Genomic DNA, 72089 nt, shown 5'->3' on the forward strand with positions numbered 1-72089 from the left:
TATGATCTTGCCTTTAAATATGCATTATTAAGTAGCATAGGTGAAATTAACATCTAATCTGGAATTTGCATGAGGCACTGTATGCAACACCAACAGATTGTCCAGAGAAGTTGTGGAATTTATTTTCCAGATCTATCCACATGATGCAAAATACCATCTGAGAAAAACAGATGGTCATGCCTCTTCAATCTTGCATTTCTATATATGAGCTTATAAAAATAAGATCCGTAGACAAATTAGCTAGAGATGTTTCCTATTTTATCTTGACCAGTGGATAAAATAAAGTCTCTAGAGTAAAACTCGCATCAATAACCTAGGATTCCCTGTACAAAACTGCATGTGCTAACTAGCAGACAGCTCTTTCTCTTCTTTCCCCTCTCCCTCCTCCCTCCCGTGATATCCTGAAATCTTTTCTGCATAGTGACACAGCTTCAACAAGAGGGGTGGAATACATTTCCTTCCCTCCCACTTGCCCTCTCTCCCAAATGATTAGAGCACTTTTCAACAAAGTGGGAGATGTGGGTGTCCCTCCCTACCTTATATACACTGAGAATACATTAAGTATGAAATTGCCTCCCAGGGGAAGTGATGGAAATGCTACTTGTTCTTTTTTAAACTGAATCTGAAAAAAGCTTTATAGAAAAAATTCTGCTGTAGTGAGGGAGAGATTACATGACCTTCTTGAGAAAGATTTTATTTTCTAATTTCTAATATCCCGATACTGTGGTTTACTCCCTTCCAGTCTGTCAATTTTTTCATAGCATTTTGTTTTAGGAGATTTATTCAAAATGTGTGTGAGAAAACCAACTGAAGATCTTCAAAGCAGACAGAATATAGCTTGGTTTCATCGGCTGTTTGAACCTGAATTACTGTAATGACTGTAGTGGAATTATTTTCTTTCAAATGAGCAAATCTGACACGAACTTCAAAGGGGAAGTAAATACATGTAATAAAGCGTCCGTTTTCCTTTTTCTTTTCCTAAATGATTTATTTTATCCCCAGAAAAACCAACAAATGTTCAAAGTTCTAGATATTTAAATAGGTACCAAGATGTCTGAAGCTGTAATCCTTGCTCTGCCAGTTCATTGAAAAATTGCTGACCTTATAAAAGCCTGTGTTCTTTTTCACTTTGATAACAGCTTTTGCTTCATCAGTCCACAATATGTATTACAAAAGTGAATCCATGCAGGATCAACTAATTGCTTGTACATGCATTTAAATATAAGTACCCTAGAATTCTTATCCCATAACCATACATATACAATTTTATTTTAAGGAAGAATTAAAAAGTTTTTGTTCTCTTAAATTATTTTTGTGTTATGGACCTTGTTCTAACAATTACATTTTACCAGTTAGTGCTTTATGAAGCATGATGGAATCTAACCAGCAACTAATATAAGAGCTCCAGTTTGCCCTCAGTACACAATCTTAAAGCCCATTAACATTTGTGAGAATTATATGTGCAGCGTGCAGGGAGAATATAACCTTAAGCAAGTGAAAACTGAAGTTACAGTATATGCAGTCTAGATTTTTCACAGCAGTGTGCTATATCAATTGAAGTTTGTTAGACAGCAGGATGACTAATAAAAAGAGGGATAGTATAAATAAGACGAAACAAAGAAATTAACAAAGCCCTTCTGCATTTACTAGGACATAATCTACAGATGTTTCTCAGTTGGTAGAAAACAGATTTCCACACAGCAGTTACATTTAGTACAAATGTTTGCACAGAATCCAGCTGGACTAATATATAGAGCCATCTCTCAAGATTAGAAGCTTTATAAAAGAGTCACCAGCCGACTAGAAAAAAGATTGGTGTCTGAAGTAGTTGTCCAAATCTCCTAAGAAATAGATCAGTCTAAACTGTCAGCTTCAGGTGTAATTGAAGCAGAAATTCCTTTTAGCTGTGCCATCCCTCACTATTTCTGCCTTTCTGTTCAGAAATTTGAAAAAGATGGTGAACTAAAGAGAAATTACAGGCAGTTGTGAAGTTCTTAGCTTAATATATGGATCAAAACTGTTAATGTGCGTGTGTGTGTGAAGCTTCATTATGAAGCCTTTATTTACTTAGCCATGGCTTTCAGCCTAAAATTATCTTGAGACTTGACAAAACTAATTTTAACTTTGATAATACAGGCAACTAGTTGAAACATAGAGGTAATCGGGGAAAATATTAGTGGTGAAACACAGGGCACCTATTTTGAGTGACAGAATGTGAGTTAAAAGGAAAGACCAAACTCTAATTTTTCAGATTTATGCTTTCCCTAGTGATTTTGATCAAGTTACAAGTTGGACTCAATGATCATTTTTGGTCCCTTCCAACAATGGATATTCTATGACTATGATATTCTGTTCTATGTTTCTTCTTTCTCTGATTCTAAATGTCTTCATCGGAAAACATAATTCTTAGCACATTTAGTGTTTTTTCTTTCTTTGCTTGTTTGAGGTTTTTGGTAACAAATTTTGTATGCTAAGGGAATAAATAAAATTTGTGATGCTGCTTTTCTGTTCCGTTTAGATTCTCCTAAACAAAGGTTCTGGCAAAAGATAATGCCTTCTGTCTTGCACCTTATAAAAAATGCCAGGAAGTAAGTGAAATTATGGATCTTTGAGCATAAGGGACCCTGCTTTTATATTCTTATTGGTCAAACATAACAATGAGAGGCTTTCCAGATATAGGCACTATAAAAATGATCTTGCTGAAGTTTGTTCTATAAAATGTACATAACTTTCCAACCTTTGGTTGTCTTTATCTCCTTGGTTGTCTCTATCTGCATTCCCAAGGGAACCACTTCCAAAAAGTACTGAATTTTGTCTGTAACTGTAATTTTAGATACTCATCTTGCAGGAGGGTAATTTACCTTTTGAAGTGGGCCTGTCCTTTTATTTTTCACATAGAGGGATCCCTTGTAGCTTGCTTAGAATTGACACCTAGCACTTTGAAAGATACAGTTAGAGAAGAAGAAAATACTGTCAGCATTCTGCACTAAATATACTGAGAGTTTATCATGGTGTCAAGATGAGGAGAGTTAATCCACCTTGGAGCACTTCTGAAATCATTCCTCTTGCAAGATTTTTAAAGCATGCTATAATAAATACAGCAGCGAGTAGCACCATGCTGAGTTAGGAACATCCAGGGAACTGTTTTTATCTGATGCCAGTTATGAAGTTTGAAAGAAGATGAGGTCAGTGCTATGTCATATCAAAACACTTCCTGACTACAGCGTTCTCTTTTGAAATAACAGTTCTTTTATAATAATCATAAAATTCCCATTCTAATATTCTTATTTTTCATTAGGAAAAATATTTCAAAAATAGAGGAAAAGAATTTGCTTTTGTCCTTGTAAGAGCCAATTACCTTCAGCTTCTCTACTCAAGTTTTCTGTTTCTTAATTTTCTGTTTCTACTACTGTTGTATCATGTATAATTTTACTCTGACTTCTGTGTACTCCTTTTCATAGCTGTACTTTCTTGAAGGTTTGATAGAGGGCTTGAAAAGTTTGAGACTTGCCTGTTTTACTTTCCTTTATTGCTTCCTGTTTAAAAAGCAGGCACTTGATGGCACTAATCATAATTATTCAACTGCTTTGTTGTGTTCTGTGCAAAATGCTTTGTCTGGCTTTTAAGATTTTCTTCCTTCTCTAGCAATTAAACAGACTTTGCAGCACTGTTGTTTACAATTAACCTCTTGTTTACATATATTCATCAGCTTGGAAAGTTTCCACACTTTTCATTGGTTTGTGCAACTTTTTTTTTGACATTCTGCAAAACCTTTGTCTTTGATTTTTGTCTTTTTAGTGTTTTCCTCTTCCCTTTTAAACAACAGAAGGCAATAATTATTACTACCTTTAAAAATCCAGCTTATAAAATCATTTAATCTCCTTGAATATTTTGAAATTCCTTGTTCTATGTATTATTGCCAAGCATACCTTAAAAGATCTGACTTTTAGGTATCTTGAGGCCAGTGATTTAGTACTAATTGAACTGCAGGTAGTAGTATGTGATTGCCTTTTTGAGTGTGAATATGTGTCACGTGTATCTGAGTGCTTGGTAGCAAGAATATCCATAACAATGATAAGCATCTGTTATTAATATATATATATATATATAATATTATATTATACTATACATATTATATATAATAATACATATATTAATATATAATATATATATATATTAATATAGAAGATACTGCATTATTATTTTTTTTCCACTGCAGAAATACTGTTAAGTGACAATATACATGCAGGATAAATTTTCTGATGAAGAATGCTTGATGTTGCTGTCCTGTGACCTTATTGCACTTTGAATATCTATCTTATCAGCAGGTATTATGTAACTCAACTGTTTTAAGAATGGTTGCGAAATTTATGCAGATGAAAAAACTTGTAATTTGTATACTGCCAACATGTATCATAGAGAATAATACATATGATGAGTTAATCAACATGTTTTACATTTTAGGAAAGTCTGAAAGTTTAACACGATTTAAAATGTCTGAAAGGTCTCTGCACTAGATGCAAATATCATAATATAGGTATCATATAGGTAATATAGCACAGTGGGCAACTGGTAGAATCAGGCATGAACTACTGTTTTAAATCCAGCTGCTTCTAGCTTGTTTTGGTTTAACTCCAGCTGGCAACTAAACCCCACACAGCCACTTATTCACCCCCTCCCCCCTTTCCTGATAGGATGAGGGAGATAATTGTAAGAATAAAAGTGAGGAAACATGAGTTGAGACAAAGACAGTTTCATAGAGAAAGTAAATCTGTGTATGTGAGAAAGAAATACAAGAATTCATTCATGATTTCCTATGAACAGGCAGGTGTCCAACCCTCTCCAAAAAAGAAGGGCTCCTGTACTCCAAATAGACCCCTTTCTTTTTTATTTGCCCAACTTTATATGCTGAGCATGATGCCATAAGGTCTGGAATATCCCTTTGGTCAGCTGGGGCCAGATGGATAATTTTATTATACAGTTACAGATCTCTCTCTTCATGCATTCAGAAAAGGTGATGTTTTTCACTGAGGTTGTTTTGTCCTATTGATAATCTGAAGCAGCAAATTCTGCAAGATTCCCTAAAAATCAGCTTGTGTCATATTCCATGCATTCTGTTCCTTTATTCAAGGGTAATAACAGTCTTTACAGTCAGCCTCAATTATTTCTGTTCAACTAAAATTCAGTTCTTCCTTAAAAATAATAAAAGACTTTCTAATATTTTTTGTTTCATTTACTGTATCAGTTTCCACTTTATTCTACAGGAAAATAAAGCTATTGTCTGAAATGTGAGAAAAAAAGAAAATGTAAGAAAATCTAGGCAAGATAAATGTACATTCCTGACCTCATCTTATCCCAATTAATGCCTCATATAAACAAAAACCTCACACAGTCAAGTAACTTCAGTTTGACGATGTGGTGTAGAGACTGGTAAACAACACTAATAGAAACTCTCATAAAGCATGGTTCTAGAATAAAAAGAGCCATTTATTTCTGTCTGTCCTAGGCTTTTCTAGGCCAGTGAAAGAAGGAACAATACAGTTACCTTCCTGTAAGTTCTAAGAACTGAATAAACAAGGAAAAGGACATGGGTTTGATTCAACATTGTGAGCCTTTTGGTTAAAATGGACTAAATTAAATAAGTCTTTGCTGGATGTTTAGCAACAGAGATACATCTTCAAAGAATGAACAGTAAAATATACATTGAGGTCTAATAATCTTGGATCTGATCCATACTTGTGAAGGGAAACTTGAAAATAATGGTAGTGAAAGAGGTTATGTAAGTATCTGTATTGGGTCCTATTCTTTACGGAAATATGTCTTCCATAGTTAGATGCAGGATATTTTGGATGAATGTGTGATTTCCATTCAATACACTGTCAATGGCACCACACTTCTTTCAAAAAACTAGTAGGAAACTGTGTGAATTTTGATTTTGGATTGTTAGCCTAAACTACTTTAAGCATGGCTGGATGAAGTTTCTTTTTTTCCCTTAAAACCATAGTAATATTTATTCCATTGTGATAGCTATTTAGCTTGCCACAGCAACACAGGCCTAAATGTCCCTTCTGAGTAGGAGAACAAAAGACTTTGGGTTTGGGAAACAGCAATGATTTCCCCCCAGCTGTTACTGGAGCTACCTTTTCATCCATTTGCATTTCTACCTTTAAAAAAGTAATGAAACTTGTTTACATTCTGGTCCTCTGAAGTCCAAAGTAGGAAGGAAGTTCTTTGAAAGGAAGCACATGCCACATCTTCCTAAATGGCTTAGAAAAGAAGCGTGCACTACAAGCCGGACAATGTATAGGGTACTACTCATTGTGTCACAACACTGGTGTTTGATTATTGCTAATATACATGAAATATCTTGGTAAAAGTAAGAATTTCTTGTCGCATTTAAGACAGCCTAAAAGTAGTGACATGATTACCTCCAGCAGATCAGGTGAAGGATTAGATGTCACTGAGCTCCAGTTACCTTCTCATTTGACTCATCCAATGATATTTTTACAGCTACACTTAGACAATCCAATCCTTAGTTATATTAAAACCATGGATAGATTCCTAAGAGCAAAGGAAGCACTTGTTAAAGATTGAAAACAAGGAAGTTTTACACTCCAAAAATTTGAGGAAGAAATTACAGGGGATACTTGTTAGAGATTTATTGGATTTTGCTCTCAGAGAACAGAGAATTAGAGCAAAGAATAAGGGCATGAAATGTAGCTTTTTATTAGAAGTAGAAAGTTTATGCTTTAAAATGTGAACCATGACAAATAAATATTTTTGCCCGATGTTTGGATTGAGATGTTTGAGCTCATTTACATTTAAAAGTCATGGAATGCAAGTGCACAAGAAATAAATGGTTTCCAAAGACCTTAGGGAAGCTCTTGTCACATTTTTTAAATTATCCTGAAAGGTCCTAAAATGTTGAGAAAATATTGCAGATCCTTCTCCATACATGATGCTCAAAGTACATCCATTTGGAAGGGAACAAAATGTTTCATCACACAGTGACCCTTGAATACCAAATTAATATAATAGGTTAGGGGTATATATTTCACACTGAGGACAAAAAAGACTTTAATACTTAAACTTATATATTTATAAAATATCTAATGATGCCTAATCCTTGAACAACCTGATGAGTAACTTGATTATCAGCAGAACAAACCATCAGAAATTCAATGCCTCTAACCAGATAACAAAAGCCAACAAAAGTAGCTTTCTGTGAATTTCTGCTCAGACAATTAGTAGATAAATGCACTATCTTGCTATGATCTCTCTTCAAACCATTTTGTCTTTGATTAACCTTTAGTTGTTTAAATTTCAGCTGGAGTTAAAAATAATGACAAGGAGTTGTGCTGAACAAAGTTGGTTTTAGAATACATACTACCACAATTACATTTTGTAAAAATCATCATACTCACTATGCAAAGAAACTTAAGAGATAAAGTGTTTTTCCTGAACTTTCTTCAAGAAAAAAAATGAAATTAACTACTCTATACAGGTAAAATAATGTCTTTAATATTGGTACCAAAATAGCAAAATGCTGTAATTACATCATTATTTTGTCAGTCTCTGTCAATCCATTGTAGAGAAAATATTCTCTCTCTTACCCTTTATCCAGGTCTTAACACCTTCATAATGTTGTTACCTCAATTGTTTTAGAGTGCATGCTTTTCAACTCAGGGATATGGCTCCTATTTGTCCATAAAGTGTCATCATATTTACTGGGTTATATTAGTAAATCAATAAAAAGTAGTAATTTGGTATCTCTTGTAGTTCTTAATGCTCGTAACAATGCATTTACTTTGGCAAACCAGGCTATCTTGGTTATACATATTTGCCATATCTACTTCAGATACTGAGCAGTTTTATTGTCCCTTATTAAATACAAATCACACTCAAAGTTTACTCACCAAAAGAGCAAAAGGTTATCTTTCCTTCCCAGCAGTAGCTTTGGACAGCAGTGTGTCTAATTTCTACTCATACTTTGGCCTGCATCTATGTTAGTAAATTAAGCAGGGCAAGAGAACTTTTGCAGAGCACTGGAATGCATCTCTGTACTGTTATTTTTTAATACTCCTTTCTGTGTTTTCTGGTTTATTACAAGAAGTAATAACAAATAGCTCTCGATGACAGTTTCAGAAAGGAACAACTCCCAAAAGACAATAGGGATGTAATTTCTGGCACTGGAGGGTATGAATGTTTTGGTGTGGATGCATTACTAACACTGAATGACGAAGAATTATCCCATTAGTTTTTTCACAAGTGTGGACGCAGCCTTGGAAGCTATGCAATTTCTGTAGATCAAAATGCTAAGTAATTTTTGTAGATGAAAATATAATTTTTTGTTCTAAAAGGATAAAAAAGACTTGGAGCTGGTAAACATTCAGTAATCTTACTCTGGGTTCCCTGCTGCATAGCCATATGATAGAAATTTGTTGCAAAGACCCTCTTTTTTTCTCCAGGAAAAATCTATAAGAAAGCAAATACATTAAGTGTTGTGTATAACCCACTATTTATTTTCCACTAATAGATATAGTATGTTATCAGGTAAGCAAAGATGCATTGTTAATTCCAAGATCAGAGTTCACCTGGTCATAGGTCCTTTAAGTCTGCAGCTTATGTTGATGCAACAACCGGATCATGAATCTTTGAACATGGATTCATTCTGCCTGAAAATTCAGAAAAGTCTCATGTTCAGGAGCTCTTCACAGGCTGATTTCACACATTGTGCTGGGGATTTTTGTTTATTTATTTATCTTTTAAGATCAACAAACAAAGACTAGAATGTGAGAAGCACATATATATGTATATATAAATAAGAACTGTCTGGAGAGGAATTTATACCTTTTTAATGACAAGTAAGGTTTCTAATAGTTCTACTTCAGGAACACTGTATGCAGCATTATATGTGTATTGAGAAGATGTGAGTGGTTTAACCAAGTGTCTTTTTTTTTACTTTGCATTAGTGTGAGACTCTGGATATTGAAACGCCTGTACTAGCTACACAATAGATAGAAACACAGATTTAAACAGAATATTATTAGCAAAGGTATTTCAAATTATTCAGTGTGTTTGATAAATTTCAAGAAGACTTGTCTTTTAATATTGCAGCTTTGCATAACTCTACCTGGAGGTATTTTGCAACAAAAGTGTATTAAGGTAGACAGAGAAATTCAGATTCATAGAGCTCTATGATTCCCACAGCAGAAATCTCCATAATTATAGAGATTATAGAGATTGCACACTAATACTAATTCTCCTCTAAAACTGATGCAATTAAAAGATAGTAGTAGTTCTAAATTAAAACCTCAAATTTGCATTTGAAAGATAACAATTAGATTAGTCAATAAAACTTTGTGAAGTAAAAATGTAATCTTTCTTTTTTTCCCATGGAAAAACAAAGGAAATAAAGAAGAGAAGAGATAGACTGCAGGAACATTGTAATTATTTACAGCAGAGCTTTGTTCTCCTAGTCACTGCAACACTTCAGTTTTGGATTTTGGGAACATCTGTTCACACATGTAATATGTATATCTACACTGCCATAAAAGATAGATGATAAGTTAGGCTTCCAAACTCCTGCTGCTTGTATTGTTGAGTTTGTAATTTTAGAGTACTTTTTGAGTATCCCTCGGCCAAAAGTGACAGAGGAGATAGAAAGGGGAAATGGGATAGCCAGCCTTTCAGCACAATACTGGGATCAAAGTTCTCTTTGAATTCCTTGTATAGTTGCCAATATTGATTTTCAGAAATGTTGGAGAGCAAAATTATGAAAACTTTTGTGAGAAAGAATTCAAAATTAAAAAAAAAAATTGCAACCATTTCTAGGTTTAAAAAATATATTAGAGAAAACTTGAGTGGAATCTTTGGCAGAGTTCAGAGACTGAAATACTAGAGCTATTTTTTTGTAAATCAAGCCTGCAAAATTAGGAATCTCATGCATATGTTTGTTCTCCAAGCAACAGGGATATTTTAGAAGTTGTGGCCTAATTTCTAATCCAAAAAAATAGATTGCAATTTTATTTAGTTATCACCTGCTGTGTAGAGACCTCGTTACAAACGAAAGGATCATAGGGGATGTTGTGGTATAATGTATATTTTCCCCTCGTCACTTCAAACATAGAGGAAATAGCTCTCTCCTTAAACCTTAATGAGTCAAGGTGAATTCAAACCAGATGTTTTCTGGTTTTATTCCCACTGACAAATCACAGCTCAACTTGCTTCCTAGAATGCCCTAAATGTAATGACCAACTGGTGCTCTGTCTTTTAGGGCTGAACGTTCATGGGTCAGGCTCCAAGCTAAATGTTTATTTTTCTGACTGTTTTAGGAGAGTTTTGTTAAAAGACTTGGCACAATGCACTTCAGTTTAATTTTAGTCTTGACAGCAGTCCTGGCCTCAGAGTGTGTATGTGTGTAATTTAGTTGCTGTGCTACTGGAAGTCTATGGAAGATTAATGAATGGCAAAGCTCTGTGGCAGTTGTGAAGAGATGCAGGATAGAAAAACCAGTTACCATCTGTTCAAAATATCTCTTACAGCTTTTTTAAGGAAAACCCTTATCAGCAGGAGATAAAGGCATGCAATAGTTTTAAATATTAATATTTTTCTGATGTCAGCGGGAAGTTCTGTTCCTGTGCTTATCTTGTGGGACAGTGTCTCCTATACAAGTATACAATATGATTACATTAGTGTTTATGTGATGTATGTTTAACTCAGTTTTTAATATGAAATTTAGAAAACAAACCAGAAAAAAACAACACAACACAAAGCACTAGGCACTTGATAGTTCAAGTTATTGAAAAAGCTACCATAAATTTTATTTTTCCCAAAGTAAGCTATTTATTTCTATATATAAATTTTGTGTATTGTGCATATTGATTGAAATAAAAGTTGGATGGTTGTATCTAAAATTTAAAGCTTTGTAGTTTTTTCTAACCTTACCTTGGGACATCCTCAATTTGCAAATGGACTTACTATGTTTAGTAGAGAATTCATGGAAAAATTTCAAACTAGGGATACATGTTGCCAAACAATAAAATGGTTATAATTTGATTAACCAGTATTTCTCTCTATCCTGTTTTTCAGAAAAAGTATATAATGAATGAGAATCATAGTTCTGAAGAGGACCTGAATCTGATTTGGTTACTAATGTCCCTCAGCAGATAAATTGAGATGCAGCTTCAAAATCTCTCCAAGCCCACAAATGGTTTAACACTTCCTGTTAGATGAATATTTGATGTTCTGTATTTTTAGGGGTTAATTCTGTTGACCCTTAGTTCATCATTAACAGAAAAAATGGGATTTCTATCACTTCAGAGGAGACACTCTGCTCATCCTTGCTCCTGTAAGTGAGATCAGCTTTCAGAGTAAGACAGAGTTTACCTTGAAGCAGGGTGTGTAGGCTTCCTTTACAACCAATACAATTCTAGACAATATAGTCACAAAAATCTGGAGAGCTATTTCTGGGATCAAATGTAGATGATTTCTTTGGGGTGAGAAAAATAATTCTTCTGCACCTCATGAACTGCAGTGATGAAGGGAAAAAATTAATTTGGTGACACATAACCCTCTCCAATTTTATATGCCATGAGGTTATTCCACCTGGCTTTTAACTGCTTCTTCAGAAGGGTTCAAGTCTCCTCCAAGTCTTGTTGGCTGTCAGTCAGGCTTTGTGTTATTGCTTCAGAGAGCTTAGGACATCTCAAACGGAATGAGGTTAGGTGAATCTCACCCGCTATTTCCCCTGGAGTTGAATAGGAATTTAGATAATCCAGAGGACATGTAGCTGTAGATGTCTAAATGTAGATGAACTGATTCCTTTCAGTTCAACCAAGATTTAACTGATCATCTTCATCTTGACTTGTATGAGATTTTAATACATCTTAAAATATCCAAGAATATCTTCCAAGTCTAGCACGCTACTGGACTCCTCAGAGACATGTCTGTAATTGTTGATGGAAGGCAGAAGTAGAGTCTAGGACATTGAAAAAGAAATATGTGGACAGCTGAATTGAGCTCTCTGCCTATCTTTGCATATGCAGAGAGAAATATACACTCTGGAAGACATTGGTTTGAAAATCAATTTAGATAAATGTGAAAGAACCAGAAGAGCAAACATGTTATGCATATACCACTACTGAGGAACTGCCCTTCAAAAATGTCTATTTGTTACAGCAGGAACACTTAAATGCAAACTAGATTTTCACATACCTCAGGGACTGGGAGAGACTAATCACATCCATGTTTTATGAAATTTCCTCTTCTTTTTCTGTTATTATTCAGCTACCTTCATTTACTCTGTAGGTAAAAAAAAAAAGGAAATAAAATGTAAAGATATTTTCTTTCTGCTTTCATGTGGATAATCTTTTGCCTTTACATGGTAATACATGATCTGCCATACAAAGTCCAGAAAAAAATACATAAATTGTTTTTAAACTTTCTGCATTGTAAAATAAGCCATCAGAATTAGTTGTGCTGTATAACTTAAACATTAAGCAAGTACATATAAGACATCAAAGCAGGCACAATGTAACATTTACATTTTATTTCCTTTTCTTTCTCTATAAAGTTATTGAGTACTATGATGTGTTTTGAGTTTGTATTTGCCATTCATCTTTCCTAACGAATAGGCTTAAAGATAATCTAATATCATCTCACTCAGTCCATCAAACATTTAATATTGTAACAGTAACCAACATTAATTTTTCTAATTAGAAAAAAAAGGAGTTTATTTTCTGTGACATGTAGAATTTCAGGGGCTTTTAATCCATCACACAAAGCACATTATCATATTTGAGAAGAAAACTATATTTTTTAATTAAAGCACTGTACACAGAAAAGACTAATAATTTATTATACTTTTATGAATAGTAAAATATTCTTTCAACATTCATTTTTCTTTCTTTAAGAATGATTAGAGGCTACCAAGGCAAAGCCTCTTTGGTTGAAGCATTAGACTTTTTATTGTGTTTATCTTAAACTGTATAATAGGTTTTAATATTTTAACATATGTTCAAACTCTACTCTTTTCAAAAAAGCTAGAATTTCATTTCTTATAGAATATTTGCTTTTAATAAAGTCTTTATATTCTTTTCTTAAAAAAATGTGATGTATATAAAACTGAGAGATCTAGTAATCTGTTCCTTTTTCTTTAGACCAAATGATATGCAGGAGGCAGGCTGAAAATAGAAACCCAAGTTCAAGAGCCAGACTGGCATAGGTCCTGAAATGAGGTAAAGTGCAGGCGTCAGAGACATGTGATAAAGTATTCATTCATGGAGTGACTATTAAATTAACCTGGATTGTTTAATCTTTTTGGAGACAGGAGCTATTTTTACTAAATATTGGATTACAGAGAGATGAATACCCTTAAAGCCCTGTTGTCTGAAACCTGTGAACACCTAGAATGATCAAGGGTCATTGTTGTGGGCCTCTGAATCAGACAGTCCTCTAGTGGATCTACAGCACATCTCCTTTGAAATTAATGTCATAAGAGACAAAAAATCTTCCAAATCTATGTTTTATTATGATAAATATAGAAGTAAAATTAGTTGAATAAAATCTAGTCTTCTGTATTGCAAGGACACACCTTTCCCTTTCATCTTGCTTTTCACTTACCTGCCCGAGGCAGTTAGCAGCACTAGAACAATGCCTCTGAATCAGATTGCAGTCTCCTTACCACCATGCTTGAGGCTGTTTTCTAATATAGCCTCTTTTCAGCAGGTTCCCAGGGCCTTCTCCTGGCTAAAGTCTCATCCATTTGGCCACTGGAGTTCATCTTTCCACGCTGCCTAATTGCTCGCTCAGAGGAAAGGAGAATCCTATTAGAAAAAGGTTCTGCTCCCAAATAGCCTATGCAAAGTGTTAGGGTTTTTGCTTCATAAGCAGGCTTCTAATTTCAATTATAATAACAACCATATAGGATGAGATCCAGACTGCTTGTTTCCAGAACAAATTTAATTGTTCTGACACTTAACAGAAGGTGACAGGTGCAAGAAAAATTTATTCAGATTTTATAAATTGAGGGATTATGTTCTCTATGCAATCACTCCAACGAAGTAAGTGTTCCTGAGGCTGAACAGGGTGTAGTCAATAAGACTAAACAGTGTAAAATCATATGTACAGAGACACATTTGCCTTTTTGCCCTTCTCTGCAGGTTAGTAATCCAATAAAGGTTGTGCTTATATAGTGATGCAATTAAGTTCTTGATCCTAAGTGTAATCAGAGCAGACCTGCTAACACATCAAATTTATGTCCATGTTTGATATGTTAACATACACTAAGCCTGTCTACACATAGTCAGTTATGGAGTCAAAGCTGGGAGCTGGAATCTAATAGCTGAAATGCATCAAGGAACAGCTTCTTAAATTACATTTAGTTCTGAAAGATTTTATGAGCAATTTTAGTTAGTCAAAAAAAAAAAAAAAGAAAAGAAAAAGGACAAAAAAGAAAATAAAGCTCATAACTGAAGGGCTGTTTTTAAAAAATGAGCTGGGGTTTCAACCCATTAATTTCAGTGTCTTAATTGGAAGTGGTGGCTAACCAAGTGAAAATGTTCCTAAATAAAATAAGTAACAAACTTCCTAAATGCCACTTGGCTGGAAATCTTTGAACTACAGACCTATTAGACTCCTTTATCCCTGCAGCAGGAAGGGTGGATTTAATTTTGGATTCTGAGTGCTATCAGTTTACATTCAGGGCTATGCATATTTTTCAGAGAAGCTCCAAATTGCATCATGTTACATTTTATTAGGTTGATGGCTCAGCTGGTGAACCTGAAAGGGAAGATTTAGGGCCTTACTGAAATCACTACATAAACATGTCTTTAGAGCAGTTTCCTCCTTCTGAGGATCAGGGCCTTGGGGTTTTCATGTGAAGGCACATGATTAAATAATCAGACTTTTTCTGTGTCAGAAGACAAGAGGATAAGATAGAAGTGCCCACCTTTTGTACAGTAGCTATGGAATTCATTCAAAGTTCCTACTAACAGAAATTAGGGGATTCAATGAGGCTTAAGGACATCTTCCAACTCTTCTGTCAAGGCTGGATCCTGGTGAAGCCAGAAGGTAAGAGAAAAGGACTGAGATAAGAGAATGCAACTGGAAAATAGTTCAGAAATTATTATATTGCTGCAAGAAGGAAAACTTGACAATTCTTCTCATGTTAATTCTTCTCTTTTACTCAGCAACTATCTAATATTAAAATGAATATGCATTTCGGGGAGCAATAATTTTTATATCTGTCATAATATAGTAATTTATATTATTTTATATATATTTCATGCACACACACACATATATATATAAAACTGTATGTGTGATACTTTAGGCTGGGTAGAATGCAACTGTGGTCTATGGAAAGGTTGATTGTGGCTGATCTTGCTGGCTGAGTATTTGAGAATTTATCAGTAACAAATTCACTAAATGCTCCTGTTCTCTTGTAGGACTCACAAAGTAAATTGAGCAATGTCAACCTCTAGGTCTTGAATCACTGGTTTCAGCTAGCTTACTTCAAATGTTTAAATGTCCAAGTGTCTAAGCAGCCTTGGTGATAATATAATTACAAAGGACTATAAAGAAAGGGACAACAGGTCAATGTAACCCAGGATTTTTCTTCCACTTGGCTTGTGAGAGGGTACAGGAGCAAAGAAACTGCTTTACTGGTTAGCTTTCTTAACATACATGAATGAATGGCTTTGGAAATTCTCAAACTCAAGCATGAAGTCAGGTGTGACGGTTTCAGTAGTCCCAGACTTATATTCCATGAACTTGTCATACTTCTTTTTGAGTTCGCTTAGACATCTGTCCTTCAGAACATCCTGTGGCATTGCATTGCATAGTTTAATTACATGATGCCAGAAGAATATATTTTGAGAAATGATGTGTGTTTTACCAAATGGACATCCTTTCTAAAGGAAGGAATTTTATTATTAATATCTACCAGTAGATCAATAATCTCTCTGGAAAAAATAAACCTTCTGTGTGATTGAAGCAAAGTATTTTTATTAGTTCATTTGTTTAATTCTTGCCAAATACATTGTCTGGTTCAGCTCCTTTCTCATAAACCTTTAGCTGCATTTTTATTTAGATGATTAATTATGTTTTACAGAAATGCAACTGTGGTTCTTAACAAGAGATACTTAAAAATATACTATTTTTGATGTCTCTCCTGGTATTTCAGTAGATGAATAGAATGTGGTTTCCTGTTCCCTGAAGGCTTCCAGCTTTAAACTGGCTTGATCAACTGCTATTGGTTATGCAAAGTTAAATCATAGAATCACAGAATGGTTTGAGTTGGAAGGGATCTTGCAGATCACTTAGTTCCACATCCCTGCCATGGGCAGAGACACCTTCCACTAGACCAGGTTGCTCAGAGCTGCATCCAGCCTGGTCTTGAACAATTCCAGGGATGGAAACATCCATAACTTCTCTGAACAACCTGTTTCAGTGCCTCACTACCCATGCAGTGGAGAATTTCTTCAAAATATCTAATCTAAATCTACCCTCTTTCAGCTTGAATCCATTCCCCCTTCTCCTATCTCTGCCTGCCTTTGTAGAAAGCCCTTCTTCCAACTGCCTTGTAGGTCCTCTTCAAGTACTGTGAGGCTGCCATAAGGAGCCTTCCCTTCTCTGTGTTGAAAAACCCCAGCTCTCTCAGTCTGTTTTCAGAGGATATATATATGTATATATATATATATATATATATATATATATATATATATTTAATAAGGTGCACTTATTTTTTAATTCTGTGTAATTTTATAAAGCAGGGCCTATTCTTTTTCTTGAACCTGGGCCCTCATTGTCTCTCAGAACATAATCCTCATCATGTTATTGACGAAGGCCACATGGTGTTTTGTAACCAACCTCAGCCCACAGCTACTCATCCACTTATAAAAAAGCTGGATTTAGCCCTCATTTTTGAAAAGGCATGAGAAATGTAATCAAATACATTTTGTAAACATCAGATGTTTAATCCAATTCTGCATATTTTGGACAGAAGATTTTGCTAATAAGGCAACCTTTCTTAGAGACTAAAATTGGAAAGCACAGATCAGAAAGCCAACAGCTTTACATTTTAGACACACAGTCCATTATCTACTAAAGGAAAGGATTTTTAATGAGATTCCCTTGACACTGGTGTCCTTCTATCACAACCAGGACTGATAATGTACCAATCAGATCAGAGCACTGTTGCTGTCAGCATTCTTCCTTAAAGAACACATTTTTTTTGTTATGCCCTGTTAAGTATTTAACAGGTTTACATAGTACACAAATCCTTACAACACAGTTTAGTTTTTCATATTAAATAAATCAGCCTTCAGATATCAAACATGGTTCATTTCAATGAACATGCATTTTTTTTCTTCCAAATGTCAATATTAATGGGGCTAGAGGTGAATAGGTGGCTCTAATAGTGTTCCTTTGTCACCCTTTAGGAAAAAATCCCTTAGCTATGGAGTAGTACAAAATAATACTTTCTCCAAGTTATAATCTCAGCCCAGGCAATTAGGATAGCTAGCACAGGTGAATGTAGCACATAGAATGTTGCTTATACAAATCTGATTTTAGTTGTTGTGTTGGTAATTAAGAGTTGTGGCATGTTTAATTTATTTAGTTATCTACAGAATTTAAGCATTTTATTTATTGTTACTTATTGTTAATTGAACACAGAGGATACTGTGTTGGACATATAACAATGAGAACTCATGCAGAACTGTCTTAAGGAAAAGAAATATTTCCATTGTTTTGCAATAGTGTAACTCTAGATGTGGCATAAATTCTATACTGAAGTCCATTTTAACAGAGTTTATGAAATACTTCCATTTAATAAGTGAGTTCAGCTTAATTATAAGAATATTATAGTAGAAGCATAGTCTGATGGTTAAATAATTACAGTAGTATGAGGTGTTACCAAATCCTATTTTTCTATGCCTTCCTGCTAGGACCTTTGGCAAGTATGGAGAATCATGGGAGGAGTTTTGCAGAGTTTGGGTACCTAATTTACATTAAAAACATAGTGAACAGTGGTAGTCTTAGGAATGGTACCTGTGGCTTTCTTCCCATGTAGTTGTCATACAACATAAATAGAATACAAGCCAAACCCCAACCAAATCAAACCAACAAAAAACCCCCAAAAACCCAACCTAACAACAGCAAAACCAAGTCAAAACCAAACACCCAGCAGTGTGGGCTTATTCTCTAACTTAGCTCCTCTTTCAGTAACTCTTTATCTTTTTGCTGCATAGTTTATCTACCTGGCTCAAAGAAGTGGAAATGTCTCTCTCTGGTACAGAGGTATTTTACAGTGGTAAATCCATTTTCATAGGAGCAAGAAAATTTAATTTTGAACCCTAAAAAATATGGATATATTGAAGTCATAGCTCCACCTTATCAGGGAGGCTCTTTATATTCTTTCTAGGATTGTGTGCAGTATAATAGTGATCCCCAAGATTAAAAATTCAAGAAGATAGCAAAGACCTAGAAAAGAGACAATACATAAGGCCATAAAAATATAAACACAGTTCATATGTGGTCATAGAGGAATGAAACTTTGAGAGCTAGGGAGAACTCACTTCCCAGTATAACAAGGAGGAAAAAAAATCCATTCATCTAACATCTATAATAAATCTTACATACGGTGAAACATGAAGGGGGTAATATAAATATAATCTGCCACAGCTTCTACCAATGGGGAAAATGGAAGAAGGGAGAGGAATAGCTGAAGTATTGTTTCTCTCAGGTAAGGACACCATGCCTGATCTGCATCACTGCTTACCTGCAACAGGTCCTTGTTCCTTCTTAGGAGAAAGCACTGCTCTCTCAATTGCAGTTATGTTTCATCTAACCATAAGAGACAATCAAGGGTCAGTGCTGAAATATGTGCTTTTACTTTGTTTAATAGTAGCTTGCACCTACATTCTCAGTCCATGAAGCATATAGACTGTACTTTGCTGACAGATTTCTTCATCTGTCTAGTCTGCCAAAAAATATTTAGGATACTTTTTAGACACAACTTATTTTCCTGAAATTCTCAGCTCCTAAATGATGTATATGACTATAATTTTTTTTCTTCCTATAATTAAATTTGAAGAAAGTATTATGAGTAATGTCAATATTTAAGTTCCCTCTTAGTTGATTTGACCCCTAATTTGACTACCAGTTTCACTTCCTTAAAAGATTCATTTATTTTCCACTTTCTTCTGGGAAGAGGCATCAAAGTCCTTTCTTTGAGAGTCTGGTATTTCAGACCTCTCTTAAAAAAGGAAGGGTAGGTGGAAATGCCCTCCCCCACATTTCTTTTTTTCCCAGGAACCAGTGTTTAGGACATTTACTTGGAAAGATTGAATTCTTTGCTTCAGTGAGTCTTACTTGATGCATAGCAGAGCAAATTGCACAAGCAGGAATGAGAAATGCCTGCTCCAGAAATCCTTGTAGCCTGTCTTTTATTGTGTTCACTTGGGACATGGTCTTGCATCTCAGCTTGTAGAAGAGAGACTTAGGCCTAGTTTACCATTTTGGAAAAGTGTCCAAAACTTCTATAGGGAGAAATAGTATTTGGGAATGATCTGCCACTAGTTTTTTCTTGGGACTTAAAGTCAGAACTCTGAGCATGTCTGTCAGTTCACATCTGGCAGATGAGTTTGTGAGTGAGGCTAAAATGTAGCCACGAAGTTGAGTACTAGGGTGTGTCAGGACATAGTTTATGATGAAGACGGCTAGAAGCAGGCTCTTACAGGCTTACATCATTATATATCAGTATGTTTATCAGCCAGATAAAAGGTGATTAGTCCTTCAAAATAAGAACAAATAGCTTGTTAACTTGCATCCATTCTAACAGCAACTATATCCCTATGTAACAAAGAAATCTATTTGGAACAGACCAAAGTAGGTACAAAGTAAAATCAAAGAATTAAGACATGGGGGTGATCAGGTTTCTGTCTGGAAGTTTATTTCCTCTATGCTTTTTCTTAGGATAATCTGTGGAGAAAACTTATTTAATTTAGCTATCTACCTACACTTTTTTCTTGATTTCTTGATTTTTTTTTTTTCTTATATAATATCAAGTACTTGTACACTAGTGTGATGGCTACTGAGATTATCTGTGGCAAAGGAGGAAACACAATGGGGTTAAGAGAGCCAACATTGTGAGTAGGTTGTCACTCATGCTGTAGACAGCTATTTTCAAAAGTGTTTCTAATGGGCTATTCCTCACTTTCTCAGTGGCAGTTTTGTTTTCCAGAGTTTTTGTTGACTCTGAAGTCAATGGAAGAAGTGTTTTGAACACTTAGGGTGGGAATTTGTGATTCACCTCCACTAACGTAAGATGTCTAATTCTAAACCACTTTGGTATATAACCTAAAATATATTTTATCTACTCCTTTAAATTCTAAGTGTTCTGACCATCAGGTGCCTGGGCATGAGGTGCAGCTTCACCTGGGAAGCAGAAATAAGCATACCCCTTAGCCTTAATCTTTCTTTCCCTGGTAGAGCTGTTCAGTTGTGAAATGAAGATAGCAACACCCCTCTGTTTCCCTGGGCAATATAGAAAAGTATTTCTGGTGTCTCTCAAATTTTAAATGCCTTTCTGTGTAACCTTAACATTCTTCCAACATGGTGTTGTAATAACAGGGATAAAATGTAGGTTTTGCTACCATAAAAAAGACTTTGAGGTCAAACTTCTGCTGCTTGATCTCTGTCTCTTAGAGATTTGTTTGTAATTTTGAACTGCCTACGGTTCACCTCATAAGCTCAAAGTAAAAAACAGAGAAGAAAGACATTAAAAAGTAAAGCAACTTATCACAGTCTTGAATCTTTGCTGTATGTTTGTATCTCCCCAGAAAATATTTCCTGGATTTTTGAATCTGTTTTTGAGCTGCTATAAGCTTCTGCTCATTATGATATTAGTTTTTTTTCTTTTTTTCAGATCTGAGATGTAAAGCTTTGGTTGTTCACTTTGTTTCATGAATTTGTTTCTGCATTTTGGCTAAAAGATTTTATTTACCTGAAGGAATAACCTTGCTCTGACATAGCACCTGTTCCATGCAGTTTTGATCTATTCCTTTGTATGCCTCTGTCTCCTCTTTTTGTGGCAATGTGTTCTGAAAAGTACTACTGATATGCTTAGGGGGAATCCATTATTTGATGCTGTATCTTTTTCGTTTTTTGAGAGCATGGGGGATTTTAAGAGGCTACATATTCAGTGCAGCAGCAATAATGGTCCTGCTGAATATGATAATATTTTGTGATTGTTACATGTTAGACAGGTACTTGAACGCACACGACCTATTCATGCCAAAAAGCCCCCATATCTGCTATAATGCTACAGCTTTTCACACTCCCCCTGCTGAGTTTCTAATGCAAACTATCACAGTGTGTGGTCCCCACTACTGTAAACATGAATTCCCTTCTCATTGTGACTTTTTATCTTCTACACTGATTAAAATGATTCTCTATCAGCTCAAATCTGTCAATGTGCTCCTGAAAGAATTGTTAGTGGTAGAAAAGGAAAAAAAAAAAGCCTCAGATACCTAAAAAATATAAAAAATACAAAGTGTGACCAGAATCAGGAAAAGTTCAAATTCCTTATACTGTTTAGTTTCATATAAATTAATGTATATTTATATATGCTTCTTCCTTTGCTCTTCTCTTTTCTTTTTTTGTTTAAATAATCTGAATAATTTAATGCAGGGAGTAGCTCTTCCCTTCCATTTCATATATTTTGGAGACATAAAGATGCATACATCACACAGTCCGTCTATTTCATCAGTTTCTGTCCTTTCCAACATCAGTTTGCATTCATTATGTTCACCCACACCACTACAATATTAGATGTGAAGCAGGTCTGCTTCCTTCTGTTAGAAAACTTATCCATGGTTAGTCCACTTAACTGTACCTATCAAAGGCAAAGCACTGACGGGGATGTCAAATTTTTTTTTCACAGGACACTTTATTATTATGAGAAAGAAAATAATAATGTCACAATGTAAAGCTACTGTGTATCTCCTTCATCAGCCACAGCAGGAAGCAATACTGCATGTGGTAGTTTAAATCTTCTTCAGTGATTTGACAGCTTCCAACTGAGTAAAAGAGTCCACATCCTTAGAGGGATTTTAGAGGACTTGGAGCACCAGCCTTAGTCTTCAGGAACTTGGAGTTATAGCACAAGCACGTGATCTCACAAGTCTTTCACATAAACCTGGCAATAACGGTGAGCTGTGTTACAACAGTGTATCATGAGACAGAAGCAACAACATTGTTTTATTTTATGAGAAAAAAGCAGTGCTCTCATTATGCAAAATACGAGGAATTTCAGGGAATTCAAGTGTGGACAATCTTTTTTCTTAAATATATTAATTTCTCTATCAAAATTGAGGGAAATATGTAAGCAGTGATGGATTTCTACTACAAACCTGCACAATTTAGTTATGAAAAATTCTTAATCTATGGTCTAGTCCTGGAACAAACTTGGTCATAACATATCTCACACTTCCAAACAAGAAGTACAGGTGGTAGAGGAGAGGTTATTTTGTTCTAGCAACAGTTAGTGTCTACTTTCATTAATTACAGCAGGGATGGGAATCAGACAGCTTATCTACTATTAATTGAAATAAGCAAGTGATCAATATGACTGTTAATTGCACAAAGGGCAACAAATACCCTGGATGCCTTCCCATAGGGTACCAACTGAAGATAATTTTTGTACTGCTGCATTCTTTACACCAGTCATAATCATAGGAAAAGAAAGCACAAGACTGATGTTCAATAGAATAAATTTAATGATGCTCAGTGGTAATCAGGGCCTTCAGACACAATACAGTACTGTCAGTACTGTAATGTCAAGCACAATTATATTTTCAGATTTATGTGAAATTATTGAAATGCTGTTTGCTATCATTTTTGTCTAAGGTTCATCCAGTTGTTTATGCAGTATGTCAATATTGATTCTACATAGTAAAATGTTTATAGCAGGGGCCCAGTGGCTAGTACATCTAACATCTCCAGTGCCAACATCAAGTGATTTCTGCCAAGGATTGGTGGCAGCATGCCAAGCCATCCAGTGCACAGTTCATTTTTGCTATCCTATCTGGCTTTGTATTATTGTGGGTTTTTTTAATCACTTATGTTCCTCCTGAATATTTTTTCCTTTTTACCTAACAGACCATGCAAACAGCAACAACAACAAAACAACAAAAAAACAGAGGCAGGTAAAAGTCTTTTTGAAGGCTATATCTCAATGTAAAAAAAAAAGAGACACATCCAGTAAAGATACCACTTGAGTCATTAGAGCTGTTTTATGTGATTGGTGCTGTGTCATTTAGCAAAGTGTTGCTCAGTGGGTACAGCAGCTGGTATATATGATTTTCTATACCACCTGCAAAAATATCCCATACCATATAATCAACCACCTGGATGAAAAAGGAGGGTAGCGAGACACTGTTTATTATGTAGCAGCACCCATATTTTCCTTAAACTTGTGAGTACATAAACAGACTGATAGTACAGGACGTGTACAGGATAAGGTTTGTTAAAGCTTTTCTGTTCAATAAAGCATCTACTGCCTGCTGTTCAGATAGTATTGAACAGATTTGCTTATTTCTAATGAAGGTGTTTGGGCAATTTTCTGGCACAAATGAAGTAAAATTATGTACTTTAAATGTTCATTAAAAAAAAAAAAAAAAGGCATTCAACCAGCCACCACATTTTCCTGTAACAGATTGGAAACTACAAAACATACAAATGGAACCTCAGTGATAAATTGGTATCATTAGTACTGTTGGGATTACTCATTTGCTTAGAAAGATCCTGTCCAGTGGCAACATTTCAAACAACTGTTTTAATAACTTCTGATTAGCAAGCTTCCCTCTAACATACACAAGAGGTACCTCAGATCATCACTGCTCAACCAGCTTCCTCCCCACAATTCCCACTGTTCTTACATTTGCAGTGGCCCCTGTGATTTGTTTCCATGAAGCTACAGCATTTTAGTCCTGCTGGAAATCTGGCACTTGGTCTTGAGCATCTAATGCAACACACCTTCCCACAGCCTAATAGCGCTCTGAGTGAGCCAGAAGTAGTTTTACTAAAGGCTTTGAAAGACTTCATCTGGCTGCATGAGTATTTTATGTATCTATGATTCATCAGAAACACAAATTTTAGTGCTGCATTCCTGTCCAAATGAGGCTAAGGGCACCATACAGGAAGTTCTTTGGTGATGTTAGTTATCTGACATTTGAAAATGTCTTGTAGCTTTTATTTACTTTTTTTATGTGTAAGTTCTCAGCATCCTTCATAACTCATGTTTTGGAGGCAACATCATTTACTGAGCCAATAAAATAATGAAGTGTATTTGTAAGTAGACCAATTTTTCTTTCATTTTTACTATGGTGGTTATTTTGTTCTTTGGCAAAAAAAATATATTATGTTATAACAAAATGAATTTAAATATAAAACTAGATGAAAAAGTGTAGAAGGATACAGACTCTTCCACCTTCAGGTGTCTAATTCATATCTGCTGAAGTAATACCTAAGTTGAATTTTTTACATGTTGGTTGTTTGATGTTGTGCATAAAGTGGACAGAAAGTCTGATTCTTGGTTCTGGTGGACCACTAAAATCATCATATGTGACACCAACTGGTACTTTTGCCTGTAAAGGCAAAGACTAATCAAAAATTTTTAAATAAAGAGAAAAAATTGTTCTGCCAAGATGAGTCTGGTCAGAAGAGAAAAAAAATAAACTTAGAGAAAACACAGGAATGCAAAAATAACAAACTGAAATGAAGATAAAAGTTATGGTAGAGAAAAAAAAATATTTAAAAACTATTAGAACTATTAGCATTATTTCATTAGAACCATATATTTGTACAAACTGCAAAACTTCATGAACAGAATACATGGAAAAATGCTAAACATAGCTTATCATGAAGAGGAAAAGCATAAAAATACCTACTGTTATCCTACCCTTAGGAAAATTAGCCTATTCATTTAGAGCAGTAGCACCAATTCTGTTTCCCTGATTTGAGAGAGCTTAACAGGTTATTTTCCTGAAAGTTCTTTCTTAACAGCTAGTGGAGAATGAAGTCCAGGTAGTCAGACATTTAGGAACTTAGAACATGATCTGTAGCAGCAGATAATAAAGACACAGTAAAAATGGTAATAAAACAAAAACTAAAGAAACCTCCACCCTGATCAGTAAGACTGGCTTGGTACTAGCCTTATACAGAATCATTGTATAGCTTCAAAGGGAGGTTGATTTTTCAGGGTTGTCAACTCAATATCTTGCCCCATTGAAAAAACATCTCTTCAAGAATTAAAAAAAAAAAATTAAAACAAAATGAATAGTGCTAAAACACTAATTAAGTCTGTTTTCAAGTTATGTTAATGAAACTACAAAGAAAATGCAAATCTAGAAGTCTCCAGAAATTCTAACAGTTGTGGTGCAGCACCATGGCTGGTAGTCCCACAGGAATACTTCCACTGCCCCCACGAGAATACCATATTAGTGGTTCACAAATGTACATTAAATTAATCTGTTTGATCAGTAAATGTTTTCAATTTTTTTTGGTGAGCAGGGATTTATTTTGAACTCTATGGGATTCAAAAATCCTGGAGAAATGCTGCCATTTGAGTCACAGAAGTAAAGTGAGCAAAAATCTGTCATCATTTGTAACACTAATATCATTCTTCAAGCCTCACGACATCAGCCAGCAAGATTCTCTTCATTTTAAGTAAGATATAAGTACACTTGTAAGAAATGCTATTTCAGCCCACTAGAAGTCTAAGAGGTCCCACTACAGCTGTATAACAGTCACAAGACTAGTGATGCAGCACTTTAGGAGCATTTTGCCTGCCTAATCATATTATAAACATATTCATAGTAGTCCCATGGAAGTCTAAGACTGCTTTTGTAGTAGGGTACTTATGCAGTACAAATGAAGCTCACTTTGTCACTAAGGAGAGGCTTTTTAACATTTTCTTTGGCACATGGGACTCCTGCTACTACAAGTTTCCCATTATGTTTTTCCATACACAAACACCAACCATATACTTTGTCAGATTGACCTTTCTTTGATATTAATTGGACAACAAAACAAACAAGAACAAAGGCGAGCATCTGTGAGAAAGCATGAGAGTATGCATGTCTTTGCACTGTACTTAGCACAAGCAAAAATAAAACAGCAGCAATCTCTAAATAGAAGGGAGATATTCTTTTTATGCAAAAATTAAGACCGAAAAATGGATAATCTCTTATGCACATTGTAAAGGCCTCCATTGAACTCACATTAATTTTAATGGTTGTCTATAGCTCTGTTAAACCAGACTTATCTTTATTCACTTATAAGCCCAAGACCTTAGTTTGTCTAAGGAAATCAGTTTGTTTGGAATGGATAGGAAGAATCAATGGTATATGTATATATCAATCCTCTTCTTTTTGTGTTTCTTCATGTCTTTTATAAGTACCATAAAACTGGAATTAAATGGTCTTCGGTGCAAGAAATGCAAGAAAGCTTGCCAGGGATACTCAAAAATACATGAGGACACTAAATGCTGAAATTTTGTTGATTCAGGCCTCTTTTGAATATCCAGTCTCCAACCACTTTTAAAAAAACTATTATTATTTATTTAGGTACTTGACATGATGTAAAGGAAGCTCTTAAATTTTCAAGTGAGCTCTCTAAAATTCTAATTCCTGTTGTATCTACAGTGTGGTTAGAGCTTTCTTTGCCATTTGCAGAAGCAGTGGTTGGCCCTTGGACACTTCTCATGAGTCCTTTGCTAACCATAGGTTGCATATTGTCCATTGATTACTATCTTGAGCACTGATTTTGGTTGCTTTTATTTTTAAATTCTAGGCCTATAAGCCATCAAATGTTTGAGTTCTTTTAGATTTCTATATTTTTCAATATCTGTAATACATATTTCTATGTATATATTATATATGGTATGTGTATTACTAAGAATAACAATATGTACATAAAAGTTCATAAAGAATGAAATAACTAATAGTTATGAATTTCAAAGCTTGAGCATAAATACTCAAAACACAGGATTCTTTGAAGTATCCAAGTAAGGGATATTATGATAATTCTTTTCTATCATTTTGCTTTTCTTTTTTGCAAGCCTTTTATAGTAAGTGTCTGAATTCCATAAAATCAGATATTTATTCTTCACATCAAAATGCTAAGGAAGATAAGACAAATACATTTCAATTTTCTGCTTTGATTCAGTTTTATAATTTGAAGTAACAAAACACTGGCCATTGTTTTTTTAACTTGTACTCCAGGATAAGAACCACTGTAGTTTTCAAATTCAGTAAGCTAAGTGGTGAAAATGGACATTTCTTCACATGGGAGTAATTGCAGATTCTTCACATTATCTTCTAGATTGGAGGTATAAAAGTCAGTTCTATTTTTTTAAATGAGCATGTAATTAGTCCTTTTATGGTCTCTATTTACCACAACATTCTTTGCTAGCAGTATGATGATTTCTTCTCAGGTACTAAAAATCTGAGGATGGAGTAGGAAGGCAGAAGTTGGAATAATTTAGTTTTTGAGTGGTTTTTCAATGAGTTCTCTTACATTCATATATCACAGTAAAATGGTTTTGGAATACTTAAAGATTGTTGTCACATAATGATTCCTTTGAATATGTAGTAATGTGAAGTTATCCCACTGCACAGCCTTTCAGTACCTGAAAGTTCACTTGTGGGAGTGTCAGACTGAGACTGGGTAAATGTTGCAAGAATCATAGAAGTTACAAATGGAAAGATATATTGTACACTCCCCACTTCCCTCACAGTCCAGCCAGATTTTCTCTCTCCTCCATATAGATTTTATACTAGCCTGTTTTCCATTCAAAAAAAACAAAAAAAGGATCACTGAAATATTTATTTTCCCAATGTTACCATTCAATTCCTCCAGACTAAAGGTCAGAAATATTACTGATGTAATGCATCAGAATTAATGTAAATGCAAACAAGATTGTGGTACAGAAAGTGGATACTTAAGGAAAGACTGTAGGACAGAAGCTGTCTACTCAGTGGTTTTTCCTTAATGTGCCAGCTGAGCTTTTGGAAGGCACCAGTTAGGGGCTCCCTGAGCTGAAGGTAGCAGCAATGCAGAACCACAAAAGGTCTAATCCTCATTATTTTGTCAGGTTTCCTTCTAGACTAGGTGTCCTTTCTTTCTTTTCATTTATTCAGTAGGTTGTTACAGCTGCCCTTAGGGAACATTGAGCCACTATGGACCACTGGCAGAGAGGACCCCCTTAGAGCTGGGTGTAGTTATCATGGCTGAGTCGATTGGTGAAGAAAAACACTGTCCTGCAAGCAGGGTTTGCCTCTTTCCCTCATCTAACACCCAGCTTGCAGCCTGGGGTGTTGAGTGGGCACTGGGCACTGTCATTGCGTGGCGGTGGTGACAGGGGACCCTCACCACCAAGAAGACCAGATGGAGGGGAGTAATGAGACATTGCTGGGACCCTCAGATGGGTGATATGCTTCCACCTAACCCATCAGTCTCTCCCTGTCTCCCCACCCCCTACTCACACTCCTTTCTCTATAGAATACCTCAGCACCTTTACATCATAATATTCCACAGCATGGTTACTCCTCCTGTTGATTTGCTTTCTTCAAGAGCCTTTGGTGAATAGCCTTTTCAAAAGTTTTGGTAATTCAAGTGATTTAATTGATTGAAATATGTTTAGACATTCAGTGGCTCTGTAGTTCAAAAGTCTTAGGTTAGTCAAAAGTAGTCCTTCACAGTGGATCTCTCAAAGACAATGGCACTATGAGAAGCTCGAACAATTCCCTGCTGAACAGATCCCATTTCCACTGCTGTGCCCATCACATGGTCAAACCCTGGAGAGCATAGAAGAGGCAGAACATGAATTACATACTTCCTAGGAGTACAAACTCCCAGGCTGTCCCAGAATATCCATCAGATCCAGGCATAAACCCATAAGGATGCATCACCTGGAACAACTCTCATTTCAGACCACATTCCAGATCACATTTCAGACTAATTGCTGCATAGTGGTGAGACACATTATGGAATGCAGTGGAAGAGCATTTTGTGATTATGTCGGTGAAGTGATTTCAGGAGGAAGGAGAGAACTAGGAGGATAGAGAAAGCCAGTTTAGTGTTAGTAGTCTGTCAGTATACTTGTCTGGATATGTCCAGAGATTTTACATCACTGGTACAAGTGAAATCTGGTGGGATGAGTGCTGTGACTGGAGTGCCCTGTTGATGGTTCCAGGCTCTTCAGGAGTGAAAGGCAGGGCAGAAGAGGCAGAGGGGTGGCACTGTATGAAATAGAAGGGTTAGAAGGTACGGAGCTCACAGCTGGCAGTGGCACAGTTGAAAGCCTTTGGGTGAGAACCAAGGGGCAAACAAAATGCATTCAGCTGGATAAACACATCATGCTGTAGAGAAGCAACTGGCTCACAGGTCAGGCACAAAGGGTCTCAGTAAATGGGGTGACATCAGATCAGTGATCTGTCACTGGTGGGCTTCCTCAGGGCTCCACCCTCAGGTCTGTTCTTTTCAACATCTTCATAAATGGCTTGGACACTGGACTGGAAGGGATACTGAGCAAGTTCACAGATGATACAAAATTGTGAGGAGCTGTTGGCTTCCTCAAAAATAGGGAGACCCTACAGAGGGACCTCAACAGATCAGAGGAATGGACAATCACCAGCTGCATGAAGTTCAACAAGATGAAGTGCTGAATCCTGCACCTGGGATGGGGCAACCCTAAATGTATGGAAAGACTGGGGAATGAGGTGCTGGAAAGCAGCACCACAGAAAGGGACCAGGGGGTTCTGGTCAATGGCAAGTTGAACATGAGTCAGCAGTGCCCTGGCAGCCAGGAGGACCAACCTTGTGCTGGAGTACATCAGGCACAGCATCACAGCCAGGCAAGGGAAGGGATTGTCCCTCTCTGCTCTGCACTGGGGCAGCCTCACCTTGAATATTGTGTGCAGTTTTGAACATCACAATATGAGAAAGACATTAAGATATTAGAGAGTGTCCAAAGGATGCCAACATTGCAGGCGACAACGTCCTCATGAAGGGAAGTTGAGAGGCAGGCACTGATTTCTTCTCTGTGCTGACCAGTGACAGGACCCTAGGGAATGGCCTGAAGTTGTGTCAGGAGAGGTTTAACTTGGATATTAGGAAAAGGTTGGGCACTGGAACAGGCTCCCCAAGGACATGGTCACACCACCAAGCTTGATAGGGTTCAAGAAGCATTTGCACAATACTCTTGGGCACATGATGTGACTTTTTAGGATGGTGCTGTTCAGGGCTGGGACTTATACTCCATGATCCCTTCCAACTCAGCTTATTCTGTGCTTCTGTGATTTGTCTGACCAGCACAGTCTGTCTTACCATCTAACTACTTTTCTTTCTGACTCTCTCCTAGGTTAGAGGGACTCTGTTCTGTGTGCATCTGTGTATGTATGGGAGTCTGAATGCAGCAGATCAGACCACAAATTGGAGAGTTTGGAGACCACAGGTGTGTCAGTGTGTCAATGATGACAGCATCTATCTATCTATCTATCTATCTATCTATCTATCTATCTATCTATCTATCTAATCTCTCTCTATACCCCTATATCTATATAATTCATTTCTATACCTATTTGTGTGATACATGTGCATGTTCCTGATGGGATTACATCATCAGCCTTGCCTGATTGAATCTGGGAGCAGGGAGCAGCAACAGTCTTGACTCTCTTGTATTGTTGAATCCAGCATGACATGTTTTTCTGAAACAATAAAGCACTATAATGCTATTTTTTTCAGCTTACTACTGAAATAAGTATTAAAATGAAACAGAAAAAAATAATGCTAGATTTTGTCCTGAATCACCATTACTCTTTCCTACTGGAGTCATTTAATTCTCTACAAAATAAAGAAAAGGCTATCACATGGAGCTAGCAGCATTGTTAGCTTCTTTTCATAATCACTAATGACTAAAGGTGCACCATAAGTAAATTTTCAAGAACATTCACTAAATGTGTGAGCATAATGAAACTTTGTTTAGCTAAATAGGGCGAATTTCCCTACTCCTTCTTTACTGGACTGTATTGGGATCGATCCTTTCAGCATGGTGCAATTTTTGTAGCAATGCTAGATCATAGAAGTAATTTAAAGAACCAGTATTCTGCTGGAATGCTCTGATTCAGAGTCCTTTACTTCACACATGGGACGATGCTCCGTGCCCATTGTGCTCTATGCACCAGATTTGGTAACTGTCAACTCACTGAGCATAAGCTCTTTCCTTCACTGTCTGGGGGGCTGCCTATGATAAATTTTAAACTCACAAAACATTTCTCTAATATAGTAAGGGACTAGCTCCAGTGTCCTGACTAGCCATTATCTTTCTCATTAAAATAATTATTGCGTCCAGGGTTGAATGTGAACTATTGTGTGTTATGACTGTGCATTTGTCTACAAAGTCATTGCGCTCTTGGAAGCTATTGTGGCTCATTTCTATAGGAAACCTTCTTATTATCTTGACTGTGAAGGGGAGTGGGGAAGGAGGGAATTCTGCCTTTCCCATATTCTGCAGTTACTAAGCATCATCTAAAAGAAAACATTTTAAACACATAAAAGCTTTTACATGCACTCTGCATCCAAGGGAACATATTTATTTTTTCTGCTACTTTAGCAGTCTGTATGTGGTGATGCTATTTAAAAAAAAAAAAAGTAGGTCAGGACCATTTTCAGCCTTCGTGAAGACAGAACCATTTCACATTGTGCTGGGAAAAGTAGTGGCCTTGCATTTTCTTGTATTCCTTAACTGCAAAAAGGTGTCCATCTATTTAGAAATCTCCAAACTGCATTATTTCCTACAAATGTCAGAAGTGACTGGAGGTACTTCAGATTGCTTTAATATCTCTCAGCTAATACAAAGTCAGCCCCATAAAACCCTTTTTATAAGAAGGTTTTTCTTATATATTGTACCACACTGCTTAAATTAAATGACCATAACAATCACTTATGGTCTTAATCTGTCTTCTGAAACTTTTTTTTTCAGTTTTTGGATGTAAATCAAAATTTTCAGGCTAAACATCTGTGCATAGCCTCCAGTTACAGATAAAGTAAATTATTTGTACATAATAATAAAATCCCCAACTTTTCCTTCTATTCTTCATCAAAAGTCCAACTTGGGCTATTTTGTTTATCAGCTGCTTGTATGTATCCATAATTATTTCAGTCACTCTCTGTTCTGGGATATCTGTTCCAGTAGCTCACTAACTTCATTGTAAACAAAAAAAATCTTCCCTGTATCCTGTCTGAATATACTTTACCATTACTCCCTGTCCTATCACAACAGCTACTGAAGTTTGTCCCCATCTTTTTGAATTCTGAAAGACTACAATGAGGTCTCCCCAGAGCCTTCTATTCTCCAGGCTAAACAACTCCAACTCTCTCAGTCTTTTGTTGTAGGAGAGATATTCCATCCCTCCAAACATCTTCATGGTCCTCTTCTGGACCCATTCCAACATGTCCAGGTCTTTCCTGTGGTGAGGGCTCCAGAGCTAGACTCAGTACTCCAGTTTGAGTCTCAAAAGTGCAGAGTAGAATCAACTCCCTCAACCTGTGGGCTGTGCTTCTTTTGATGCAGCTCAGGACTGGCAGCCCAAGACTAGCTTTCTGGGCTGCAGGCATATATTGCTGGCTCATGTTGAGTTTCTCACCCACCAGTACCCCCAGGTATGACAGGTTGCTCTCAATCCCATCATTCCCTTGTCTATATGGATACTGGGGCTTGTCCTTGTAGGACCTTGGCCTCTTTGAACCTTATGATGTTCCTACAGGCCCATTTCCTGAGCTTGTCTATGTCCCCCTGCATGGCATCCCATTCCTCGGGTGTGTTAACTGCACCATTCAGCTTGGTGTCTTCTGCAAACGGGCTGAGGGTGCACCTGATCCCTCTGCCTGTGTCATTGTTGAAGAAAACAGTAGTGATCCCAGTGCCTGATGGACATCATTCATCACTGGTCTGGACACTGAGCAACTGATCACCTTCATTTCAGGATGAAGGTACCTCATTACTCTGAAGTTTTATTTCTGAACAGAAGATGTTGAAACAAAAATCAATGCAAATATACAGTTTGGGATTGAGTCTATCAGTAATGATATTGCTGTCACAGAGAAACACACCTGGCTAATGATATTTGCATGAATGCCACAAGGCCACAGGACACCCACTGCCTAATTAGCAGAAATAGAGGTTATAATGACCTGATCTAGGTTTCACTGCCCACTTCTAAGGTATTTTCATTTTGCAAGCTTGGTATTTAGACATTTGTAATTAAAAGGACTGAAGAGAAATCAAGATTAAAATAAGGAAAAACTATACATCTAAAAAGGGTATAACAATGAATGGTTATTTAATAATAAATATCATGGACTTTTAGTCAAAAAAAAAAAGCCAACCTGCACACATGCACTTACAGTGACAATTAGAATATGGATTTATTTAAGGTTATTTTATCATTTCTATACTGGTGTGTCTTGCCAGCTCCACATTGGACATAAGATGCCCAACCTCTAGATGAAAAATTTTGCATTAATTTTTAAAATTATTTAATGTGAAATGTAAATAAATAATTTATGTTATACACAATATGTATGTGAACATACATCAACATGTAACTGTAAAACATACTGCAAACAATTTTGTTTCTCAATTCACTGGAATGTTTGGTTGAAAAAGGCTTCAGAGTTTGTTTGCTCCAACCTCCTGCACTGAGGAAGGCTCAAAGACACCTGTAAAGATTTTCATGCATGTTATTAAATAAAAATCAATATAAATCCATTTCCAATTAAATCAGAAATTATGATAGCAAATATATTGCCTAACTGAACAACAAACTGCCAGAGTAATTTAAATTAGGTAAAAGAAGTACGGCTCCCTAATGCATAGGAGTATTTTGTTGAGTTCTAAGAGCAATTCCTTTCCACAAATGAAGAAAATATTTTCTTATTTGTAAGTTTAATTTTAAATTGATTTGACACTTCTTGACACCCTCCCTTTAGATACTCATAGACAATGGTGTCCCCTCATTAACTGATTGGAAGTTAAAGAGACAGGAGTCCTTTTTTTTCCCCACCTATTCTATGAGAGAAAAAAAATAAACAAAATGTACAGAACAAGAGAGGTATTACATCCTGATTGTAGGAAATCAATCAACCTCTGAAACACAGATAATAGTTTGTCTCGTCTAGTAAAACTAAGGAAGAATTAATAAAATATTTTTATTCTTGAACACAATTAAGAGTTTTACTTAAGTGATGAAAACAATAAAAAGTGGTATTTTAAATGTTTAGTTTATTTTTACTTTCATTCAAATTTAGTTGCTGGAATTTTTAAGTGACTTGAACTTTGCCAACATTTCTCAACATATTAAAAAAATAAATTAAGAAATGGAATAATTATTTGTGGGATAATGCAACTACCTAAATGTGAATTGGCAAGATATATATTTCCGGGCAACAAGTAGGAATGTACTAATAGAAACTTTCAGTAGGACAATCATTAAGACAAATGAGGATAGGATTTTTCTTTCCCAACTTAGATTTTTAAAGTTAACAGAGAGCAATCAGCCTTTCTGGAAGTCTGTTCCCTTTCAGAAATTCTCCATGCTCAGTTTATGTGAAGGGGTGGGATTTATACTTAAGTTACTCTTAAATGTGTAAGGCAGTTGAGAAGATTCCTACCTACATTTAGTTATTGATATTGGGAGGTATGAGGCTTATAGATTTAGAGAGCATTGAAAGTCATAGGCAAGTCTAATTCCCTGATGAAAATTGAGGGCAGACATGAAGTTCCTTTTGTATTTGCCCTTTCAGTTCTCAAAAAGTAATTTTCAGAGCTCTTCCATCCTCTTGTGGTGGGATAATAAAATGGACTCATGACTTTTCTTTCTTTCCCTCTTAACATCTATACTTAAGCTCACCTTCAAATGCTGCTTGTGGACAGGGTTTTCTTTCAGGTTTTAGTGTCTTTTTTAAAGTGTTATTATATACAGTAATAAGGAAAATCTTATTGGCACAGCAACTGAAAGGAGCTTTTCTTATCATTTCTCAATGAGTCATATGAGTAACCAGTCCTATGACCAGTCAAAGCTACAGGAACACAAGGCTTTCCTCTCCTGTAGAACTGTCATGACACCTGGGCCAAAATTTGACTGTCATTTAACACAAGCTGGTGTTAACATATTTAGTGTGTAGGGGAAAAAGCAGACAGTAGCAAGAGCTAATTCCAGAAACCTATAGCTCCAACAATATCTCATGCTAACACATATAGCGCATTTGCACACTTGAGTGGACACTTTCTGGTGGTTGACAGAATCTAACATCCTTTTTTCTTTGTCTGATTCACTGCTATTAGGCTGGTTAGTTCATGTGTCTTTGTGCACATCCATAAATCATCAATATTGTTTTGTTCCTTCTAGGAAAATTCTTACTTATTTGCGATAATTTTTAGTTAGTCTTATAATTAACACCATTTAAAAATAAAAGACTATCTAATGAAATAAAGAGGACTAGTTTTCACTGCCATTTAGTCATATATAAAGGAGAAGAAATTTTTTAAAAAAGGAAGACTGAGGGTCTTTCTTCAAAGGATTGATTTACCCTTTCTTGTATTACTACTAGATTTTGTTTGAAACCTCATTGAAACTATGTAAAATATTCAGGTTAAGTCTGGTACAAGGTCAGGACTCCAGATAAACTCTTCTATGTGCATCTGTTCAGTCCAAGGAGTGACTCTCTCTTTGAGTAAAGGCTAAAGTAGATCCTCAAAATTTGATGCCAGAACTGTGGATAAAGGCTAGGAAGATTCCCTCAATTGAAATTGAAGTATATATTATTAATGTGACATGGCAGCTAGAAACATAATAAGAAAAGTTTTGCAAAAATTATATAGACTTTTAAACAGAAAAACATTCCTCTTTTTCCCCCTTTTTTACACTGGTCTGTAAAATTCAACAGAAAATAAGATCCTTATTATGAATTGTGCTGCTCATCAAATAATCATGCGGATAAACTAGTGTTTCTACTGATCTGTATGAAATGATTCTACAAAGAAAAGTTTATTTGTAATTTTGCATACACTTTTATTTATGGAGCAGCAAAATAAAGAATCATGTTGACTCCTATGAATGACAAATACTCTGTTTCATAATCAAGGACTTGTTTCTAAACTCTCAATGGAAATTGACTTTATAAGTGAATTCAACCTCTTCCTAAGAATGCTTATAAATATTTGTAATTCAGCTTAGAACTCTTCCTTTTTTTTTTTTTTTCCTTACATTTATTAAACAGTAAAAAAATAGCCCTTGATATTGAAAGGAAAATGTTAACATCATTTGCCATTAGTCAGAAGTGTAACTTCATTAAAGCAGAAGGCCATATAATCCCTACAGGAGCTCTCTGCAGGAAATACTTTATTCTTACTTAGCATATCTGTGAATTCTATCAGCATTAGTGTCTTTCACAATGTTTGTTTCTCCTGAATATTTATGAAGGACTGTCCAGTGACCTGCTCAGGATCTCCAGGTTTGTTCTGCCTTAACAGTCTCTCAAATAGAATGCAATCAGAAGACTCATTCTCCCTCAACAGCAGCGATCAATATGGCAGAGGCCAAGGAAATGTCTGCAGAAAAGAGATTTCTATCAATGAAATGGAAGAAAGAAAACAAAATATAGACTTGGACTATAACTCACAAAAAATGTCTTAATACCCAAGTCATGGTAGTCTCTCCTTTGTTCATCTTTGTGTAATCGCATCACTACATTATAATATTCACCACAAAAACTCTCTGCAGAAAAAAAGGGTAGTTCTTTTTGTAATAAATTTGGAGAGCTTTTGAGATCAGAGAAATAGTGTTCCTTCATGACTTATTGATACATTTTAATTAATAATTTAAAAGTTTTGATTAATTTAACTAGGACCAGAAGGTTTGAGGTTTTTAGCTGCTTTTGGCATATTTAATTTTAATATTATTGCAACTCTTCATTAAACTTAAGTACTCAGTCACTATTAAGCTATGGGTTTTGTTATCCTCCTGAAAATTATCTCCCAAATTCCCAAATACAACATGTTGCAGACAGTATTTGAGAAAGTTGATGTAACACAAACTTACATGTAGCACTCTTGATATAGCACCATCATCTCATTGACTTTATGACCTTTCACCCCCAGTAGATTAATTCCTTTGTAATTATTAGCACCTAAACCTAAACAGTTTTTCTCCTTTTAAATCCTCTGGAAGATTCCACATTCACATTTGATTGCACATTTTTATATTTGTTTCTGTTAACTGTCATGATGAAGAGCTATCCCCAGCATTACATACAGATACTCCTTAGATGTGTTCACATAAACCAACAGATTATTTTTTTTTTCATTTTCACAGATTCACAGAATAGGAAAGGTTGGAAGGGACCACAGTGAGTCATCTGATCCAACCTCTCTGCTCAGGCAGGGTCATCCTAGAGCACCTTTCACAGGACCACATGCAGACAGTTCTTGAATACCACCAGTGAGGGAGACTCCACAACCTCTCTGAGCAATCTGTTCCAGTGTGAGTCACTTGCACAATAAAGTTCCTTATGTTCAGGTAGAACTTCCTGTGCACCAATCTGTCTCTTGTCCTATTGGATGACACCACTGAGAGGAGCCTGGCTCCATCCTCTTGACACCCTCCCTTTAGACACTTACAGACAATGAGGTCCCTTCTCAGTTGTCTCTTCTCAAGTCTGAGCAGGCTCAGCTTTATCATCCTTTCCTTCTAAGAGAGTTCTACAGATCAGCCTTGATCAACTTTGTAGCTCTCCCCTGGACCCATTTCAGGAGCTCCATGTCTCTCTTGTCCTGAGGAGCCCAGACACAACGCTCCAGATGAGGCCTCACCAGGGCTGAGCAGAGGGGCAGGATCACCTCCCTTGACCTGCTGGCAATGCTCTTCCTAATGCATCCCAGGATACCTTTGGCCTTCTTGGCCCCCAGGTCACTCTGCAGACTCATGGACAGCTTGTTGTGCAACAGGACCCCCAGGTCCTTCTCTGCAGAGCTGTTTTACAGCAGGTCAGCCCCCAGTCTGTGGTGGTCCATGGGTAATTTTTCCCCAGGTGCAGGATCCTGCATTTGCCTTTGGTGAATTTCAGACAGTTCCTCTCTGCCCAGGTCTCCAGCCTGTCAAGACCCCCCTGAAGGGCTGCACAGCTCCCTGGGCCATTCCTCCCACATTTGTGTCACCAGTGAACTTGCTGAGGAGGCATCTGGCCTCTCATCCAAGCCATTGTTGGGTAAGTCAAACAATATGGGGCCAAGTATTGAACCTTGGGGACACCACTAATGACAGGTCTCCAAACAGACTCTGTGTCACCAATAAAAACCCTTTGGGATCTGCTGTTCAGTCAGTTTTCAATCCACCTCACTGTCCACTCATCCAGTCCACACTTTCTGACTTTGCCTATGAGGATTTAATGAGACAGAGTTGAAAGCCTTTCTGAAATCAAGGTAAACAATATACACTGTTTTTCTGCCATCTGTCCAGGTAGTTGTTTCATCATAGAAGGCAATCAGGCTGATCAAGCATGATTTATCTTTAGTGAATCCATGCTGACTACCCAAATTTCCTTCCTGTCCTCTATGTGGATAGAGATGGCCTCCAGAATGAGGCTCTTCATCACTTTTCCTGGGATTGAGGTGAGGCTGACTGGCTGGTAGTTCTCACCCTTTTTGAAGGCTAGGGTGAAATTTTCTTTCTTTCGGCCCTCAGGCAGAGGACCTCCCCAGATCACCATGACCTTCCAAAGATGATTGTGGGAGGCCTTGTTATGACATCTGCCAGATCTCTCAGCATTCACGGATGCATCCCATCAATTTTGCATTTTGCAAATGAACTCTTGGGAAAATACAACTAAATCTTCCAGGAAATATTTTGTCCTGTATAGAGTAGATAGCAGCACCTTGGCCCACAGTCTACAACTTCTGGAAATTAAAAGTCACTGCTGAAAATTTTTTATGGTATATGTCCAATGCTACCTGTATGAACAAGAAACATAAAACAAGTTTAGGATATCATAGAGTAATAATACATTCAGCAAGAAAAATCAGGAGAGGGACAATTCTATATACAAGAGTACGTGCAGATTAAAAAAAAAAAAAAGTGAAAATTATAAAATGCATGAGGGTGAGAAGTTTGCCTGAGAACTCTGGACGACATAGAAAGCTCCAAGTGAGAGATTGTTGAGATTAAAGTGCTTTTCTCTATTTAACTTTTGCCTTATTCAGAGACGTTCAAGTTTGTTATTCTTTGTAAATAAAGACAATTTTGACAGAAACAGCTTGGCTTTATCTTGTTATTCTCCTGAGTATATTAGTTGCTTATTTTTCCTTACACATTTGAACAAAAGTGCTTGATTTTTGAAAACAGAGCTTACACAGAACATCCTATAATGTAATATTCTGTGAATTTTAATATAACAAAGTTAAGCTTTTGAGTTGATATAAACTAACAAAATAAACCAATTCTTTTTTATTTAGAACAAAAAGGGATCTTGTACAACTTCAAGAAAATAAAATTAAAAAAAAACATCTGACTCTCCATAACTATGTGTGATAAGACCTTTGTTTTCTGTAACACCTAAGAGACAAAATGTACTTTCAAAGTTGTCTCAAGTTCTGGCCAGTCCTGCTGCCTCACCCAAACTATTGTGTAATGGAGGGAAGCTCTGCTATGCTTTCTATCCATTCAGATCACAGGTGTCGTTTTCCATTTTGGCAACTCTTTCTATCCATTATCTGACTCAGATCAACTCAATTTCTAGATCACCTACAAGGGGAAGAAGGATTTAAAAGAAGGTGGCTGGGGTGAAGGAGGACAAAGTGTTTTCACCATCATCCTGCAATTATGAAGACTTATATTGTCTTGGAAACACTACCTAATATGGCTTTGAGATTGAGAATTTTATAGTTAGGAATGTAAAGATTGCTCTTTACTTCTGTAAATAGGCATCTAAATAAAAATACTACTTTCAAAACCAGAGCAGAAAGTCCAGTCACTATAATTAAACCCTACAGGAGATTCCATATGGAGCCTCATAAAACATATTGAAAATTGATCCGGCTGTTTGATTTTTCCTTCAATTTTGAGCAGTGTGCCTAATACAAGCCATACTGACAAAATGCTGCAATGCTGATTGAGTTCTGACTCACAAGGAATTTGATATGCAGAAGATTATCAACTTTACTTCCTACAGTAGCTCTTTTTCCTTTTTCTTTTTTTTTTTTTAGCTTGTAAAGGCTGACAGGAGCACAGCCCAAGGGTTATATGGCTGAACTTCATATAAATCCTGCAGACTTTAGGTGATGCTACAGCCAAGCAGCCATTCACAGCCAGCCAGCCATTCTGGCAGAAGTCCATAATCCTCCTTTATCTCTTGGAGAAGCAGTATTCTGATTGAAACACTATTCAAGTTTGAAACATATTATTCAAGTTTATGAGGAAGGACAATATCACATGGTCAAGTGAATCCCAAGCATTGATAATACATAAAATTTATGTAATTTTGGACTACTATGTTTCCCTGTTGCAAATACTGATGAGAAATTATCATTTCAAGTGACTGGCATCTTCTAGCTTGTTTACAATGATGTATCCTGTTATGAAGGATGTCAGCTTTGTAGCATCTAGTTACGATTCTAGCTGTTGTCCTATAGAACTTATGGTAATAGTTACAAGAAAATAGTAATGTTTTTACTTTTTAGAAAACAAAATATTTTTGAGGAGAAACTATACAAATGATATCTTGCCTTCTCTACAGCCTAAGCAATTGCAAATAGGATCCTTTTTCTTGATTTTTTTTTTTTTTGTCATACTAGAGACTAAGTTAATTTTTTGAAGACAGATGAGCTTTCTCTTATCTTTTATCTAGCAGTTCAGTAGTTAAAGCTTTCCTCCAGATTGTGAGAATCTTGAACTTAGTTCATTTTCTGCCTGATGATGGTTTACATTGTCCTCATCTGTTGTGAATATGCCATTTTTTTCGGGGACTTTTAAAATATGTTGTGAAAAGTAAGAATGCACAGGTGAACCTAGTTATATTAATTCCAAAAAAATTTTATATTATTTCAAGAAAGTGTGTGGAAGTAGATACTATATTTAGGAAGGGAGAGATGAACACTGGTAACTGTAAAAGAACAGAGGAAGAATTCAAACACAGCCAGTATCTACTAAATAAATTATAGAAATTGCATTTATTCTCTACCTAATGATTTTACTAACAAAATTTTTAACATTTTTAAAGGAGGACCTGTAAGAATCACTTTTCTTTTTTTTTTTTTTTTAGACATTAACCTCTTAGCCAAGGTGCATTCCCAGGAAGTCAGGAAGTTCTTTTGAAAACTTCTTTGTTGGAAACTGAGGCTTAGGTGAATGTTTCAGCTTTCATTACGGCAACATGGACACTGAATCCTGATATGTTATAGGAACTCTGAGATTTTTTATTGTACTCAGCTGTTGAGGGGCTACATGGTTGGAGTATACAGGAGACAAGGAACTATCTAGTAAAAGAAGGTTATGGGGAAAACTTCAATCAAAATACTTCTCATCTAAAGTTTGAATAAATTTTTAAATTTAGTTTCTGAAATATTTTCATAGTATCTAAAATGTGTTGAAGAATTAGCAGGCTTTTTTAGTCAAATTAGTATGGGGAAAAAGTACATCTTTAATGATTGATATTATAAAAAAAGAGGCTGCGATTTAAAATTATTTATTTTCAGAATATAAATAAAAATCATAATATAATAGCATTGTTTATTTACCTTAGAAGTGAGTAATATCATACATAAAGTCATATTTTGTACAGCATTAGGAAAAACTTTAATTATTAAGAGTTAAATAATAATGTAAGAAAGAGATAGTATGGAAGAATGTTGTATAGATTAAGTAGAAGATAGTCTTTTAAATTTCACCTTACACCTGAGCTAGGACTTGCCACTTTAGACATTTTTCATCAACATTACACTCCTATTTCATAATTTCTCATCATTTGTGTACTAAGGCATGAAGTGCTCCACTTAATAACACAGCTTACACAAATAAACATGTTTGATTTTGATGAATCTTGAGCTTGCTTTTTGATGAATACTATTGAGACAGCTCATTAAAAACTAGGCTTTTTTTTTTTTCACTTTGGTCACATTACTATCTAGAACAAAGTCAGACTGCTCTGCAAGAACAAAAAAGTTATATAATGACTTGGATTTCACCTCTGCTTATTAAAACAACATCAGAGCCATGTGCTGCATTTTCTAAAGGAAGGATTGATATAGTCATGACAGTCAATGCTGTTTAACACATATTGTCAGAAGTTTCACTATATGCTTTCCTGTTAGCAGGGAGAGCTTCAGACAATCAGTAGTTTCTGTATGCAAAACAAGGGTGGCATTACCAGTATCAATGGCAAACAAGCAGGTTTGGGATCAGGAGAAGCAGTATAGCCACGGAGATGGCGCTAGGCCTAAACTCACCAACCTTGCAGCTCAGTACAAGTGATGAGGCTACTTGGAGCTCTGCACCACTGTGGCAATACCAGTTCCACTAAGAAATGTTCTTAAAGCTTGCGTGAATATTTTTGCTGCGTTACACCATTTGTGTGCTCTGAATTCATAGGTTTTTAAAACAGAAGGTTTGAGGGGAAAAGTTTGTAACTTTTTTATCCTCTTTCTCATTGCAAATATAATCTGAAATTTCTAAATATTTTTTAAAAGCCTTTATTGTCTGGCTCTATTAATTACTTATGTTTCACAGTCTTTCATTAGTAGGGTTAAGTGGAGAAGGCCTAGGAGGTAGGAACATAATTCCTTCCATTTAGTGTGTAACTGAGGCAGAGAAAGAGTGAGTGGCTTATTTGAAAGAGGTGATAAAAGTAGAAAAAATGCTGCAATTTTTTTCTTAGTTGTTATGTCACAGAGTTTCTGAAGGAAAAGAAAAAAAGATGTGATCAATGTGCCAACAAAACTATTCCTAAAATAAACAGCTTATGATTTCTCTCTTTTCTGGGCATATTTTATCCATAAATAAACGTGACTTATGTCACTTCAAGACATTATTTCTCGTGAGTATCACAAGTTAGAAAATATGGTAAATGTAAAGACCAAAAGATATGTGTACCTTGAAAGAAACTTCTCAGTTTAATCTCAGTTTAATAATCTGAAAATTATTTTCTTGTGGTAAGGAGTCAGTTTTCCTAAAGATAGGACAGCACTTCCTTTAGAGTAAAACCTTGAGATTTTTTTCTCCTCCTTTTTTAAAACCCCAGTAATGCAGTAAAAATCCTAAAACCATTCAGATTTTAACTGTTTCATCTTTGCTGCTGCTAATTCTGATAGCTAGCATGGAACAGAGCACTGAAATATATTTGGAGCTTATTTACTTAATTCAAAACCAGAGATTATTCCACCAGAAGGATAAGTGAAAAAAACACCTTTACATATAACTAAGCATACTCATCAAGGAAAGAATCAATCCCACAATGTCATGTCAAAACAGCTGTAAAAATTATTGATTGATAATTGGTTGTATTTTTCAAGTCTAAATATCCATGTGAAAATTTGTATATAATGCTTTATCTAAAATGGATATCCTGTTTTCTTTGAAAGGTTGTATACAGTGATGACTTATCTTGGTCTTCAGTATGTGACATGACAAGAACCACAGAAGGCTGAAAGATGAAGTGGTACTGTTTTGTGCTTGGTTTTAATTTGACACTACTGAAAAATAATTTCCTCAGTGGAACTTTCTTTCAGAGACATGTGAAAGTGCCATAAGTGTGAAGATTATATTGGACTAATTATATATCTTGTATCACTACAATGTCTAAAGAATTTGATCACCAAACACTTAAGAACTGAAAGCTATCCTCAGCTGATTAATGTTTTTTAAGAATATAACTCTATATAAACTATATGGATAGGTATTGAACTACCCAACCCAGATCATGGAGAATTATAAAAGCACCAGGGGTCTAGAACAAGAAGGTGAGAGTAAAACTTCTGCTAGACTGTGGCTCAGCTCTAGACATTTAATAAGCAAGTAGATTTTTGAGAAAACAAAATATTAGCAATTAATAAAAAAATGGAACCTGCTTCTAAAATTTCTGCTTTCAGACAGAAATAGAAATGGATGTGCATGCTGCTGCTGGCAGTTATTTTTGCACAACATTATTATGTTTGGGAAAAGATAATTAAATGAAGACTTCACAAGAACAACTACTTCTGTGTGATCTACAAATAAGTTCAACCTATGATTTTGTAAATTATATAACCAATGCTTATTTTATGTTTTCAGTACAATGGTGTATGTTAATTTCTGAAAATATTTCTCTTAAGCACTTTAATGAAAATAAAACTTTTTCCTGCTTCTTTTCTGTCCTAAGAAAGGACTATATTTACCATGTTTGGATTTGTTTATTTTTTCACTTGTTCATTTATTTGCATAGGTGCAGCTAAGGATGGCTATGTTATTATTTCCAAAGTAAAACAAGACAGAAGCTTTGAGATGAAAACTGCAAATTTTTTGCTGGGCAAGTAAATCTACAGGTGAGGCTTAATGATGAATTCCCCTTTATGGAAAGATTCACTACTCTCACAAGATTTCCTTTGCAATATGCTATTTTATTGTTCCAGTGGGAAGCAACCTAACACAGTATTATGGGCCAGAGGAAGGCAGGATATCTTAAGCGGGTCAGTCACAGAGGACTTTGAATTGCTTTCTATAGTTAGTTAAGAGCAAGTGAAGGGTGACCTACATAGCTGAGAGAATTCTGGTGTTTATCTGAAGTAATTGGAGCTTTTCAGGATATATTTCTCAGTTGCTAGAGGGAAGCTAAAATAATTAAGTCTAAATCTTGTGTCTAGATCTGTGTCCAAAAGCACAGACTACAGTAATCTCTTAAAAATGCAAGGGGTAGATACTTTGTGTTTGACTATTTTTATTACAATGTTTGATACAACTCCTCACAGAAATAAGGAAACCAAAAAGACCACAAGATAGTAGTAAACCAACTTAAAAATGCCCTCAGCTGTGAGGATTATTATGGAGAAGATAAATCTCTTTCAAATGCTATTCCTACTTGCTTCTGTGGCTATCTGGTTATCCTGTTGATTTTAGTGATAAGAATCACCAAAAAGGTGCAGTAGATATCTGAAATGAAGGAACATGGACTTGGTGTTTCACCTCTGAATATCCCACGTCTTTTTCTATGTGTCTTGTGAAAAGTAACATGATGGTCTTGTGATTCTTGAGGGACAGTAAAAAACAGCAGCCCATACTTCATTGTATGTAATTTAAAGAGGGAAAAATGTAAAATTTCTAATATTTTTTTCAGTCAACTGGAGGAGTCAAAAATTTGAGGTTAAAATACCTAAGGTAATGGAATACTGCACAGAAGTATGACTGCCCTTATCCCCTGCTCACAGACCAAAGCAGGCACCTATTTAAGATTGTGTAGGTCTCTATTTCTGTAACTATGGCTGCACATCTAATGATTCAAGATTTTGTTAACTTGTCATTTTTGCTTGTTTCTTTGTTATCATATGTTAGAAAAGGAAGACAGATACACTATTGCCCAATACTTTCTGAGAGATCCATATTATAGAATTGTGAGGGATTCAAAGACTGTATTAAGAATTACTTTTATGATGAGTTTTAAAGAAAATCAAGAGAGGATAATTAGTCACATATTCATAAAATATTTAATTTTAAATGAAAATATTTTGGAAGCCTTACTAATGATAAATTCATTCCAATTTGAATGTTTCTTAAGTTCTGAGAACTGATTTGAACATATTTCTTTGAGGTTTTTGATAGCTTTTCACATTGACAGTCTTTTTTGTAATCTTTATGAGACCTATCTTTTAAAGGGCTACAAATAAGAATGACAAAATGGGCATAATATCAACAAATGCTTGAAAATATAAAATATAATGAAATATTAGAGATTACTTTTATTACGATTAAAAACTCTTAAATTAATATTCTTTATTAGCTTTGTTCCCCAGAAAAAATTCGCATTCAATAAAATTTACATGTGACTTATGATTTTTATTCTTATAATTCTAATTGAAAGAGAAAAGAAAAATAAGACTGGTCACTGTTTGTTAATTCACGCTTTGAATGGTGGCTATTGTAGGTGTCTGGTTTTTGAGGATTACAGAGCTGTTTGGCACAGTCATAATAAATGACCCTGACATTATCTCCACACTATTGATTTTCACACGGGACCATAGGTTTTTGTGAGAAAACTGAGCAATGTATAAGTGTGCACAGGAGTTTCCTATTGCATAACTTTATCTTGAAAAAATCTTCCCAACGTATTTGCAGTCAGTCTTTCATGATGCTTAAATCTGTAGATCAGCTGTCTTGGACTCATATTTTGCCAAGAGATTTAGAATTGTCAAAACTTGTTCTTGAAAACTTTGTGGGCGTGGATTTTGTTCCATTCTGTATTGTTTTGTTCTGGTTTGGTCTGGTTGGTTTGGGGTTTCTTTCCTCCCTCATTAAAATCTGACTTTTGGATTGGCTTTAGCAAAGGGCTTGCCTCACTCATGTGGACTTGAAGACTGAATAAGATTAATATGAGAAGCAATAGCTTTGAACAACCATAGATATTTACAATTTATTAATATGAGGTCAAGTGGCTGAATTTCACTCACTGGGAATACATTTAAATTTTAAAAGCAAACAAAAAACCCCAAACTAATAAACCCCCCAAAAAATCAAGAACTTTTAAAATTTAAAATAGATATGCTTATGTTATAGTTTAAAAATAATACAAGATTTGAAATTCTATTACTTTTCTATTTTATCTTTAAATTTATGCTATTCAGTAATCTATCCTACACAGAATTGCTAAGATTTTTACAGACATAACATTGATTCACACAATCTACCCAATGTATAGAAAATTAATTTTGGGAGGAGAAGAAGGAAGAAAATGGAAGTCAATATCCATTTCTACTCATGGATTCAGCCAGCTGTGCCATTTGAATTGTATTTTGGATCTAAGCGGACCATTCCATGGTACTCATGAAATTTCTATGGCTCAACCACTTTCAAAAGTCTCTTTAGTGCTGAAAGGAGTCCTTAAGCTTTACAATCCTGTTAAAGCCTTCATTTTCCACTCAGATTAACCTTTATACTTTGAATCATTGGGGTATTCATCCTTGCTTGAAAGAAAACTGAGGAAGCTATGGGAAGTAAGAGACAGGAGTTCATCGTTTTGAGGTTTGGCTTTTTTGTTTTAATGTGGGAGGAAAAATAAACCTCTCTTTCTGAGCCCTACAAATAAAAATGCCTTATTCTAAGGAAGAGACATAAACTATCAAATGTAATGAAATGTTTTTGTTAAATAATAAGCAACAGAAGCATAAAGAAATAAATATTTTTCATAGAGGTAAAATATATACAACTATAAAATCATAAATATAGTGGAGAATTATAATATGAATTTGTAAATTGTATGCAAATAGCTTGAAACCAGATCTACAAAGACATAAATAAAGCAACAAGACTGAAAGGTTTATATGTTGGCTTGTTTATAGAGTAGCACAAACATTTTTCTTTTTTAATTGGCAATTAATTTTCGGCAGCCATCTAGGTACTTTCATGTCAAATTACTTTCCCTATACTAAACAAGATTAGGCATCCAAGCAGCAAAGCACTTATGTGAAAAGTGAGAAACTGACTGTCAAGTAGATATTTTCCACATATAACCAATTAAAATGTTTCTTTTGTGATGAATGGATGTTGTAATTCCACATCTTGTATTTCCACTTTGGTCTGCACACCTGCCTAACTTCATGGTTCTAATGTCTGAAGATAGATAAAGGCAATACTGAGTTCTCTTACTGTTCCTCTTTAACTCCAGGACAAATGTGGTATACAAGCATGTGTTATTGAGGTCTGAGTCATAAATAATATATCCAACCAGTAATGCTGCCCATACATATTTTAGTTCAGATGAATACCCACAATACAATAGATGAATGTAAGCTTTTTACCAGGTCATTGCTTTGATGATTTTTTCTTTTCCCTCACTTCAATATTTTTTCAAGATATCTCTACATTTAGAAGTAGGGCTACTGACACATAAGGTATAAAGTAATGTATTATTGATACTCTTCAAATGAATGACATAAAAAGGAAAATATTGATTTTAAAAAGATGTATCATTTTTCTTATTTCACAGAAGACTGATGCAAGTTCATGTGGCTATCAATATTATTTGAATTAATGCATATTCCTTACTATTGATTGCTTTAACAATGATTGTCATAACTGATTTATGGGCACTTAGGCATGTTAAATTTTTAAAAAGGCAAATATCAGATTTGTATATATAGATGGATTGACTTGAATAAACAAGATTGCTAAATGTTAATGACACAGTGTTTGATGGAATTTACATTATAATACATTATGTTCAATACTTTGTTTTTATGGTGTTACTGAAAAACCTCAAAGATTTCGTTGAGAAATTTTTCTGGACAGATTTTGTTACTCTCATTCAGGGCATCTTATTCAACAAGTCACACCTTTGATTTCAGTGGGATTTATTATAAGTAAATAAAGAGAAAAGGCTAAATGTACCTTAAAATTCAAGGATGGCACCTATTCAGCTGGAAACTAAACAAAAAAATGTGTGGGAGGGATGAAACAAAACTTTTCATGTGAGTTGACTGTCTTTAAAATAAACCCAGGTCAGAAAAAATGACAAGAACACATTGGTGGAGGTGAGTGTAAAGAATTTATGGTACACAGAAGTGAAATTCTCTGTCTCAGAGGAAACACCTTGAATTACAGAGAAAAATCCAGAACAGTGCAGGCCAGTGACTTGAACCACCCAAACTGTCTGTTCCAGGGAATATACTGTTTGAGGGACCATCTAGAAGGTATATGAATTTGTTTTCCTGTGTGTATGTCTAAAGGACCAATATTGGCTAAAGTTGGACTCAGAAGAGTGTGCTAGAGAAAAAAGCAGGGATTCATTTCACATTAAGTTCAGTATCTACAGGGTTATTGCTAGTTTTCTAAGATGGATGAATTCAACCACACATAATAAATGGAGAAAAACACCTGAAGGACAATGCATCTAAACTTAAAATCGGTTTGCAAAATAAGTGATACTTTTCAACCATTTTTTCTTCCCATTGACTGGAAAGGGAAGCCAAGATGATTACTTTAGCTTTACTAGAATATGTGGTAAATATTTTAAATTAGGTGAAATGAATTCCATTTATTTGGAGAGTGCTTATAAATGTCTCAGTAAGTAAAAAAGCCTGGATTCTGTTAAGACTCAAGGAAATGAACAGTGACCAGGGTTTAAGTTAGAAGCCAGCAAAAGAGTCTGCAGTAGGTCCATCAAGGCCGTTTCACTAGGTTTCACATTTGCTTGACACCAGTTAACCAATCTCTCTGTCAGAAGAAATATTGAACTAAGCAGAGGAGCATTTAAGGAATGTTTTTTTTCCATCCAAACCCTAACTGAGAAAATAACTTGAGTTTATCTTTAATCATGTTGGTATCTTTCTGACTTAATTGTATCATGCTGTATTTAGAGATAAGCATGTACTTACACTGCTGTTTGTTTGAGTCATTTATTTCCTTTGGTTTCGGTTGTTTTGGTTTTTTCAACAGACATGCATAAAAATTTGATCAAGGAAAGAGCATTAGGGTTAGGGAATGAGCATGATTAACTTTTAACCGTGCATTTTTTAAAAGATAATGCCTCAAAATCTTGAGGGGCAACTATCCTAAATTCACATGGGATTTAACTGTAGAAATATTTATGGTGGTTACTAATACATAAAATATCTATTCTGCCCTTATATCAAAAACATTTAGATGGGTTTTTTTTGTTGTCAGCATCTTTTTAAATTACAATTTTTCTAATATGTAATAGCTTCATATTTAGAGCTCAATTGCATCCTACTCTTACCATAGTTGTAACAAAGCAGCTGACATATGATAATCCTTGAGATACTCCTGAGTTCTGTCACTCTTATGATGCAGATTTGTATTAAATTACAAAGAAACGTACCATTATTTTTAAATCACAACTTATTTACTATCTAATTGCATAGTAAGTGCAGCACAATTACAAGAAAATCAGGTTTGCTTATCTCAGTTAAAAAAGTAAGGCATTCTGCAGTCAATACTGTGAAAATCATGCCAATTGCACTACAAAAATTAAATATCATATAATCAAAAGTATTTACTGTAGGTTTTATCTAGTAGAAGAACAGAGACTGCCACCTTAAACTTTCACAGCATTTCATGCTACAACTAAGAAAATTTTATATTTTTTTATATACTTACACCGTACCTTTCCCACACAAGGGATAAATTAATCTTTCCAATGTATTCAAAGTCTACACCAGAAAAGCCATTGGCAAAACGTGTTTAGAAGGTAGTCTTGAAGGCTGGTGGTGTGATTCAGAAAAGCAGGTTGTTTCCCAGTACACACAGACTTCTTTCCTAGCTCTTGTGCTTTTGTGTCAATTTCTAGACTAAGGAATCTGAAAACATCTCTTGCATCCCACGATCATATATTCACAGTGGTTGTATCCTAAATTTATGTTAGGTAAAACATGTTGTATTTCACTATGTATTGTTGATTGATGCTACTGTTAGTTTTCAACCAGCTTCCACAAAGAATAAATTTTGAGAAGACCTTGATTAGGTAACATCCATAGCCGGCTCTAAAACCTAGGAAGCCTCAACGGTGAGAGGAATAGGATGTTGGGGTAAAAGAGTAAATCTAGATCTAGTCCAAGACCTTGAGACCACTATGGTTTATCTTATTTGACTGTGAAACAAGGACAAAAATTCTTTTCCTTTTTCTCAACATGAAGACAGGAGAACAGCTTTATCAATACTAGTTGTACATACTCACAGGATAGAAGTAAGCAAAGCTTACTTATTTATACATGTTATTGCTCTAGTAGGGTCTTAAAATGGCTATGGAAATAGAAAACAGGCAAGTCTCTGGAAGGTCTTCAATATACCCCCTGAACAAATCTAATCCTTACATCAGAAAGATTCTTACTGTGTAAATTCTCACACCAAAATTACAAATCCATTATTACAGCATTTCTATAATGATACAGAATATGCTGCAGTCTTAGCTAGTTTATACATCTGTTGCCGCTGAAGATGAACAGATCACACGGACACAGGTCGAGGTGTGGTGAAAAGAAGAGAGAGTTTATTTTTCCTCCCAGGATTTATAGGCTTCTGACCATGGCCAGGGATTGGATGGTCAGGATAACACTTTCTCACTGCACTGGCCATGAGAGATGCCCATCAGAAGACGTGTAACAGAAAGAATGTACACATATCTATGTTTACAGTTACTGTCCTGGGAAAGCCCTTAGAAAGCTATGTTAGCAAGCTCAGAAACTGAGTTTTCAGGGCGACATTCATCCTCTCTGGAGGACATTTTTTCCCATCTACTACAGGAACTGATATTTGAGGAAAATCACAAAGTCCCATTGAAAAAGTAATTTCTCTATGAATAATGACTTACAAGGAAGAAGAGACATGTTAGCCCCTCAAAAGCAAGTCTTCATGACTGATGAGTGAAATGTAGTTTACTATTGATGTTAATAGCGCAAATGTGAAGTAAATTGGTTTGTTGAACTTTAACTGAGAGTTCTCCATGTATGCTGCAAAATTTCCTAGAAGTTACTATTCTGAAACCATATCAGTACAAGGCAAAAAAATACTGTGTCTCTCTTCCTGATGTTACTTCATCAGCAAAGACTTCATACCTTCATGTGCCAGAGCAGCTTGGAGAAGGAAAAGAGTTATAAGATCCATTAAACATCATTATTCACTGAGTCAGTGATGCTACATATCGTACTATGTAGTCTTTACTCTGGTGATGATCTTAGCTATTGTGCTTGACTTTGCACTGAAGTTGGCCAAGATTATCTGTTGGGTCAATTAACACACTTCAGAGAAATGGGAAATAACTGTTTCTTCAGAGAAAAAGGAATAGTTTCTGAGGAGTGAAAATTTCTTAGATTAAAATAATTTATCTGTGATGGTAATTTGAAACAGTTTAATTAGCCCTTAGGAAATCCTGGACATAATTGATTAAAACCTGGAAAATAACATTTTTTTGGAAATGCAAATCAAAAAGATGAAAAATAAATTTTCTGAGCTCCTTCTCAGCAGTGGTTCAGATAACAGCAATGTATGTTATGCTTACAATATGGATGCATTCTGATTACTAAAATGTATGTAATTTTTGAACTATAGATGGATTCAGGCACACAGACAACTGTATCTCTTTTAATAAGAAAAAATCCTAAATTAGACTTTATTGCATAAAGAAACATCAAGATTGTCTTGAATGATGACATTAATATTTTTCCATTGCTCTTGGAACTTTGCTTAGTACACCCAACCTATCCTGTTTGACTTTTTGTCACAGTTATATTATGCTGATATGTCTTGATGATGTCTGTGGTTCTGATACCATTCTAAAGACAGTTTTCATTGTATAAATATTGAGAACAGTTATTTTTGTTTTGGGCTGGAGTCCATAGTTATTTTCAAACCTGCAAACACATAGCACTTTGCCAGTCCAGCTGAATCTTTCTCAGACATCCTGAGATTACCAAATAATGCATGACCTCCTCATTTCACAACATAAGGATTTAACATATGTTGTTTACAGTTATATGTTACCTTCACCAGTATAACACTCAGGGGACTGAAGGGGTTTGTAGTATATGGTTTAGAAAAACTATAGTTTTCTGCAATTTCACCTTCTTAAGCAGCCTCTGACAAACCTGCCATGAGATTACAGGAAGAAGAGGACTCTGCATAAAGCTCAATTTTTTATTGCATTGCTTTCACTTGCAAAGAAATTCAAATAATAACTTCTAAATTAAACAGCTGTGGAGATGTTAAGGTATTCTCCATGGGCTCTGTGCTGTCGTCTGCAAGCTGATGATTCTGGAATTCTCAGGTATTGTCCCCATGAGGTGCTTTTTGCACTGACCTGTACATCTTTTCTGTGTATGTCCCAGTTTCTTTGCACAGTGTTTGTCCTTGAACCAACAATAATTGGCACTGTGAGACTGTGTTTCATAATGAAAATATACAATCTGTAATGTTCCCTACACTGTACGTCCTGCTCTTCTACTGGCGTATTTGCTGCTAAACAGATTTTCTGGTACTGTTGTGACCCATTGCCACCCTCAGTAGAAGTCCAAATTAAAACAGTAATATTGAATATATATTTTATGAAAGCATTCACAATTCTTAGATTATTTGTGTTTTCTTAATTTGCATGCTATATATAATATGTCCCTTCAGACTTAAGAATTGTCCCTTAACTTTTCCTTGAAATCACTTGTCTACTGCAAATGAATTTCTTCAGCAACTTATTAATGGCTGGGTTTTTTGGTTCTGTTTTCTTTAACCAGACTGTAAACATTCTACAATCACTAGCAACCTCTGTATTGAGGTAAATTTGTAGAATTTCTGCAATATCAGCACTCGTTTAGGACTGTGTTTTTGTGAAGCTGCAGAAGATACGCAACAATGTTTAGGTTCAATTCCTACTGGACTCCATAAAAGTGCTACCTTTTTGTCATCACTAACATAATTATTGACTATATCCTGTTATATTCTTTCAGTATAGGTACTTCAGTGCTCTATTGAGCCCTCAAATGAGAATGTTTTCCCCAGGCAAAAAAGTTTAAATCCCTTTTTTCCTTCTGTATTTGAGCTGCACAGCACCAGTGCTGCAAGATGTGGTTTTAGCTCTACTTTTAATCTCCACATAATTTGTCTTTTACTGTATGTGTGGAATAGTGTCTTGTGTTTGTCAGTAGTTATTGTGTCTTGCTTGCTTGTGGCAGCGAATCTCAAATAATGGTATGTATTAAACTGTGTAGGAGTGCACACAGTATGTGGCTATCTCAGGGCTGCAATCCCTACAGCCTGTGACAAGCAGATAACTCCACTGCTCTTGAAACAAGGTTGGTTCTTTGAAAAGATGTTCGCTTTACAGAAGGAGTTTGTATTATCCAAAGTGAACACTGAAGTTGTGTACACATCAACAAATACCCAACACTCTCCTGTGTCTAACTTACAGAAGGTGTTTACTAGTTTGCCTTTTTTATATTAACAGCCCAAAAGATACTTTATTTGTAACTAGAAACCATTTTGAGGTTATAAGGATAAGCTAAGAGGATGAAGCTCAGCAGCAAAGTAATAAACAGTCTTTTATATAGGCTTATATCTTAAAGGAAGAGAGAAATATCCTAGTCATATATTTTGCACTTATTTATTAATACTGAAAGATTCTATGCTCTTGCATACAGCCTCATGCTTACTCAGTTCTCAATCTTCTTCTGAGCGTGAAGGGGTACTTGGGTATGCATTAACAGTCTTAATTGTCAGGAAAAGACTGGTTGTAAAGGATATGTTAGCATGTCAGGTTTCTGAGAGGGGGGAACCTGTGGATAATTGTTCAGACATTTAAGCATTAAGTACTTAACCAATAGAAGAAAAACTATGCTTTACCTCTCACAAAGTTAGCTTTTTAAAAGAAGCATTTAGCTCAAAAGCAAGAGATCCACATGGACAATGCAATCAAACAGCTAGGCAATTATTCTGTGTACTACCATCAAAAGTATTTCTGTCTCCATATTTAAACCAGGGAGGCTAAATAGGGAGGGAGCTTTTTATGGTAATGCAGCCAAGCAACTGGGATCCCTGTCCCAGTATGCAGGCATTGACAAGGAGATTGGGAAAACTACAGAAACTCTCAGCCTCTGGAGGTGACTCCTATCAAGTGTGAGTGAAAGGAATTTTCTCAAGGATGTCTATTGTTGCACTGAGATGTGTAGAACACCATGGAGCAAGGTATCCAGCACCTGAGGGAATTATCTATGCTGGAGGTACTCTGTTAGGATTAAAAGAAGGAGCAATTCCCTTACAAATACAATACATGTGGTGGAACTTGCTATGAAGTGTGCCATAGCCATATGGCAGCTCCTTGGTAATGATGTCTCAGGAAGAAGAACAAAGAGTGGTTCATTTGGTTACCAAACTCAGCTAATGAAGAAAGTATCTCTCTCCAATACAGGCCTGTGTCTTGCCCATGGAAAAACTGTTCAAGGATCTCCAGAAATTTAAAAAAGTGTCCCATGCCCCACCAGTATAGAACAGATTCTCTGCTACTGGAAGCAGGTGTCTTGGATGCTTTAAATTTTAGCTTTCATATTATCCAGGTTCTGTACTGCATTACTATATAACTCTGAACTTCATATGAAATGATAGCAAGTCCTCACAGTTAGACAAAACAATCCCTTTCCAGCCCAAGAACCAAGGACACCATTATAGCTTCAGGCTCAAGAAGCAAAAACAACAGCAAATTGAGGAGAGCAATCTGGGAGGATGGAACTTCATACCCTGAAGCTGTAATTGGACAAATAACCCCAATGTGAAAATGGACCAGAACTTATAAAAATGTGAAAACGTGTGACCCATTGTCCATCTTGGGCAGAGCCACAGCCAGGCTCTTGTACTGCCCAAGGTGTGTCCTTGGAAGGCCTTTTAATAAATACCTACTTTATTCCTTTAACACTGTCTAGCTTCTGCTCTCAAGGCCTCACCCCCCTCCCTGTTTGAGATCATCTAGAATCTCTCTAATCACAGAGAGAAATGAGATCCTTTAGATCACAAGTTTGTATTTAAAACAGGTAGGAAGAATGGCTCTCCATTGATTTCAGAGGGAGCCAGGAAAACCATCTTAAACTACACACTTAAATTTCAGATGTCTTAATTTAGGTGAGATTAATCTCTTCCAATGAGTGAGAGATTTCTTAATGACACTTTTTAAATAGGGAAAAAAAAAATATCTTTCTATACCAGAGATATTATTAGGTCAAATTAATATTCTTCATGTTATTTTCATCTTATTATCTAGAAATGTAGTACTATTGAAAGTTGGATAAATATGTATTATTGAATAGCTTGTTAATACATGAATAAAGTAAAAATTTCATATCATGAAGTTTATTCTCTTTCAAGAGAATTCTAGATATAAGATACATGATAATGAACTACGAAGCTTAATAGCAAACTATATCTATGTCAGCATTTTTATGAGTGGATTTATTCCCCTTTTATCCCTTTAAGATATCTAATAGACATATTAATCACTAAATCCTTTTTTTTCCTATTAAAAATCCACACAAAACTGACAGATATGACGCTACCTGCAGAGAACCTGTATCTCCCAAAAATGGCAGCTAAAATTGAGGTAGGACACTCTATCAAGCTCACATAGTGCTTGTGTTTAAGCAACTGAACCATGCTGTTATGAACTACCACAAGAATAAAATTCTGGAAGAGATGGTGGAACTGTAAAGCATTTTCTGATTATATTAAATGCGTTTTGTTTTTGCACAGTCAAGCTTAACTTTTTACTTTCCTTCTTTGGTTATTCAATTACAGTTTTTATACTGGCAATTAAAAGTTAAAATCCAAAAATATTTTGTTTGTCTGATAAGCATCAATGGGCCTTCCATGGGCCAAGATGAGAGCACAGATTATCAAATACAGCCTGAATAACAATCACTTTTTACACATAGTTAATAAGGGTTCATGGTGGAGGAACATCCACCCTTGAAATCACTGTTGAAATATTTCTGTAAGGTCAGCTGTGGAGTATTTGCAAATGCAGTATATTTATATGCTAAATACACCACTGCAGAGTGCTCTTTCCCATAGATTGGACAGAACATCTCCTAATGAAGAATCCTACCTTTGATGCAATAACTGTATCACCAGAAGAGATGAAAGAGAATGAGCATTACCTGAGGAGACATGAAAATTGTAAAAATTCTAGTCTTAATTGCTAATAATAATTTTTCATTGCAAAATTCAGAACAGAATATTTGGGCTCTGAAGTTTTGTCAAGTCATATTTTAACTTATTTACTATATTGTCCTGGGCAAATGATTTCATATGCTGGCATCTACAGCACAATATGTAGCCACATGCTCTGTTAGTCAGAAGCTACTATTCAATCTTCTTATAAGCTCTTATACTGTATGTTGAAACGCTAGTGCAGTCGACATGTTGCTTAATTGCTGTCTAAGTCCTAATAACCTCAAAGAGAATAAGAGCAGCTACTGGCAATTTAACAGCACTAACATTGCAAGATGAATCTAGGTAATGGATATAACATGTGAGGGACCAGTGGGCTAATTTACTTAAAACAAAATGTGATTAAATGATCTGAATACAAAATATCTTCAGCAGGTCAGGTACTTCTATACCGCATGACAAACTGTTGGATGGATGCCCAAAGCAGCTCTGGAAAGCTAGTATGTCTAAACTGTCAGTTCAGAAAACAAATGTATTACAGCCTGGAGCAAACTTCACATTTTCTAAGGCAAAGGTGAGTCAGAAGTACTGCATTAAAAGTGCTGCTATGAAGCTCTGAGGAATGTGATCAAAATAAGTTCCAAGTGGAGAGATAGAGGAAATAGGAAATACTGAAGTATGATTTGTCTGACATATTTAGATGTCTAACTGAGAAAAGTGGATTGTACCCTAGAGTGCCTTTTTATTACCTTGGAGTGTAGGTGAACTATACATACATATATATATATATATATATATATATATATATATATATAAAGATAAATATGGTTTGACTTGTTTGGATGCCACAGCAGTTCAAAGATGTGACACGAGTCTTAGAAGGGCCAGTTCCCTTGTGCTGTGGTAGCCATGGGCCAGATGGAAGATCTAGAACATCCCAGCTGGTATTACTTGCCTCTGTTGTAAAAGCAAACTCAACAGCACAGTGTAAATGTGAGAAAATGAGGTTGCATACATCCGTATCTCAGTCACTGAATGTGAATATTTATCTGAGGGCTCTAATTCCAGGAACTCATTATATTCTACTTCCCTGTAGAAGGTATTTTGTTGTTTTAGAATCTTAGTATCATTCCTACATTAGTGTCAGGTGCTACTGGTGAATGTGTAGTTGTAGGTGTTTTATTTGAGAGAGTTGGGAGAGATAAATACACAAAAATCCAGTGGCATTTGCTGAGCTTTTCTTGACTTCATCATCCTGCAGTGATTTAGTGTCTGAAATTGAACTTCAATGAAGTTTGAATTTAACACAGAGACAGGTCAGGCCTGAAACTATATGAAAACTAATATGCCTTCTGGTAAATGTAGCACCACGCAGCAGGTGAAGAGAAGGCTGCATTCTAGCTAATCTTATTACCTCCCACTTGGGACAGATCTTCTCCACTTTCTGCTAGGTTTTACCCAGTACAATGTGTGTTTCTGCATTGTGTTTTTGAGAGTTTTGATGGGATCATTTTTCAGACTGGAACAATGCTAAGATTGAATTATATCTTCTCAACTGAATAAAGTGTCCAGAATTTAAGTGTAAAAGAACAGACATGAAAAAAATGGCTCAGCTCAGGCCTGGAATATGCAGAACTGAAAAAAACCTTCTCAGCTCTTTGTAGAAATTCAGATTGTCTCTTCACTAAGTTCTTGTTTCTAGGAACTTTATGCTGAAGAGCAGCAGCAAAAAGAGATGGATTACAACACACAACTGTATATTTTATCAGTCTCACAGTGTCCAAGGAATATACATCCTTTACCTTCGTTTATTAAAACTTAAAGACCTCTCAGATTCACAGACAATTATTAGTGGGGATGAGAAACTTTTATTTATAAACTCTGATTTAATTCCATGTGAACACAGTCCATTGTACTTGATGCAGACAGAGACAGCGAACTGGGCAGCTGTCCCATCCCTGTGCTAGCAATATACAAAGTGGTTTGTGAGCTGATTTTTCCTCTGTTCTCTGTAAAATGTGAATTATGCTTACTTCCCTTCCAAGTTCGTGGAAACTGGAGAAAAAGATTCAATTTTGGGGTTTTCTTCAGCTGAAAAAACCAGAAAATATTTGTATGTATAAAACATTTTCCTTTGAATACAAATACAGAGGCTCTTTACTTACTAATAATTAATGAGGAAAACTTAAAAAAAAATATACACAGAATATTTTAAAAAATCATGGTCATTCTCTTGACAAAATGATTCCATTAGTGGTCCTGCCATCTAGGAATGAAGTGTTCTCATTATCTGTTTATGTCAATCTTAATGTGGGTTGTATGTTCATAATGCAGTATTTCAACCTCCTTGTGTTTTAATTGCCACGTGAGAATGGCAATTCTCACAGTGTGAGAATACCTTGCAGGATTTTATCTTGAGCTGCTGTGTGTTGCCAACATTTCCTTAATTTAGTAAGGCTTATAAAAGTAAGACATAGTTAAGTTGGCATGATTTCTCTGCGACTACTATATGGTGGCTACGTTTTATCACCTTACTTTCCTCTAGGTGCTTACACACTGCTTTAATAAATGTTCTAGCAATTTACTAGCTATTGAATTTAAACTTGCTGTTCTGTAATTTCCTAGATTGATTCCTCTGCTGTTTTAGTGGAGGCTATCCAATATTTTAGGGAATCCATTTCCCAGAAAGGAGAATGTAGCACTCTGAATGCTCTTCAGCATCACCTTTTTTATCTCAGATGTACTCTCACAGTGATTCTCTAGTGTCAGTTTTAGCATATCTATGCACAGTATGAACCTCTGCTGTATTTCTTGGTCCTTGGTCTCTTTGAGTTACATTTTAATCCAGAAGAATTACATTAAAGTGCCTTGAGTCTGTGTAAATTGCCTAAATAGCTGAGAAGAAAATGAAGCCTTAGGAGCTCTGGGTATGAAATTCTTACTTCAAGTAACTGAATAAAGTGGGGTCACAAACTCTGAAGTATGACAGCATTTGCCATTCTTTGTGATGAACTCCTTGTTTAATTTGCTTCCACATTGTATAGAATTAATATAAATAATAAATAAAAAATTAAATATTTTTTTTAATATTAAAAGCTTCTAATGGACAGAGTATTTCTTCATAATTAATATCAGAGATTGAAAGTTGTGGTCCAATTGAATGCATCTATATTCCAAGTGACTACCTTTTTTTATACCTCTGCTCCAGGGAGAAGAGGCTTGTACCAGCTGCTGAGCAACAGAAGGTGATGAAAGGTTTAACACCAATAAAATACTTGTGTAGGGACATAACCTTATAGAAAAATTAAAAAAAAAACAAAACAACAATTTTAGGTACCTACTTATTTCTGTATTCCACTACAAGGGTCTGGTACTGGTTAGTACCAGAATCTTCCAAGCTTTTCCATGTTTTCACACACAATAAATACTGACTGTTTGGTAAGTCCTAAAGAGCTATTTTGTATGGAAGTGGGTTCAAGAGTCCAACAGGTAATGTAACCAAAAGCACTCACTGTGAGAAAAGCTTCTTTCAGAAAAAATTTCCTTTGCATAAAATCCTTCTTATTATTATCAGCAAATTCAGAAATGTTCAGTTAGAAACAGGAGAGCAGAACCTTTCAAAAAAATCACAGAATTATTTTGATGTGTGGTATTGCACTTCCTCCAGCTGCGTCTAATTTTTCTACCCCATTCGCTAGTATATTCATGTGTGTGGATACAATGGGAAATCTTATACAGATTTATTGTTTCCAAAGCATATAATATTGGAATAATCTTTTTTAAGTGTTTATTGTCTTTTAGGGGCAATTTTGCTGCCATACAAAATACAAAAAGCTAAAGATACATATGGAATATTTAGGGACTGAAATCTGTGCAAGAATAATATTATTTATTACCTGATATTTTTATTACAATTGGCTTTGGTGATTATGCCTTTGACCTGTTCATATTTTCAGTGCTCCAATTATTTTTTGTAATCCTTATCTCTGATGTAAGAAGTTGGAGAAAGGAAGGAAAATAAGAAAGTTTAGTACTCACTCTTGTATGCCACTGAAACTCTTCCTCATCAGAAAGAGCTAAAATATTACTTTTTCTCTCTGAGGAGCCTCTGGATGACAAATTTTTGCAGGTGCTTTGACTTCAAGCATGTGTTATATCTGAACAATGAAGATTTTCAATGATGTCTAATTTAGAAATAGGAATATCCCAGGGTCCATAGTATAAATTTACTAAAAACATATGCATAGAGACTTAATGTTTTTTTAAGAAGTTTACAGATACACAGTTTGCATTTATCATATTTATAACTACAAGGGAAAATAAGCATGTAATTAGTGATGAATATCATGTTGCTTTTTACTTTATTTCAGCATTCATATCCGCTTGGATTTGATGAAGAGCGTTTGTGTGAAACGAAAAAGAAAGATGCAAAAGTAAAATATATATTTTTAAATAAAATTTATAAGGTTATATTTTATTAAGTTGAAAAGAAAAAAAAAAGAGGAACTCAGGTTAAATAATGATTAGAAGGGTCTGAATTTTTTGTTCTCTAATATTTTATTTGTTTACCCAAAGAGATGAAAAGAAGAGGCTGACCCTGGGAAAAACGAGAGTTTCCTGGAAGGAGTTACAGTAACAGAACAGGTTCTCTTCTCTCCAGTTTCTCTTTTAGGAATGTATGGAACTGTTTCAAACAGCCCTTCCTCAGCCCTCCCTAGGCCTCAAACAACAAGCTCAGGCATACTTTTCATATATTAGAGACAGTGGTAATTTATATTGGGATCATGGGCCCAGACCATCTCAATTTGTGATTATAATAATAGTAGGGGAAAAGAAACAAGAAAAAAGAAAAAGGAAAAGGAAAAGAAGAAAAAGACACATCAGTGGACTGCAAATCGAAGCTGCATGCTAGTGCCAAAAGACACAGTAGCATCTCTCTCAACTTCCTAAGCTTGCCAAATTCACTGGAGTAATGTCCATTATAATAACATCTTCCAGCAAAGAGCAGTGCAGGTTGCTGCTGTCTGCCAAAACAAGGCAGCAAGTCCTTAGAACGGTGTGACTGGCACCTAGGTCCTTCCTCAAACACACAAAAAAACCAATGACTCCCTCAAAAACTATCACACAGGAAAAAAAAGTTCACAATGTTTTTGTATTTTCTTTGTTTGTAATGCATACAGTGAAGATACTGTTCACAGTTCAGGACATTTTATTTAAAAAGTTCTTGACACTTTATCATATTTTTAGTGAAAATCAACTCAATATAGATCTAAAAGCTGTCCCTTTAGTTAACTTGTTGTAATTATAGGCAGTAATTAAATGAGCAATTGATTGGCCTGATCAAATGGACTCTACATAAGCATGAGTGAGCTCACACTTATTGTAAGAAAACAGTTGGCAGATACCACACCTGTTCTGCATGACCAGAAAACTCTATATTCATGGCTCCAAGATCCTTTAGATTGGTGTTTTACCAACTGCCTGTTGATACCTATCTTTCATCAGGGTTACACTCAATTTATTTGTGGCAGCCTTTTTTAGTTTTATCTTATATGTTTGTTGGACATCTGGGGTCTTACCATGATTTTGCAGTTAGTGAAAAGATGAAGAATCAACATCTTAATTTTCAGTCACTAAGCTGCAAATGAGGTATGCTTTGAATCATCCTTTTTTTTTTCTTCCCGTATGGTATTTTTATGCATTTTGCATTAAAAGTGTGGAGACTGGATCTCAGACCAGTGATCTTCAGAGTTGGTTGAGAACTTACAGTCTTGAGATCACAGAGATGCAGCTCTGAGTGAAGCATTTAATTTGTTTGGTAATGCTGATGGTAAATAGTGAACTCTTAACTAGGAGACCCTCACATCATGGTTTCCATGGTGCTAAAGCCTGGAAAAAATAGTTATATGAATAGTTTTGAGACTAGAAGCTTCAGGTTATAAGTAAAGTTACAGTTTCTGTTTGAAGACATTGTACTCATTTAACTTGAAGATAACTTGTTTGTTGATAACCATTATTCAAGTAACATTTCAATTAAAGGTAAAGCAGAAAAAAAAAGGAGCACAATTTCTAATGTGGTTGACACTTGGACTTCCTAATATTAAAGAGATTTATGTTTCTTAATAATCATATGGTCTTTTTTGCTTTTGCTCTGCAAGAGAATATGATTTCAATCCTCAAGTAAAAGTTGAAACAAGGTTAAAAATATGTAAAGAAATTGCCTTCTTGTATGAACCAAACATGACAATTTTTCTCAGTCCTTGCCTTGGTACAACCTTCTCAAATCTATGCAAAATATGTTTGAGAAATTATCAAGTCACAGTTATTAAGTGAAATCATCTTGTGTTTACTTTGTGTACATGGGTGTACACATCATCAGATGACAAGGAATGGAAAATAAACCAGACCAAGTGCCTATAGATTAAACATCCTGCTGTTACAACTGATCTTTAAAATTTAAAAATACACTGATGTGTATTTTTAATTTTTTTTTATTTCTATTTTCTGAATGAAAGCATCTTAAAAATACAAGCTACAAAGCTAGAATTTTTTGCCCACTATAGATGTAGTAATAACTTTCTAATTAGAGAATTCATTGCTACACTGCATAATCAGCTTGTTGAAGGCATGCATTATAGTAAAAGAAAAAAACCCAACCACTCAATAGTAACATAGCTGTCCCATTAAAGTCTTGATTAACTTTATAACAATAATGGAATATCATTATGCTTTCATAAATTAGAAGACAAATTGTATATATATCAACTAATGCACTTGTATCCTTTCAAAACGATGCATGTTTAATTTAAAGTAAAATAACTTCAATGACATGAATTTCTTAAGTAGGAGGATGACATATATAAACTCCACACAAATATATAAACTAAATATCTCACCATCTCAACTATGTTATATAAGGGTTTCAAAGAAAGTTGTAATGTATAACGTCAATGACTATATATATATGTATGTATGTATGTATCATATAAATGACATAGAGTAACATCAAAAGCAGTAGATATGAGCAATGACAATTGAGATTATCTATTGCAGATAGGCTGACCTACCCAAGTTGTGTCCCACTGTTCCTGTTTGGTCAGCAGGCACCTTTTACCATCTGATTTACTTTTATTGGCTCAACCTTTTCTATCATTATATAACAGAGATATGGCCAGATGGCTATTTGGATCCAAAACGCAGTCTGGAAATCACAGAATTTTCAAGCTCAGATTAAAAACTCAGATTAAATTTATGAGAGTTTAAAATAGGACAGTACTGACAGCTAAGCATGTGGTTTGTATGGATATTAAGAAAAGTAAGTAAGAAAAGACTGGCTTCCATATAGCAGAATTTTATATCTAATAACAAAATAACTGAATGAAATGTTCATAGGTTAACTAGAACCTAGGGAAAAAGTTCTTAAAGACAATCTCAAAAAGACTATATGTATCACTTTTAGGATCAAAGCTTCTCTCACCCAAAAAAAAAATCTCTCTACATCATTGCTCTGTAACTAATCCAACAACAATTTTGAAACTATATTGCATAATATCAACTCAGAAACTGAATAAAAAAGTGATTTTCTTAAAATAATTAGCTAATCAACCAGTCATTTAAAAGACCCTATACTGAAACTCGGTCTCAAAGAGGCATATGACCATGAGAGAAAGACTGCTGATACAAAAATGAGTCTGGGTCAAAGCCCCAGTCAATATCTGAGACCCCACATGGCTGGCAATTTCCTTTAAAATGTAGCTAATGACTATGTGTCCATGCTTGCTTCTCTCCTCAAGAGAGCAGAGAGTTCTAATATTTGATGTGCTTCCTATTACGTTTATATGGTACTTCATATGTAGGATAGAAGGAAGATCCCAACTTTCATCTTGCATTAAAGTGAGCAAATAAAGCATTTTATCAACAATTTCTTAAAGAATATTAAACTGGAAATCTAAATCACACTAGAGTAATAAAATATATCTGTTAGTTATGTTTTTTTGTTTTTGTCCCTTTCCCAGATTTTTCTGCAAAGCATTAATTCTGCCTTATCCTTGGAGAAATCATTTCAGTTTTTTCTCCCTTGCTTTCAGCTCATAGAGATATCTTTGGGAGAAATTTTGTTGTTATTTAGATTTTTTTGGAAGTGTTACAGAACAGAAACCATGAGCTAGCTAAAAGCAATGGGATTCTAGTGAATAAGACATCACATCAGTATCCTAATCATTTCACAGCCTAAAGACAACTGCAGTGAAGCCAACAAAGGAGCAAGTAGAGCCTGCCAATAAGCCAGATGCTACTGTTGAACAAGAAATTTCTACGGCTTAACATCTGGGCACTGTGAATACCTTTCAGAAATGAAGGAAAGAACTATTCTACACTGAGACAGAGAATGTTTATTAAAACATTTCACCAGTGGATACTCTTATTACAAAACTATCATTAGCAGATATTTATTTTGTAGCTGATTTTTTAAAAAGAAAAGGAATGTAGAAAGACATCCTCTGTACTTTAAAGCAGCCCTTGTGCTCAGTTTGAGTTAGCAAGAGTGGTTGATAAGAATCTTGAAGTCAATATGGCAGCTCATGTGCAGGTATCACATGATTTGATTTGACTTGTAAGCATTGCTTTACTTGTAATGTTAATGCATCTTCTACATATCATCTGGATATGGTTTTTTTCCTAGAAGTCTCATATTGGATGCAAGCTTTATCAAAGGCATTGACTAAAACAGTGATTAAATGAATGCTGCACAAGATAATTTTAATATGTGTTTCTTTAAGGACTGTAGCTTGAAGATGTTTTTCTACCTGCATAGGAAAAGAGGGAATGAAATTTTGGGCATAAAGATGGATGTTACATTGTATTGGCCATCTTCTCCAACAAAAAGAACAAGCAGATGGGGTGCCTATATATTTGACACTTTTCAGTCTGTTAAACGACCAGTTCAATCAAATTGGCACAGGCTTTCCATTATCACAACATGCTCTGAATGAAACTTTAACAGAAACATGAAATTCTAACAAGCCACAATTTTGACCTGAGAGAGAAAAAGTCATTACATGAAGTTCTTAACTTACTTTTCATTCACTATTGATATTATGTGGGAAGCAGAATAGTGGCAATGGACGCCATTAAGAAATTCTGGTATAGCTGAGCCATGCCCTATTATCATTGTCATTATGGCATCACCAGCATTACCATGATTTACAAACCTGGAGTTACATCTTTTATTATTCTAGTCTTATATCTAGACCACTAACACCTGCATTCTATATCATTATCTAAGAAATAGTAGTTCTTAAATATATGCATTAATCTTTTCAAATAAAGAGGGTGTCTGATAAAGCAAACAGTGCAACATTAACTTTTTTCAAATGAGTGGAAATGTATAAAGAACAAATGATATCTAGTTTCCAAGTAAGAGTTTTATGAAATACTGACCAGGGAAACTAAAATTTACCACAGTTCAGGAATAATGCTCATAGCCTTTATTTTCACATCAGAGGCAGAATTTCAGGTCTCAGTAAATTTTTTTTCTCCCTTGGGTAATATTTTACAGACACTGACCTTAGAATCAGTCACTATTTATTTGCTGCTTTTTTTTTTCTAGTACAACATATACAATTTCATGTTTCCTGTAGTATGTTTGGGAAGAATAAAACCGAGTAGAAGAATGGGAAAATGGTTCCCAAATGATAAAAGAAGGTGAGAAATTTTAAAAACCTCAAACTTTAAGTGGGCTGCAGCAGCTTGTGTATCCTGTGCTCAAAAATTGCTGGTTTAAGTCATAGAGCTCTTGTAAAACCATTGCTAGATGTCCAATATAGGAAAAACCCCCAAGATGAACAACAACCTGTGCTACAAAATATTCTTTATCATTAGTGATTTTTTAGGTTGTGCAACCCTATGTCAGCCCATTGAATTGTGCTTGGCTATTAAGATGATAGAATCCAGTCCCACAAATCTTGACCTTGGTTACCACACACCTTAGGTGAGGAATCTCAGTGGTCCATATGAGGCAATAGCCTACGAGTCAAATTTTAGACTTATGCAATGCTTGTGGCTCTTAATTCAATTATAGATCTTCATTAAAGCCTCTTGGAAGTACCTATGGTTGTCTGGAAAGACCAGGTAAGAACTATATAACATGTTATTTGTGTAAATATGAAAGAAAATGCAACCATTAAGATTTTATAATTTCTATGAGATTTGTTGTTACATAAAATAATATTTCAATGTACACTGTTTATATTTTTAATATAATTAAATTTTTATTTACTTACATCTAAATGCTGCTTCCATTTTGTAGGTTCTGTCATTTGCAGCAGATGAGTAAATATACTTACATGACTTTGAAACTACCGTATTTCTGACTGCAGTTTTGTTACACTATGAATGACTTTCACAACAGGAACGCAGGCCAATTTAAAGTCCAGGCACCAAGCAATTTGAGATCCACCAGCTTTATGCAGTAATATAATTATTCCCTCCGAGGCTCTTAATTGTATTCATCACACCATGATTTCTGCACAAATTAAGCATGCATTTACTGCTATATATAACTTGCTTTGCAGTTAACATCCTGGAAACAAATTTCAAGGAGATAGAATCTTGAACTTAGTCATCCCATGAAATCACTAGTTTCACTGCTTGGAAAAGTCACTTAGACTGTAAGGTCATTATATTTTTACATTGCCAAATCATATACAGAGAAGCAGTGAAAAAGAGTGAAAAAAGATCACAAAAGTTATACAAATATTTTGTTCAGTCTTTAAATGTTAAAAACCCTAGCAAAAATAACTTTAAATTTATTTTTAAGACACATAGCAAAAAAATTACCACTATCAAAAAAACCTTGCAGTCTGTAGAAGACAAAATGTCAGAAATTCAGATTCAGAACAATTACGATTGATATCCCATATACATATGTTCCATATGGATTTATGAATGCATGTGTGTGCTCTATTCTGACCTTTAACTTTGCTAATTCTACAAAAATCACACATATCTACAAGTCTTTCAAATAAAAAAAACCCCAAAACTTATAGGACTTCACATAATTGTCCAAGTACTGAATTACAATGAATGTATCATTTGTAGGAAGTTATTAAATGAAGAATACATCTGCGTGTACATTTGAGTTTCCCTGTATAAGGGAATATCAACTCTATTAGCAAGGTAATTTTGAAATATGTATTTTTGTAATTACACCACAGCAGTGTCGGTCTATGTGAAATCAGAATAAAATTTTTTATTGATAAACTATTTTACTGGAGGGGTGGGATATGGGAATGGAAAGGAAAACAAAGTCTGATGTTATGCCTATCAAAATGTAATAGATAGGAGGGCCTAGATGCTCTTTTTATTTTGCTTTACATTGTTTTCTTTCTGTGGACATTTCTCTACACCTGCAATTATAGAAGGTACTTGTCAAGAAAAGAAGAAATAAACAGGATACAGAGCTTATGATCCATTTTCAACTTTCCATACTCATTCTTCTGGGAGTTTAAATTAGTGTACTATTTTGACGTGTCTGTAAATTGCTATAATTTATATTTCTATAGTTTAAATTGTTATTAGTTAATTATAATTATATTTATAAAAAAATTATATTTTATAAATTGTCCTATGTCCCAAAGAATTAAAATCAATATTTTGGCAAGGTTCAGAGTTGTTGTGGCTAGTAGAAATATCAAGAATTAATGTCAGAGTTAAGGGCTAGAAACAATAACAAAAAAAAAGGGAAAAAGGAAAGCTGTGTGATTTGAATTGGCCTCTACATATTGGAGGTCAAAGCAGAGAACCTCTCTGAAGTGTGAGTGGCTGATGAACATCAGGAAAGCAATACTGGTCTAATACAATTAAGATGGTGACTCTTACATCCTTGCAGTATTATTTTTTCCTACTTTCATCTTTTTTGCCCCCATTTTTCCTTTATTGTTTTTAACAAGTTTACTGAGTCAATAAACCATAAAATCTTTCAGGGTTTATTCCATTTGTATTTAGTGAAATTGTAACCACTGATGGTTATAGTACAATGTTACCTCCTATTTTATTTGCTTGAGGTGCCAATAAATTAATGAAAATATCAAATATATTCATAATCAGCACAGCTCAGTAAAGGGTTAACTTGGCCTTGGTGTCTGACTAGACTCAAAGACTAAGGTCATGAAAAATTTCTATTTTTGGAAGAAGTCCTAATATCCAATGTCAATGAAAAGCATCTATTGACTAATAAAATTAAATTGGATATTGCCATATGTAATGTCAGCAGAATTGCAGTGATGTACTGAGAGATCCGATATCTCATCTCACCATGCATGCATGACAATGTAGAAATATTTTTGCATTTGTTGCATACATGAGGGAGAACCTTTGTTAGAAAACTGGGAAAATTCCCTTAAAATCTGTAAGACATTTGCCTGACTAAGGTCCTAAATTTGAAGTTTCAATAGTCTACAGGGAACACCTCCCTCACATTTAATATACCTAAGAATTATGGGAACAGCATGGAAGTGACTTGGAATGTTATATCATGGCCAAGGGACTCTTTAATTTAATGATCTCTTTTAGTTGCAGTTCACATGTATGAATCCTCTACCCTTCAGTATGATATGAGCATTCTCTCAGAGCATTGCATAATGTGAATGAGCAGATAGCATTTCTATATTTACAGGGCAGAAATGGTCTTTCAAAACCCTTATAATAGCAGGCCACCAATTAATATAAAAACATATTCCCTAAGCATAGAGCAAAAAAAGAGCAACATTTTTTTTGCCAAAATATAACAACCAGTCAGCAAAAGTCTATTTATTGGCAGTGAAAACTGTCAGCCCTTTAAGCTTGCCAAATGAAGCCTCTTCCTCAACAAGCCTGAACTCTCTGCATGCATCTGTTCAATACGACTAGCTTTGCAAAAAATCTGATAAGGGTAACACTTTTACATTATTCTTAAACAAGAAGGAAGAGAGCTACAGGAATATTGTGGGAAATTAGGCACCAGCATTCTTTTTGTTCCCATCACAGGATTTTGAATTGTCTTCTCATTAATTGGAAGGACTGGTAGGATTGGAAAATACCTTCTGCTGAGTGCATTACCCAAAGCCATTTTGACCCTCAAGAGTCAGAAGCAGTACTCTAGAATCCTCCTGGAAAGAGGAGACAGACATTGAATTTATAAAACTATTTCTTATATGTCATTAAAAATACTATCTAAAATGTAATGGAATTCCCTTTTATTTTTCTTCCTCTGGCCAATGTCTTCTAAATAGATGCTGAGCTGGTAGTGAATCACATTACAGTAATCCAGTGGAGAAAATCTGAACATGGGCTATCATATTCTGATTCTAAGAAAGAACAACAGACTCAGTTACTGCTGCTGTTTATGCAAAACACCTAGGAGTATGCCTGGACACCAAATCAGTAAGACCTGGCAAATTACAATGAGCCAGGAGGTGTTACAGGAGACTTTCTTACTCAGAAAGGGCAAAGTGGTGGCCATACCTAGGTTTTACTCTTAGCATCCTAACTTACAACAAAAACATATGGCTGCATCCTAAACTATACAATTATTAGCTTACACAATAATATTCCTTTACTAACTTTAATATTTGATTGCATTTGAATCCAGTCTTTCCAGTTCAAAGTACTTTAAATGTTACTTGATTATTTAGATTCTGTGCTCAAATACTTTGTGAGCTCTTACTGGTTTGCTTAGGGTACTGCCACTTCTCCCCAGACCTTCCAATTTGGATAAAGAATTATGTTTCTCTCTGATAATCAAGGCTATTTCGAACCTTATCAGAGCCTTTTCACATCATGCTATAATATATGTTCATGTAGCAAAATGAATACAAGATTGTAACATGTTGAGTAAATCTGTTTTTCCAATCTAATAATAACATTTCAGGCATGGTGCCCAAGCCTTGACATCTACTATTGGCCAAAGTACAGTCTCCCTGTTCAATGTTATGATGTTATCCAAGTTGCTGCTATGTACTGAAGCAAATGTCCTCATTTTCATTTATTTTGTTACCCTCATTAAGCAGATAATATCAGCACATTTTTACTTTGCTTCTTTGACACTTTATTTACGTGGACAAAATTAGACTTCTTTATTTTATACACCCCGATTCCTCAAAGTCCCACCAGATTGAAAAGACAGGGTGTTTGACAAAGAAAATATTAAAAATAACTTTGGATCACATGTCTTGTAGGGTCTGATCCAGTGACCATTGAAGCTGGTGGAATTCAGTAGCCACTAATCACAGAACTATGGATTTTTCACATACACACATGTACAGCTATGAGCTATAGTCATGGCTGTACATTTGTCACCTAATCAATGCAGATTTTATCTCAGCAATAAGAGCATACTGAAGCCAGTTACTTTTAATAGAAAATGTGGCAGAAGTTCTAAGCAAACAGACAAAGCAACACAATTAATGTAATAAAAAGCTTCAACAGGAAGCCTGTTGTGTCGGTTTCCCACTTAATCAGCTACAACATTATAAAGGAATTACAGGCACTATAAAGTCATACGAGAAATATCTCACTGACATTTTCTTTGTTATTGTAGGAGAAAATATAATGTGAAAAGATAAGTAATTTTCTTAGGTGCTTCTGAATTTTTCAGTTTTGTGGGATGAAAATCTGGCTTTCATGCTGCAGTTTTTTTCATACCTGCATTCTGACATTAAAATAATAGACCCAATGAAGTGAACATATTTCTAAATTTCTGTCACACTCATCACTCTGTCAGTTAGTAATTGACATAATGACAAAGTGGCCAGGGAAAATGTAAGTGGAAAAAAAGGGATTGTAACAAACAGGATGTGCAAAAGAAGCAGTCTATAGAGTCTGCATACACTCGATGACTAGCTGCATTCCCATTGTATTGCTTAAAAAAAAATAATCAAATATTCTAGGTCTTGTGGGTATAAAGTGAGTCTGATAAACAGAAACCTTCTAATTTTCTACTTCCAAAGAAAGGTCTATCAAGGTTAATGCTGAAGGTTCCTGAAGAATTTTGATTGGCACTGAGCAATAGTTTGGGAAGCATAACTGAAGCAAATGAAACAATAGGCTACTGAAATATCAAGGGAACTGAGAGTGTTAGCAGTGTTCATACAGCATTAT

The sequence above is a fragment of the Pseudopodoces humilis genome, chromosome 2, assembly GCF_049639895.1.
Source record: "Pseudopodoces humilis isolate 2021_Gansu_Grassland_sample_001 chromosome 2, ASM4963989v1, whole genome shotgun sequence".
Classification (NCBI taxonomy): domain Eukaryota; kingdom Metazoa; phylum Chordata; class Aves; order Passeriformes; family Paridae; genus Pseudopodoces; species Pseudopodoces humilis.